Genomic DNA, 65,687 nt, shown 5'->3' on the forward strand with positions numbered 1-65,687 from the left:
AAAGTATTGACTCAGGGGTGTGAATACGTATGTAAATGGTATATTTCTGCATTTCATTTTCAATAAATTAGCAAACATTTCTAAAAACATGTTTTCACTTTGCTATGTGGTATTGTGTCAAGATGGGTGAGGAAAAAAATATTTAATCCATTTTAAATTCAGGCTGTAACAAAATTTTTTGAATAAGTCAAGGGGTATGAATATGTTCTGAAGGCACTGTATCTATACTGAACAAAAATATAAACGCAACATGTAAAACGTTGGTCCCATGTTTCATGAGCTGAAATAAAAGATCCCCCAAATTTTTCATATGCACAAAAAGCTTATTTCTCTTAAATGTTGCGCACAAATTTGTTTACATCCCTGTTAATGAGCAATTCTCCTTTGCCAATCAACCTGACAGCTGATTAAACAGCATGATCATTAAACAGGTGCACCTTGTGTTGGGGACAATAAAAGGCCACTTTAAAATGTGCAGTTTTGTCCCACAACACAATGTCACAGATGTCTTGAGGGAGTTTTGAGGGAGCGTGCAATTGGCATGCCGACTGCAGGAATGTCCACTAGAATGTAATGTTCATTTCTCTACTACAGTTGAAGTAGGAAGTTTACATACACCTTAGCCAAATACATTTAAACTCAGTTTTTCACAATTCCTGACATTTAATCCTAGTAAAACTTCCCTGTCTTAGGTCAGTAAGGATCACCACTTTATTTTAATAATGTGAAATGTCAGAATAATAGTAGAGAGAATGATTTATTTCAGCTTTTATTTCTTTCATCACATTCCCATTGGGTCAGAAGTTTACATACACTCAATTAGTATTTGGTAGCATTGCCTTTAAATTGTTTAACTTGGGTCAAATGTTTTGGGTAGCCTTTCACAAGCTTCCCACAATAAGTTGGGTGAATTTTGGCCCATTCCTCCTGACAGAGCTGGTGTAACTGAGTCAGGTTTTCCAAGCTGTTTAAAGACACAGTCAACTTAGTGCATGTAAACATCTGACCCACTGGAATTGTGATACAGTGAATTATAAATGAAATAATCTATCTGTAAACAATTGTTGGAAAAATTACTTGTGTCATGCACAAAGTAGATGTCCTAACCGACTTGCCAAAACTATAGTTTGTTAACAAGTAATTTCTAGAGTGGTTGAAAAACGAGTTTTAATGACTCCAACCTAAGTGTATGTAAACTTCTGACTTCAACTGTAAATGTAAACAAAAGAGTGAAGGTTAGAGACAGAAGATATTTAGGATTCTATGCTGCACTATAATGACAACAGACAGGACGTAATGAGAGGTTAGTATGTTCAGCATTTTCAGAAAGCTCTGCTGATTCATGTCCAGTAATCCGCTCATAGAAAACAAACAGTGCGTCTGTCTACTGTAGGACTGTGTGTGTGTGTTTGGGCCCTGTTTCTGGACGTCTCACTCACCACACTCACTCTCCAGCACACTGACTGCCTCTCCATCCTCCATGGTTGTCTTGAGGAGCTGGAGCAGAGAGGAACGTGTGGCTGCTGGCAGGGCTGACAGCAGCTGGAAATGACTACTCAGTTTCTCCAGTTCTGCCAACACACAAACAACAGACACTTTGCATCTAGAGGAAGTTTGACTCAGCTGCCACCGTATAACAGAGATTTCACAACCAGAAAACTACCATAAGTACGATTTGACTGCAACCACAATGGGACATAAATAATGTGTAAAAAATCAATTGTTAGAGAAAACATAATGATCTCTACAAGGCAGTGCCTTCCTAAGACCCTGAACCTTTTACATGAAGCAACATGATCCTCCCTATGATATCCTTTGTTGATAGAACATGACCTACACAAACAACCTCTGGACCTTAATGGTCCTACTGTAGGACACGCTAGACATTGGCCCTGTACAAACTCATGAACAACCATTATGTCAAATGTGTTGTAAATCACATCTACAACCTGAGTGTGACAGGGCCATGAAGGGTTTCACATAAAGAACAACATGTAACATTCCATTCAGTATCCGTCGACCACTAGACCAGGGATGGGGAACTTTGATTGGGGTGGTGGCCACAAACAATCTGAACTCATCATGAGGGTCCACTGTGGTTTGCGGGTCTGAACTCATCATGAGGGTCCACAGTGGCTCGCGGGTCTGAACTCATCATGAGGGTCCGCAGTGGCTCGCGGGTCTGAACTCATCATGAGGGTCCACAGTGGTTCGCGGGTCTAAACTCTTCATGAGGGTCCGCAGTGGCTCGCGGGTCTAAACTCATCATGAGGGTCCGCAGTGGCTCGCGGGTCTGAACTCATCATGAGGGTCCTCAGTGGCTCGCGGGTCTGAAATCATCATGAGGGTCCGCAGTGGCTCGCGGGTCTAAACTCATCATGAAGGTCCACAGTGGCTCGCGGGTCTGAACTCATCATGAGGGTCCTCAGTGGCTCGCGGGTCTGAACTCATCATGAGGGTCCTCAGTGGCTTGCGGGTCTGAACTCATCATGAGGGTCCTCAGTGGCTCGCGGGTCTGAACTCATCATGAGGGTCCTCAGTGGCTCGCGGGTCTGAACTCATCATGAGGCTCCTCAGTGGCTCGCGGGTCTAAACTCATCATGAGGGTCCTCAGTGGCTCGCGGGTCTAAACTCATCATTAGGGTCCACAGTGGCTCGCGGGTCTGAACTCATCATGAGGGTCCTCAGTGGCTCGCGGGTCTGCGGACCCACATCCATACACACACATGCAGTCATATTTTGCCCTAAGCAACAATGTTTGCAGTTTTTAATATGATATCTGAGTGAGAGTGACTAACAAAATCAATGGGGGACCCCTGGTTGGTAATTCGAAACATGATGACTACAAGTTTAGATAGCAGGCGAGACTGATTTACCAATCTAAAAAATGTTAGCTGACATGGGTGAGTGACTGTCAGTGACTGACAAAACAAGACAGAAACTGCTAATGCACAACCAAATGTCGAAACTGCACCTTGTGTATTCTACTAATCTAACTCTCAACAATAAATTGAGACCCAGACTGAGTTCCCCCCAAAAAAATCTAATAATAATAATAACAATAACATCAATTTAAATTGGTCCGCGGGCCTATAAAAGGAGGGATGAACTTGGGTGTTCTTGGGCCCACAGAAGCTCATCAGTTCCCCCCCCCGCTGGACCTCTATGACCTAGAACGGCTGGGTCGTCACAATCCTATTCTTCACCACCGCAAACACCTCCCTGGCCTTCTCACGGGTCTGCTGGATCAGACAGTGGGACATGTCCAAAAGCCTGCAGGAGAGACACAAATAAATCAGAGAGTTGTGCTTTGATGAGGGCAAAGATGATTCAAATAAATCAGAGAGTTGTCCTTTGATGAGGGCAAAGATGATTCAAATAAATCAGAGCGTTGTCCTTTGATGAGGGCAAAGATGATTCAAATAAATCAGAGAGTTGTCCTTTGATGAGGGCAAAGATGATTCAAATAAATCAGAGAGTTGTCCTTTGATGAGGGCAAAGATGATTCAAATAAATCAGAGAGTTGTCTTTTGATGAGGGCAAAGATGATTCAAATAAATCAGAGAGTTGTCCTTTGATGAGGGCAAAGATGATTCAAAGTTATTATGTTTCTTGGATGATTATAAAGTAGCTTGGAGAAATCCAGTCTGTTCGTACATTACACTCCTTGTTTTGCCAAATATGACAAGCAGTGTCAAGGAGTGGAATGTTAGCACAAACAGACTGGATTTCTCCAGGCTACGCATAAAGCTGTATTCAGCTTCATTAATACATTTACTGGTATTATACATCTATAAAAAAAATATAACTATTGCTACAACCTAAATAAAATCTACAAAGTTTTGTTGAAGGTCACTGTATTATTTTTAATTTGAATTGGTGTTGGGCAGTTAGCAAAGAAGAAACAGTGATCATGAGGAAAGATGCCGTGATATACAGTGCATTCGGAAAGTATTCAGACCCCTTGACTTTTTCCACATTTTGTTACAGCCTTATTCTAAAATGGATTAAATTGTTTATTCCCTCATAAATCTACACACAATACCGCATAATGACAGAGCAAAAACAGTTTTGCTGCCACCACCATGCTTAACTGTAGGGATGGTGCCAGGTTTCCTCCAGACATGACACTTGGCATTCAGGCCAAATAGTTCAATCTTGGTTTCATCAGAACAGAGAATCTTGTTTCTCATGGTCTGAGAGTCTTTAGGTGCCTTTTGGCGAACTCCAAGTGGGCTGTCACGTGCCTTTTACTGAGGAGTGGCCACTCTACCATAAAGGCCTGATTGGTGTAGTGCTGCAGAGATGGTTGTCCTTCTGGAAGGTTCTCCCATCTCCACAGAGGAACTCTAGAGCTCTGTCAGAGTGACCATGGGGTTCTTGTTCAGGGGGGATAGAGATGGGGACAATAGGAATAGGAATAATGGAGATGAAGACTGCTTCCATTGTCACAAACCACTGGAGAAATGAGTGTCCAAAGAGATTGGAACCACAGAGGAGAGGAGGTAGATCAGAACAGGAACACCCCTTAGGGTAAACAACATCTTTGATACAGCAATGCCCACAGGTACAAGTAGATCAATCTGGCCCAAACATTATGGTAAACATACAGGGAAAACAAATTCCTATGTTGGTAGATACAAGTGCTACTACATCCCCTTTTGGTAAAGAAACTGGACTTGACCTACCTCTAACTAATAAAACTATAAACGCTTATGGGATTTTCTCCACCCCGGTAATACATTTTGGAACAAAACCCATACCCTGTTCAATACTGTAGGACCAATGAATGTTGAACATGATTTTCTGTATTCACCCACTCAACCGTTCAACTTGCTAGGTAGAGACTTGTTAACTAAACTTAATGCTATGATTGATTGTACTCCCGATGGAGTTTTCGTTGATATCCCTAATGATGAAGTTCTAAACCAATTCGCAGGTAGGGAAATCTGAACCACTCCCCGAGACGGAGTGGGAAACTGGCTCTGTTTCCCAGTCTATCCTGTCTCAGGTGCCAGAAACCTTATGGACAGAGCACTCCAATGACCGTGGACTGATAGGAAGCGCTAGCCCAGTTATAATAAATGTTGATCCTAGAAAAAAACTCTAGTCGTGAGAGCTACCTTAAAAAGGAAGCTCCCTCCAAAATGTATCTCTCCCCTTCTGAATTGGCCAAAGTTTTTTATAATTTCGGCAGATTACATATTAATCTCAAAATAATAGACATTTAATGAGTGTGAAGCAGAAAGTGAATATCCAATGGAAATTGATAATAAATATATATAATAACATTGTTAGGGTAGACTAATGCAAACAATAAGGAGAAAGTAAAAGGGGACAATGGCATCCTGATGAACAGAAGTTATCATGTTTGTTTTGTTTGTTTTTAAACCTTACAATAGGGGTAAAAGCAGAACATTGTTCGAGAGTAATCTGTGTGTATTAGCAGTAGTGATTGAGAGGGTTTTCCTATTGGAAATAGTAAAGGGTCCTAGTTGAAGGAAACAGATATGGAGACTAGTGAAAGTAACAAAGACAGTGATAAAGAAAGTAAAACGGAAAGATTCATGGTACTCATGATCTATCAGTTGATGTCAAATTTAATGAGTGTTGACAGTATGTGAATGGTAATATGTTATTAGTGGCTTTCAAATAGCACTCTAATAATGCAATATCTTAGTAATTTGAAGAAGCTATGGTCACATGATGAATACAAGTGTGAAAAGCATTTGGTTGCCATTGTTTGGTTTTATTATGCTCCTAAGCGAACAGAGGGATTGAGCCTTGGGACTGATATTAAATTACAGGCCGCAATGTGATGTTTGGGTTAAAGACTGTCACGATCGTTATTAGAAGCGGACCAAGGCGCTTGAACGTGGCAAATAAACTTTGAACTTGAAACACTAATGAAGCACCAAAATGCAGAATTGTACAGCATATCTGAACTGGATAACTTTATTCATTTTAACATTGGCGTCAAGTCAGCTATTGTGTGGCAATAAAAACAACATACATTTCAATAGTTCAGTACAATGTTTGCCTTGTTTTCATAAACTCAGAACCAAACCCAATCTCAGCTGTTTGCCATTTATTTATTAGAGTTTAAGTTATTCTGCAAACATCACATTGAAATTCCTCATTAAACTTCAGATCTTCACATATGAGTCATTTAGTTAGACGCCATCAGTGTTTTAAGGTTAGTAATGACTATGCTGTCAATTGTCACACACCTCCACCTTCATGATTGCACGACTACTGCTTGACATTGAGGCCTTGATGGTCACATAATCACCTTTATAAGTGATACTGGAGCCATCTGCTTTACCCCTGACAAATCTTATCTCCTCACTGCTATACATCTCATTATAAAGAGTTTCATCACATCTTTTGTCATTGTTGAAGATTCCCACTGCAAACCAGTTTGAGTACAAGTTATAGTCATAGGGCACAGAGAACATGACAGCTATTATCTCGGTGTGCATATTCTTGGAGGGATTGAAGAGATCATAGGTGAAAACACCAACAGCACCCCTTGCTGTGTCAGAGGTCTTGGTGAACGTGCTGATGTCTCTTTTTGAGGGTCCCACAGTAGGCTGCAAGGGTCTTAAGTTGTAGCCACTGTACATGTAGACCCTAATGATTAAAAAAAACATCACAAGGTTACTCCAAAAGGCACCAAAATAGAAATCAATCACACTTCTTGTAAGAGCAAAACAATTTGACAGCTTGGAGGCAGAGGGGCGTAAGTGCTATTCTGGCCTAAAATTACACAAATTATGCATTGGTAAATGAGCAACACAATCTCACACTCAATTCGTGCAAATATGTACAAAAAGTATTTCAAATAAAATAAAATAAAATGTTATTGGTCACATACACATATTTAGCAGATGTTATTGCGGGTGAAGCGAAATGCTTGTGTTCCTAGCTCCAACAGTACAGTACTGTCTAATAATTCACAACAATACACACAAATCTTAAAGTAAAAGAATGGAATTAAGAAATATATAGATATTAGATTGAGCAATGTCGGAGTGGCATTGACTAAAATACACTAGAATAGAATACAGTACATAGATATGAGATGAGTAAAGCAGTATGTAAACATTATTAAAATGACTAGTGTTCCATTATTAAAGTGGCCAGTGATTCCAAGTCTATGTATATAGGGCAGCAGCCTCTAAGGTGCAGGGTTGCGTAACCGGGTGGAAGCCGCCTAGTGATGGCTATTTAACAGTCTGATGGCCTTGAGATAGAAGCTGTTTTTCAGTCTCTCTGTCCCAGCTTTGATGCACCTGTACTGACCTCGACATTTGGATGATAGCGAGGTGAACAGGTCGTGGCTCGGGTGGTTGATGTCCTTGATGGTCTTTTTGGCCTTCCTGTGACATCGGGTGCTGTAGGTGTCCTGGAGGGCAGGTCGTTTTCCCCAGGTGATGTGTTGGGCAGACCGCGGTTGCGGGCGGTGCAGTTGCCGTACCAGGCAGTGATACAGCCCGACAGGATGCTCTCAATTGTGCATCTGTAAAATTTGTGAGGGTTTTAGGGGCCAACCAAATTTGTTCAGCATCCTGAGGTTGAAGAGGCGCTGTATCACTGCCTGGGGTGGACCATTTCAGATTGTCAGTGATGTGTACGCCGAGGAACTTGAAGCTTTTCACCTTCTCCACTGCGGCCCCGTCGATGTGGATAAGGGCGTGCTCCCTCTGCTGTTTCGTGAAATCCACGATCAGCTCCTTTGTTTTGTTGACATTGCGTGAGAGATTATTTTCCTGGCACCACTCTCCCAAGGCCGTTACCTCCTCCCTGTAGGCTGTCTCGTCATTGTTGGTAATCAGGCCTACTACTGTTGTGTCATCTGCAAACTTGATGATTGAGTTGGAGGCGTGTGTGGCCACGCAGTCATGGGTGAGCAGGGAGTACAGGAGGGGGCTGAGCACGCACCCTTGTGGGGCCCCTGTGATGAGGATCAGTGAAGTGGAGGTGTTGTTTCCTACCTTCACCACCTGGGGGCGGCCCGTCAGGAAGTCCAGGACCCAGTTGCACAGGGCGGGGTTCAGACCCAGGGCCCCAAGCTTAATGATGAGCTTGGAGGGTACTATGGTGTTGAAGGCTGAGCTATAGTCAATGAACAGCATTCTTACATAGGTATTCCTCTTGTCCAGATGGGATAGGGCAGTGTGCAGTGCGATGGTGATTGCATCGTCTGTGGATCTATTGGGACGGTAAGCAAATTGAAGTGGGTCTAGGGTGTCAGGTAAGGTAGAGATGATATGATCCTTAACAAGCCTCTCAAAGCACATCATGATGACAGAAGTGAGTGCTATGGGGCGATAGACATTTAGTTACTTTTGCTTTCTTGGGTACAGGAACAATGGTGGACAGCAGACTGGGATAGGGAGAGATTGAATATGTCCGTAAACACTCCAGCCAGCTGGTCTGCGCATGCTCTGAGGACGCGGCTAGGGATGCCGTTTGGGCCCAGCAGCCTTGCGAGGGTTAACACGCTTAAATGTCTTACTCACGACGGCCACCGAGAAGGAGAGCCCACAGTCCTTGTTAGCGGGCTGCGTCGGTGGCACTGTGTTATCCTCAAAGCATACACCCCCGCCTTTCTTCTTCCTGGAGAGTTCTTTATTCCTGTCTAAGCATTGTACTGAGAACCCAGCTGTCTGGAAGCAAGACGTCGGTGTCCGCGAGGTGGCAGGTTTTCCCTTTGTAGTCCGTGATTGTCTGTAGACCCTGCCCCATACGTCTCGTGTCTGAGCCGTTGAATTGCGACTCCACTTTGTCTCTGTACTGACGTTTTGGCTGTTTGATTGCCTTACGGAGGGAATAACTACACTGTTTGTATTCAGCAATATTCCCAGTCATCTTGCCGCGGTTAAATGCGGTGGTTCGTGCTTTCATTTTTTTCGCAAATGCTGCCATCTATCCACGGTTTCTGGTTTGGGTAGGTTTTAATAGTCACAGTGGGTACAACATCTCCTATACACTTCCTGATGAACTCAGTCACCGTATCTGTGTATTCGTCAATGTTATTCTCAGAGGCTACCCAGAACATATCCCAGTCCACGTGATCAAAACAATCTTGAAGCATGGATACCGGTTGGTCAGATCAGTGTTGAATAGACCTTAGCACGGGTACCTCCTGTTTGAGTTTCTGCCTATAGGAAGGGAGGAGCAAAATTGAGTCGTGATCAGATTTGCTGAAGGGATGGCGGGGGAGGGCCTTGTTGGCATTTCGAAAAGTTGAGTAGCAGTGGTCCAATGTTTTTCCAGTGAGAGTACATCAGTCAATGTGTTGAAAGAACTTCGGTAGCGTTTTCCTCAAATTTGCTTTGTTAAAATCCCCAGCTACGATAAATCAGAATATGTGGTTTCCAGTTTGCATAAAGTTCCGTGTAGTTCTTTGAGGGCTGTTGTGGTATCGGCTTGAGGGGGAATATACACGGCTGTGACTACAACCGAAGAGAATTCTCTTGGGAGGTAATAGAGTCGGCATTTGATTGTGAGGTATTCTAGGTCGGGTGAACAAAAGGACTTGAGGTTCTGTATGTTATCACAATCACACCATGACTAGTTAATCATGAAACATACACCCCCGCCTTTCTTCTTCCTGGAGAGTTCTTCATTCCTGTCTAAGCATTGTACTGAGAACCCAGCTGGCTGTATTGACGGGACAGTAAATCCAGAGAGAGCCATGTTTCCGTGAAACAGAGTATGATACAATTCCTGATGTCTCTCTGGAAGGAGATCCTCGCCCTGAGCTCATCTACTTTATTATCCAGAGACTGAACATTAGCGAGTAATATAGCGGTGGATGGTGTTTACGCCTCCTAAGTCGGACTAGAAGTCCACTTCGAATACCTCTTCTCCGCTGGCGGTGTTTTGGAGCAGTCTCTGGAATAAGTTAAATTGCCCTGGGGTGTACGAACTAAGGATCCAATTTGGGAAAGTCGTATTCCTGGTCGTAATGCTGGTGAGTTACCGCCATTCTGATATCCAAAAGTTATTTCCGGCTGTATGTAATAACACAAAAAAAATATTGGCTAACAATGTAAGAAATAACACACAAAAAAACAATATACTGCAAAGTTGCTTAGGAGCTAGAAGCAGAGCTGCCATATCTGTCGGCGCCATATCTGTCGGCGCCAATTTCAGCAGATTTTGTGCGTTTTTGTGCATTTCTGTGTAGCTTAATTATTATTTAATAATTATAATATAATAGTAGCCTTACGTTGTTTTTTAAATTAATGCCAATACTGTTTTCTATGCTTGTTTTCGTTTAATACTTTGGGACACTGTTGCACTTGTAGTCAGAAAGTCCCTTTTTTCATGTAGGCAACAGTAGGCCTACACAAATTTCTTCATAATGCATTATATACATGGCTCCACTTTTTCGTGTACATTACACCATTTCTTTCATTATGCATTTTATACAAGGCTATGTCGAATTTTATGAGGGTTGCTAGATTGGAGAAAAAATACAGATTTTTCTGTTTTGTTTTTGTGGTATCGATGAAGGTATTTGATTGGGGAATGGGGAAAAATGTTTATGATGAGAAATTATAATACACACCATAATACACACACACGCACACAAACACTTACACACATATACACACTCACTTTGTTTGTACTCATGTTATAGCCAACTCTTGACATTTGTATGAATTATTTTAAATAAAATATTTGTATCTTGTTGTCATGTATTCATTATCTTTAACTGGTTAACTGTTTGTAGTTTGCATGTTTCAGTAATGAATAACATGATTAAATAGTATTACATCTCTGCTTGATTTAGTTTTTGGTATATTTGGCATTTTTATACATATTCTGTATTTCCACTGAAGAAAGCAAAAATGAATCAACTCAATACTGTAAATAAATGGACACTACTTGTTATAAAATGGAAATTGCTATCCGTAAATAAATGGTGAGAAATGCTCAGTGTGAAGGCATTCGGCTATGGGTTTCACAGTCCTATAATAATGATACAAGTTATATCACCTTAAAAAGGGTATTTGGTGGTGTAGGAGAGTCTGACATGTAACCCCTAACTTGAGTTCAGTCTTCGCCAATGAGAACCAAGAGGGGCCTAGCTTCATCCTTCACGACTGGGAAAGGCCTCTATTCTAGGCCGTAGAAAATCCTACATCCATCTCATTAGATCAGAACAGGATGGTTTAACAGTGATTCATATTACTGGTTTGCATCCTAAAAAAGGATAGTTGTGTTTTGCTGCATAACACACTTACATTATTTGTCTACCCATAGGATGTGGATCATTGTCAGGTTATTTGATATAAGCTTCAGTAACAAAAGAACACCATGGTTGTAATAACACTTTAAACAAGTAGTTTGTAAATGTGTAGAATGTGTTTGATTTGGGTCCATACTGGTAAGTTAACTTACGTAAATTAGACAGTCACAGAGGATTTTCTTCTGAATAACTGGTCAGGGCATAGCAGTTTCCATTCAGCTTCAGGCAGCTTTTATGTAAGGCTTGATCACACTTGTAGTGACTACTTCTATCCATCACTCCCATTGTTGCTTATCCATTGCTAACTAGATACATCAATGTAATTACACCCAACACACTGTTGAAAAACAGAATGCTTCCCACCACTAGATCACATAACTAGACGTGAGCTGAGCGGGATGCTAATGCTGCCACCAATGTAGCCACCAAAAGCTACAACAGTGACTCTAACCTACGTGGCAAAGTGAGCTCTAACGGCCGTTGCCATGAAAGCCTAGTAGGCCTCTGGGCAGAAGCAGTAGGCCTACAATGCTGGCATATGCCTCGTTACAATATATAACATGATTGACACGACTATATTAACCATCATGAAACGGCCTTGGAAGTGCCATAAATTTAAGCCAACATAATTCATTATTTTACATTTAACTGCATTGATATGGCTTGATTGATCATAGTTCAGACTCGTTATAGTTGTAAATACCATGCAGTCGCACCAGGTCAATTTAAAGCAAACAGATTTTTTTTGCAGGTCTTCTGTTTCCCCACATTTATTGGTGAATAAATGTCCCATCATGAAAATGTATCCCCATTCTCCAATCAAATACCTTCATCGATACCACACAAAAAACAAACAAATAGAGCTTTTTACACCAATCTGGCAACCCTCATAAAATCGGACATAACGCCAGTATCCAAAAGTATTAAGCGAAAACATGCATAGAAAACAGCATTGGCATTAATACATAATAAAAAAGCGTAAGGCTACTATTATATTATAAATATTTCGGTGAAAACCTGGTTGATTAACAATATTGTGTTGTTAACACATTTGTTTTTTATATATAAATCAATGTGGGACACAAAAAAAGGTAGTGCATTACTTCAATACATTTCAAAAGTTTCCCCACCAAAACTGTATTTTCCTATGAATTAAGTTGCACAAAAATGTGTGTATTTTCACACGAATTAAGCCACACAAAAACGCACGAAATCTGCTAAAATACTTTTGGTACATATTTGCACTAATTGAGTGTGAGATTGTGTTACTTTTCCTTGACAGAATAATTATTCTCCACTTTGACCGTGCACTTTCGGCAATAGAGGCGATCGGCCGATTTCTGGGGGTCTGTACTCCCAAAATTGACTGCTTTTGTGCCTGCCAGTTAACTAGCAGTTCTCAGCTGTTAGAAGGCAATGACTAGCAGTTTTTTACTCGCAATAAAAACGGATGATTGCCATCATTTTTTCCCGAGTTATTACTGGTTTATTTAATGTAACAAACCAAACATAAAACCTTGTAAACGTTTCATGGTCACCTCATAAACAATGCATTTACACCTGGCGTTTCCTTGAAACAGGCATTTATTTGCAGAAATTTGTGGCGTTGCCAGGCTATTAAAAGAGACAGGCAGCTATTTCAGACTGCGTTTAACAAGTTTTACGGTAATAGAAAGAGGACACTGTAAGCAAATTGTTCCCGGAAGGCAGGGTTGCCATGTTCGCTCATTTTCAAGCCTTTGGGCTACATTGATGACAACTTTTTACCAGTTGTAGGTAGGCTATTTAGAATCATTATGGAGACACCTATTTTTTTCCAACCCTTTTACAATAAAACATATTAACACGCTAGAAATGATGCGCATCAAGAAATAACGGCCACAAAACACTGGAAGACGACTTTGGGTGTACTAGAGCGCATTAGAACAATTTGCGTGGAGATGGTTTAAACTACATTCTAATATCGACTTTGCTTATGGAAAACAGTTTCAAGCAAAGTGTTTTACACATGCTCAGTTCTAGGGTCTGGGGGGATGTACTAGTGGACATTTGAAATGGACGTTATGGAACTCCCTAGCGTGACTCTGTTATGCGGAAAAGTCCTCAATGAAATGGACAAATGTGAAAAATGACACCTTTGCATCTGTTGGCCTATTAGCCTATTCATTGATATGCCATTGTAGGTTACTGTTGGCTACCATTTGGCACAATAAATATGTTGAAATGACTATATCCCTGGAGTCATTGCAAATCAATTTGTGCCACTTGTGTAGCCTACCTGGAGCTGGCACACGGATTTAATAAATCGCCCATAACTTCAGTTTATTGTTGTTGTAACCTTGTGTTATTATGCAATTATTAATGGACATGTTTAGTTAATTAAAATATAAGTTATCAAAGCTCTATCGCAATTGCCGATCAATTGTTTAGGCTACAGGTAAAAAAGAAAAAAAGAAACACTGGCTGTTGTTGACAAGCATATTCAGTTCATATACATATTATTAATATTTAATTCAGTGATTGAAATTATGACCCCATCCTCAGTAGCCTATTCCAGCTGGCTATTGGGAAACACAAGCACTTCTTAACTCGAAATCGCCTCGCTATTCATGTTGAATAAATTATTCTGCTAATTTGAACTAAACAAACTGTTATGTGGGCAGCTTGTCTCTCCCTTTTCTGTTTCCCTTCCTCCTGGTTTTGTCCCCTCTTTGTCTGTTGTATCTGTATGTGTGTTTGTCCCCATTATGTTGGTGCGTCTGCCGGTGTGTGTCTGGAGTGGATCGGGGGGCGTGCTCAGGATCTGCCTCTCCTGTGCAGCTGCGGGTTGTTTCCAGTGATTCCTGCCTACGCAGCTGCATCCTATTCTCTCATCAACCTGCACTACTAATTCCTGGGCATGGCTCTCCACCGGCGCCAGATCGTTGTTCTTACTAGAGCGTTCAGACATACCTCCCAACCTGCCTGCGTGCCTGCCTTCCTGCCTGCCTGCCTGCCTGCCTGCCTGCCTCAGCCTCTCCTTCCTCCGGAGCCGACTAGCCCACTCTGTTCCTTTTCTTCAGTTGTTTTTGGACTAAGACAAATGTAACTTTTATTAAAATAATTTTTGTTTCTTCCACTCCCTTAGTCGTGTTTTGTTTCTCTGATTGCTGGGTTTAACCATAGCGTAACAGAACGATCTGGCCATGGACCCAACAGAGAAACAGCACGGGGCAGACAAAGACAGCTTCCAACAAGCTATCCAGGCTCAAGGAACGTTGCTAGGACAGCATGACCAATTGATTTGGACTCTTTTGGAAAATAATCATCAACTGCTGAACCAGGTGACTCAGTTAACAACACAAGTCTCTAAATTGTCTGTTATCAGTTCTCCATCTCTCTCTGACCCCCAGTTTGATGCACCCCAAGTTGTTTCCTCTGACATTATGCAGGCTTCGTTCCATCGGGAACCCCCTGTCACGTCGCCTGAACCGTTCAATGGAGAATTGGACAAGTGCCGGGGATTTTTGCTTCAGTGTGACTTGATTTTTCGGCAGAGACCACTGTCGTTTTCTACTGATTCCTCTAAGGTACATTATGTTCTGGGGCTGTTAAGAGGGAGAGCTCTGGTTTGGGCTGAGGCTGTGTGCTCAAATCAAACTTTGACTGGATTGACTTTTGCTGATTTTTCTGCTAAATTGAAGACTGTTTTTGACCATCCTGACCATGTGGGTAATTCCTCCAAGAGACTTTTTAATTTGAGGCAGGGTTCTAACAGTGTGGCTGAGTACTCTATTGAGTTCTGGACTTTGGCAGCGGACTCCAAGTGGAACAATGTGGCACTTCAAGGAGCATTTCTAAACGGTTTGAATGAAGCCATTAAGGATGAACTGGCTGCTCGTGACGAGCCACATGATTTACATTCTCTCGTTTCCCTGTCCATTAAGCTAGACAACCGGTTGCGGGAGAGGCGTCGGGAGAGAGGCGGTCGCCCACATCTAGGAGGACGAGTTCCCCACCCTTCAACCACTCGAGTCTCGCCTCCCCGGAGCCGGCAGCTTCTTGTTCCTGATCCCATCCCGAGCACAGAGGAGGAACCAATGCAAGTGGGTCGAGCTCGACTACCTCCAGCAGAGCGGCAACGGCGCCTCCAGGCGGGTGAGTGCCTGTACTGTGGAGACACCACACACATTCTGGCTACATGCCCTAAGCGACCAAAAGACAAGGCTCGCTCGTAACGGTGGGTCTACTTGCGTAACCTTACGTTTCCAGAGTCATTCCCTGCCACTCTCAGCTTTCATAGACTCAGGTGCAGAAGACAACTTTATTAGCCACCAGTTCGTTACACAAGCTCGTATCCCCGTGGAGCCACTACCTACCCCCATTCGAGTCACAGCCCTTGATGGGCGCCTCCTCGCGGAGATAACTCATCAAACCACCCCCGTTTCCCTAGTGATTTCTAGCAATCATTGTGAAAGCATTCAGTTAAGAGTTATGTCTGGCTCAGCTACCCCCCTAATCCTTGGCTTCTTTTGGTTGGCTCTTCACAACCCACAAATTGATTGGACACGTCACACCATTCTCAGTTGGAGCACTAACTGCCATTCAGAGTGCCTTAGGTCAGCGGTTCCCCCCACTAAGTGTAACCCAACTCATCCCTCAGCTCCTCCCGATCTGTCATCTGTCCCCAAAGAATACCATGACTTAGCTGAGGTTTTCAGTAAGGACAAGGCTCTGTCTCTACCACCACATAGGCCTTATGATTGCCCTATTGAACTGCTTCCTGGTGCTCCCTTGCCCTCTAGTCGCTTATACAATCTGTCCCGACCGGAAAGAGAGGCAATGGAGCAGTATATTGGTGATTCTCTGGCCTCGGGCATAATCCGTCCCTCGTCGTCTCCTTTGGGTGCAGGTTTCTTTTTCGTTGAAAAGAAAGACAAGTCGTTACGCCCCTGTATCGATTTCAGGGGTTTAAACAACATAACTGTTAAAAACAAGTATCCCCTTCCACTCATCAACTCAGCTTTTGAACCTCTGCATGGCGCCACAGTTTTCTCCAAGCTCGACCTCAGGAACGCTTATCACCTTGTCAGAATCCGAAAGGGAGATGAGTGGAAAACCGCTTTCAACACTCCACTGGGGCATTTTGAGTATTTGGTCATGCCCTTTGGGCTCTCAAACGCCCCTGCTGTATTCCAAGCCATGGTGAACGATGTTCTTAGGGATTTTTTGAACCGTTTTGTCTTTGTATACCTGGCTGATATTCTTGTTTTTTCCAAGTCACCCGAGGAGCATGAGTCACACGTCCGTCAAGTCCTTCAACGGCTCTTGGAGAATAAGCTGTACGTCAAAGCAGAAAAGTGTGAGTTCCACAAACAGTCTACATCGTTCCTTGGTTTCATCATTGAGAGCGGGCAGGTGAAGGCGGACCCCGAGAAGATCCGGTTAGTGACGGAATGGCCCACACCCACCACCCGTAAGCAACTTCAATGATTTTTGGGCTTTTCTAACTTCTACCGTAGATTCATTAAGGGTTTTAGTAAAGTGGTGGCACCCCTTACTAGACTCACATCCCCAAAAGTCCCTTTTCTGTGGTCCCCTGAGGCGGAGCAGGCGGTAGGGGTTTTGAAGGAACTGTTTTCCACCTCCCCCGTGTTGATACACCCCAATACCTCTCTGCAGTTTATTGTGGAGGTGGACGCGTCTGACTCAGGTCTGGGAGCAGTCCTCTCCCAGCGCTCCCCCACTGACCAAAAGCTTCACTCCTGTGCTTTTTTCTCCAAGAAATTGTCACCCACAGAACGGAATTACGACGTTGGAAACCGGGAACTGCTGGCGGTCAAGCTAGCACTGGAAGAATGGCGGCACTGGCTGGATGGAGCTGAACTGCCGTTTGTGGTCTGGACAGACCACAAAAACTTGGCTTACATTCAAGCCACTAAGAGACTCAACTCACGCCAAGCCAGATGGGCCCTGTTTTTTAGTAGGTTTAACTTTATTCTAACATACAGACCGGGGTCAAGAAATGTTAAACCAGATGCTTTGTCCCGCCAGTTTGCTGACCCTTCGGAGACCAGCGAGCCTGAGGCAGTCCTACCTTCCTCATGCGTCGTGGCGGCAGTACAGTGGGAGATCGAGTCTCTTGTGAAGACTGCACTTGCCACGGACCCGGGACCGGGTGATGGACCTCCCAACCTACTCTTTGTTCCCGAGACGGTCCGGTCTCAGGTGTTGCAGTGGATTCACACCTCCCGTTTTGCTGGTCACCCTGGGATGAGATGCACGTTGACGCTGCTTAAGAGACATTTTTGGTGGCCTTCAATGGAAACTGACGTTCGGGCTTTTGTGGCAGCCTGTTCAACCTGTGCTCGGGGCAAAGCCTCACATCAGTCCCCTTCGGGGCTGCTGCTACCCCTCCCAGTTCCCAGCCGTCCCTGGTCCCACATAGCCATGGATTTTGTCACCGGCCTACCCAAGTCTGAAGGTAATGATACTATACTTACCATTGTGGACAGATTCTCTAAATCTGTTCACTATATAGCATTACCAAAATTACCGTCTGCCAGTGAGACAGCGGACCTCCTAGTTCAACATGTATTCTGTCCCCATGGAATACCTGTGGACATCGTATCTGATAGAGGCCCACAGTTTACTTCCCGTGTTTGGAAGGTTTTCTGTTCTGCTTTGGGTGCTTCCGTTAGTCTGTCCTCAGGGTTTCATCCCCAGACCAACGGTCAAACAGAAAGAGCCAATCAAGACCTCGAAGCAACCCTTCGTTGTGTGGCTGCTCAACATCCATCATCCTGGGCCAAACATCTGCCTTGGATAGAGTACGCCCACAACTCCCTCACCACCTCTGCCACCGGCCTTTCACCCTTCGAGGTAACCATGGGTTATCAACCCCCTCTGTTTCCTGCTCAGGAGAAGGAATTAGCTGTTCCTTCGGTTCAGGAGAACCTCCGCAGCTGCCAGAGAGTGTGGAGCGACGCTCGGGAAGCGTTGCTTCGGACCACCGACAGGAACAAGACGACAGCGGATAGGAGCAGGACTCCCGCACCTGTGTTTCATCCTGGTCAAGAAGTTTGGCTGTCATCAAAGAACGTACCTCTTCGTACCAAATCACGCAAGCTGTCTCCTCGGTACCTGGGTCCGTTTGTGGTGGAGTCCATCGTTAACCCCGCTGCGGTTCGTTTGAAGTTGCCTTCAGCCATGAAGATACACCCTACTTTCCACGTCTCCCAACTGAAACCTGTGTCCTCCAGCCTTTTGTGTCCGCCGGCAGATCCACCTCCACCTGTTCGCCTCATTGACGACCATCCGGCCTACACCGTCAGTAGGCTCCTGGACTCTCGGAGGCGGGGTAGGGGTCTCCAATACCTAGTCGATTGGGAAGGTTATGGACCAGAGGAGAGGTCTTGGGTCCCTAAGCGTTTTGTGTTGGATCCTCAGCTGATCACGGACTTCCATCACGACAACCCTGACAGGCCTGGTGGGTCGCCAGGTGGCGACCATTGAGGGGGGGTACTGTTATGTGGGCAGCTTGTCTCTCCCTTTTCTGTTTCCCTTCCTCCTGGTTTTGTCCCCTCTTTGTCTGTTGTATCTGTATGTGTGTTTGTCCCCATTATGTTGGTGCGTCTGCCGGTGTGTGTCTGGAGTGGATCGGGGGGCGTGCTCAGGATCTGCCTCTCCTGTGCAGCTGCGGGTTGTTTCCAGTGATTCCTGCCTACGCAGCTGCATCCTATTCTCTCATCAACCTGCACTACTAATTCCTGGGCATGGCTCTCCACCGGCGCCAGATCGTTGTTCTTACTAGAGCGTTCAGACATACCTCCCAACCTGCCTGCCTGCCTTCCTGCCTGCCTGCCTGCCTGCCTGCCTGCCTGCCTGCCTGCCTGCCTGCCTGCCTGCCTCAGCCTCTCCTTCCTCCGGAGCCGACTAGCCCACTCTGTTCCTTTTCTTCAGTTGTTTTTGGACTAAGACAAATTTAACTTTTATTAAAATAATTTTTGTTTCTTCCACTCCCTTAGTCGTGTTTTGTTTCTCTGAGTGCTGGGTTTAACCATAGCGTAACACAAACTCCTAAATCGTTCAGTTTACATCTTGCCTACATCTTGCCTACGCTACTGTAGACTATCTGAAATAAGATGTAGGCCTATCAGGGGCTATAGGCTACCTGCATCTATCAAGCAAACCATGGCAAAGTTGAATCACAATCATAAACCCATATTTTAGTCTGTAGCCTATGCCTATACCTAATGAAAGTCAATCTCGCAAATGGGCCATTTTTAACTGTTTGTAGTCTTAACATCTGGCACAAAATAATGGCACAATTGCCAGAAAATAGTCTAACATTCATTTTTTAAAAGTTAGTCCAAGTGTTTGAGATCCTCGATTCAACTTTCATCACTCAAACTCTCCTGGCAGATTTATCTATAGTTATGCACAAACGCAAAACAGATTTATTTAGGTACATTTTAGCTAGACCTGGCAACCCTGCTGGAGGGGCTGCAGTGTTTACCTGGGTTAAAAGGTTTGTCTTTAGGTTCTTCAAGCTTTCCAGGCTTCAGCACATCACTCAGGGTAAAGCCTCTGGACTGGTATTTCGGTTCCTGCCAGAAGCATCCCAATCTGGGCCTGGTCTTCACAATGAGTGAGAGGAGATTCAGTTTACCGGAGCTGTCGTTCAGACTGGACACAGGGATCAGGCTACCGTTATAATCTACTTCCTTCAGCATGGATTTTACGGCCTTGGAAATCATGATGGTTGTGGATCGTGTTTCGGACTACAGCAGATGACAAAGACATCAAAGAAACAAAACTAGGATGAACACATGAACACTCAATCAATACAACAGCTTCTGAAGAGCATTCTAAATACATTTCACACACACATGAAAGTTGGCAAGACACTCAATAATGCAAACACAATCTTTGAAAGGTTCACTTTCCCTGGGAAAATAGTTGATCAGAACAGCGTAGCATTGCTTTTGACAAGACAGGAAATCATTTCAGTCAAAAATGTTGGTCATTCAAGACTATCCTAAGCATGCTGTATATTTTTCTCATCGCAACACTGCAAGACCTTCATTACCAGGTTCGCACTGCTTCTTCCTCTGGGTCCTTATGACTTGGAGATATGTTAAGAATGAGATACTAGTATGTCTGAAATGCATTAGCTAAGAGTTCATTACATAGTAGTAGGAGGAGTCTCTATCTTAACCCCTTCTTGGGAAACGTTCCTCTTCCACTCTTGCATTCCTGCTCTTCACTTGTGTTTTATTTCATGAGAAAATACTGTAACTTTACTAGAAGCAGGCAGAACTCAATGAGAAGCAGACTACATGCCAAATTACTAGGAAGTATATTCCGGTTTGATAAGTGTTGTCATCAGTTTACCAGAGAATAATGCTCCTGTTCATACGTGTAATAGCTCAGTAACTTATCCACATCATCTTTCAGTTTCTTCAGGCTACCGAAGCGCACAGCTTGTGCAATGAGGAATGTTCTCTTTAAGGCCCTGTTCACACTGAAGTTATAGAACTAATGCACAACGCATTTGGTAAAACTGTTATGATACAACAGAGTGTTTCTACACAAACAGTGTTGTGGAGACATTGCACAATGGTTGTGTGAAATATTTTGTGTAGATGAACTACAGTAGTAGCCTACTGTATCATGTGTCCAATGTGTGGTGAATCAGTTGTACAACCTGAGTGTGTACGGGGCCTAACTTTTACTACAGGGTCAAAAAGTCACATCACATACCTCATCACTGTACTGTAGGAGAGTCAAACACTAACAGATGGTTATCAGTTCCAAACTGCAATAACAGTTCAAGGGTACGTTTTAGTTTCAGTTTGAACAAATCACAGGAGCCTTGCAGTAATAACATACTGTAGTATTCTGATGACAAAATGTCTACGTTGTTCAAACACTGTGAATCTCGGCGACATCACAGGAATGGACCATCATACTGACTCCACATGTTGAGCCTTGGGGATGTTATCTTTGAGTATACAATCATTATTAAAAAGAAGAAAAACATCACACTGGTATTCTAGGCATCAAGATTACCAGGGTGCTGGAGTTCGTTTTAATAAGTGTAGTTTTTGCACCTGGTAGCACGGTAATGTGAGAAAGTTTACACTTTCAAATGACTGTACAGTACAATAACATACTTCACAGAAATGTTTAGGATTTTTTTGGAGACGTGATTCTGCTGAACAGTATTTTAAACATGATTCTGTTTCTGTTCTTGTCATGTGGGTCACTAGACAATGCTCTAAATGTAGGACCCCCCCCCACCCTCCTCCCACCAGTGTGCCTTTATGATATATTATCTTATGATTAGAAGAATGGAGGCCGGGACGTCTGTAATTGTTTGTTGAACTTTACTGAAAGCATTACAAGGATACATACATTGTTGTTCACTAGTTCTTTAGCTCAACTAGTGCAAGAGTAACACATGGAATGGAATCGTGAGTATATTAGTTCAAACATGATTTTCTAGCTCACTCACTCACTCTCTCTCAGCTTACACTAAAGAAGCCAGGCCTTTCACAGTGATACTCATGACAAAAGGAAGGTATCCAGGCTGGTCCTTCATCTCTGTTCTCAGTGTGTCCTCCTCTCTATTCAGTGTAACTTTAGAGTGACCAAAGAGACTCTCTGTCCTCCCAAACACCTCCTCCTCAGTCAGAACAGCCAGACCTGCATCTCTCAGAGAGAGGGTCTCCCCACTCCCTGCTGCCACATGCTGCACCTGGAGGACAAGCAGCCCAGGAATAACATTTATATGCTTTCTTTTCTGGGTCATTCTTGAATTAAGGTGGCATTTGCATCCTTCGACTTTGCCACAATGAAAAACACTTTAAAATGACAATTAGTCCTTTATACTGCAAAACTTTATTTTTATGCATCGTTTAAAGTACTTAGGGAAAGCAAATTGGCTTGTCCCAGTAGTGATGAGTAGAGTTGTAGTGACATGTTTTGGGGATTTAGATTATTTTGAATGCTATAAAATAAACAAAAGTATTTAATATCATTAGTGTTACCGCCTTGTAAATCACTAATTACAAAGATATACAAGGACCTTGAGCATTCCTTCCAGTGGCAAACTGTTATTAGGGTAGGGGCCTATATTAAAAACAATTATTTGCTAATCACACCATTTTAGTACGTCATAAATATATAATGATTCCATTGATCATTTGGTGTGTTTAAATAAAAAGTGTCATTGGTGTAACTCAATTTAAATGAAGGGAAATTACACCCTGAGCAAAATGATTAATCAAATCTCTTTAAAAAGTAATTTACTTAATAATTTACTAAAGGTTAAATGACCTTAGATTTGAGATGGGTGGCCTCCATTTAAGAAAATCCTAAATTACTTAAATGTGTCATTGGTGTTACTGTCAGTGGCGACACGTCATTTAGGGCAGCCCCACAACTATCCAGGAGATGGCGGTGTTTTGCATGTAATTCTGGCTTTCGTTCATGTCACAACATGATATTATATCAGTAAGCAAACACATTTGATTTGCTTGAGCTAATTAAGCATACGTGCTCGCTTCCCGGTTGTATTGTTATTTTGGTCACTTTGAGTAAGACAGCTCCCTAATGCAGCTGTTTCAGCCTCATTCAGTGATCTGTTGTGGAGAGGCCAGCCAGGGGAAAGCCCTCATTGATCTTCTCTGGTTGCGCACAATTGGCTGCACGTGATTGGCACATTCTCAAAGGTTCAGATGGGTGAGTGAATTCATTGGGACAGTGCAACAGCATGTACTGGAAGACTCAGGCAGCGGTTGCCCACTTGGGTGCTGCCATAGAGATTCATTAGTAGTGCCCGCCCAAGAAGGCTTGATGTCATTTGCCACAGATAAATCGACGTCTTATCTCCGGTAGCTTTGATTGGACTGATGTGTCAATTTCATAGTTGTTTATCGTCTTCTAGCTAGCTAGCTGAAAAGTCTTCATGAATCATGTCAACTATCTCCTAGCAAATCATGTTCAAACTTTGCGTAATAAAGTAAATGTAGAGATAAGACATATTGGTGCTCATCAGCCAATGAACAGGCCTCCATTAAAATAAAGCAAGTTAGAAAATAATTCAATCTGAGTGGTTTGGATAGAACTTGTGGTGGCTAACAGCTAGCTAGCTACAACGTGTTGTTAATGATTGATGTCAGAATGTAATAACCCATGGAACTGTTTCTATGCAATGGTTGAAGCGAGGGAGTAGCTTTATAAACTTTGTTGTTTTATTCATAACCGGAGCATCTTGTTAACAGGCAGATGCAACTACACTCAGAATGGTGTTTGTCTGTGTCCCAATACTCTAACAATGATTAGCAATATTGCAGACCAATGCTGAGATTGATTCTGAAGTAAAATCAACTTTACTCTTTAAAAGTATGCCGGACTACCGTGGTCTCTGTGCAATTTTTTTAAATTTATTTATTTATTTATTTTACCTTTATTTAACTAGGCAAGTCAGTTAAGAACAAATTCTTATTTACAATGACGGCCTACACCGGCCAAACCCGGACGACGCTGGGCCAATTGTGCGCCACCCTATGGGACTCCCAATCACGGCCGGTTGTGATGAGAGCCAAAGATATGGGAAAGTAGCCTATACACTGATCATAACCCATATGTTAGAACGTTTGTGTGTGTGGCTCTAAACTCATTTCTGGGAGTGGTAATTATTCATGATGGTGCATTCTATGGTTAGTGTAGTGTAGTAATGTATCGATTCATATTCACTTTTTTCATTGAGTTTGCCCCACCAATATTTTTGTTAAAAATCACCACTGGTTACTATCATCGGTGTTACTACTGCTACTGGTGGCACAATGTTATCATAATGGTAGAAATATTAGTTTATTTAGAATGGGAAGATATACCCAAATACATTTACATAGACAAAAATTTTGAAAAATGAAGTCCAGTCCATACAGGATTGGAGGCTCAATCAAGCAGGTGTGAACTCACCAGGATCTGCAGGGCCTGTAAGACTGGAGGACTGCAACAGGATCCCAACACAGAGAGACCCTCATCTGTCATTCCTGTAGAAATAAATATGCACACATATAAAACCACAGTAGTGAACCTAGTTTCCCAGTAACTGATCAAATAATAACACAGAATCCTGTGGAAACTGCTCTCTATCTCACCGTCCATGGCACTGACAATGAGGTGGATGGCAGTGAGAAGTGAGGATCTGATCTCATCCTCCCCAACACATTGGTCTACAACATCCAGTATGGCCTGGACTGTCTCCCTCTCAGACTCTTCCAGATCACCCAGGTCAGGAGTCTCACCATCACACGTCCGATCCAGCTGTGACCAGAGAGAGAGAGAGAGAGACAGAGAGACAGAGAGAGAGAGGGGAGAGAGAGAGAGAGAGAGAGGGGAGAGAGAGAGAGAGAGAGAGAGAGAGGGGAGAGACAGAGAGAGAGAGAGAGAGAGAGAGAGAGAGAGAGAGAGAGAGAGAGAGAGAGAGAGAGAGAGAGAGAGAAGGGCAAGAAGAGACAAGGCAAGAAGGGCCTTCTATGCCATCAAAAGGAACATAAAATTCGACATACCAATTAGGATCTGGCTAAAAACTCTTGAATCAGTTATAGAACCCATTGCCCTTTATGGTTTTGAGGTCTGAGGTCCACCTCACCAACCAAGAATTCACAAAATGGGACAAACTGAGACTCTGCATGCAGAATTCTGGAAAAATATCATGCTGATACCCGCTAATTATCAAAATCCAGAAAAGAGCCGTTAAATTCAACCACCTAAAAGGAAGCGATTGCCAAACCTTCCATAACAAAGCCATTACCTACAGAGAGATGAACCTGGAGAAGAGTCCCCTAAGTAAGCTGGTCCTGGGGCTCTGTTCACAAACACAAACAGACCCCACAAAGCCCCAGGACAGCAACAGCAACATAATTAGACCCAACCAAATCATGAGAAAACAAAAAGATAATTACTTGACACAATGGAAAGAATTAACAAAAAGACTAGAATGCTATTTGGCCCTAAACAGAGAGTACACAGTGGCAGAGTATCTAACCACTGTGACTGACACAAAACTAAGGAAAGCTTTGACTGTGTACAGACTCAGTGAGCATTGCCTTGCTATTGAGAAAGGCAGCCGAAGGCAGACCTGGCTCTCAAGAGAAGACAGGCTATGTTCACACTGCACACAAAATGAGATAGAAACTGAGCTGCACTTCCTAAACTCCTGCCAAATGTATGACCAAATTAGAGACACATTCTTCCCTCAGATTACACAGACCAACAAAGAATTCGAAAACAAATCCAATTTGAATAAAGTCCCATATCTATTGGGTGAAATACCACAGTGTGCAATCACAGCAGCAAGATTTGTGACCTGTTGCCACAAGAAAAGGGCAACCAGTGAAGAACAAACACCATATTTATGTTTATTTATTTTCCCTTTTGTACTTTAACTATTTGAACATCATTACAACACTGTATATAGACATAATATGACATTTGAAATGTCTTTATTATTTTTGAACTTTTGTGAGCGTAATGTTTACTGTTCATTTTTTATTGTTTATTTCACCTTTGTTTATTATCTATTTCACTTGCTTTGACAATGTAAACATATGTTTCCCATGCCAATAAAGCCCATTAAATTGAAATTGAATTGAATTGAGAGAGAGAGAGTATATTTAAGACAGAGAGTGTGTTACAGATATTCTGGTTGATATATTCATTCCTGCCATTAGTTGTGTGTGTGTGTGTGTGTGTGTGTGTTTGTTTGGCCCGTGTTTCTGTACGTCCCACTCACCACACTCTCCAGCACACTGACTGCCTCTCCATCCTCCATGGTTGTCTTGAGGAGCTGGAGCAGAGAGGAACGTGTGGCTGCTGGCAGGACTGACAGCAGCTGGAAATGACCACTCAGTTTCTCCAGTTCTGTCAACACACAAACAACATAGAGACCATTTAGTCAAAGTGTGGTATTTTCATGCAAGAAATCAATTAATTGTTTTATAGTTCAAAAGTGTGGTAACTTTGTAATTACTAATCAAAGAGAAATGTTGAACATTCCATTCAGTAGACTACATTACATGTTGACCAAACGTTCCATTCAGTAGACTACATGTTGACCAGACGTTCCATTCAGTAGACTACATTACATGTTGACCAAACGTTCCATTCAGTAGACTACATTACATGTTGACCAAATGTTCCATTCAGTAGACTACATTACATGTTGACCAGATGATCCATTCAGTAGACTACATTACATGTTGACCAGACGTTCCATTCAGTAGACTATATTACATGTTGACCAAACGTTCCATTCAGTAGACTATATTACATGTTGACCAAACGTTCCATTCAGTAGACTACATTACATGTTGACCAGATGATCCATTCAGTAGACTGCATGTTGACCACTAGACAGGAGACATTAGCCTCCATTGGCATTATTACCTTTCTTCAGATTTAGGGGGCTGTTGACATCAAAGTCGCCTCCCAGGTCCATAATTCCATCCTCTTCAAACTCATAATTTGACTTATCCATTTCAAAGCCCCCATTTTTGTGAATGAGGCACAGCTCTGTGGACAAGAGCAGACAACAGCCATAACCAGTCACACACAGACAGATACAGTGGCTGTACTAAATACACTGAGGAACATAGAAGCTGGCGGTGTACTTTACCATGGTACTTAACCATGCAGCTATACCTGGGACATTGTACTTGATTAACCATACACTTCCTCACCAAACTGTCCATTGCATTTGACGTAGAGTTCAATCAGACTGTAGGCCATGACAGTATTTGCAGGAATAACCAGTGACACATCACTATCTCTCTGAGTACTGCCGCTCTGCTTCATAGAGGCCTGTGGAGAAAATGTCAAATCAGTCAGAGACGTTTGGTGCACAGACGACCCAGATTCTAACCCAGACAGTCACCTCTACTACACCATTTCATTTTCAGGAAGTGGATCTAATGACAAAAACAGGAAATGATGTGGTAACTAGTGCTGGGTCATTCCACCAATTCCCATCTCAAGAAATAACGTTTTTTTTATGACTATAGTAAGTGCCTATTAAGTGCCAAATAAAGTAAGGAAGGTTGACCGTAACCAGGGTTACCCTTGTGACAGGGGGAATGGAAGCTTGTTGTTTGCAGGGAGTGGCAATTGAAAGCCAGCTTCACAATTTAAAAAAATGTTTTAACACTTTTCTAGCATGTCTATCAATGGCGTGTGTCGAACCACTCAATTTTCCGCCACAAAACACCAAAAAAATTGGCTAAAAGAGTAGAACCAGCTCACCAGTTTTTACACTATGATTTGACTATTAGATTATTTATTTTGAAAAAAATATTTAAAAAGGAATAGTTTCACCATATTAAAACGACAGTTCAGTTCAAGTAACAGGGTTGATCTTACATTTCTACTTTAAATATCAAAGCACTATTTTCATGGAACAACCAAGCTACATAATTCTGACTAGAGCAAGATACAGTATTACCACTACTGAACAGACATCTGTGACTATTACCACTACTGAACAGACATCTGTGAGTATTACCACTACTGAACAGACATCTGTGACTATTACCACTACTGAACAGACATCTGTGACTATTACCACTACTGAACAGACATCTGTGAGTATTACCACTACTGAACAGACATCTGTGAGTATTACCACTACTGAACAGACATCTGTGGGTATTACCACTACTGAACAGACATCTGTAGGTATTACCACTACTGAACAGACATCTGTGACTATTACCACTACTGAACAGACATCTGTGAGTATTACCACTACTGAACAGACATATGTGAGTATTACCACTACTGAACAGACATCTGTGAGTATTACCACTACTGAACAGACATCTGTGAGTATTACCACTACTGAACAGACATCTGTGGGTATTACCACTACTGAACAGACATCTGTGACTATTACCACTACTGAACAGACATCAGTGACTATTACCACTACTGAACAGACATCTGTAGGTATTACCACTACTGAACAGACATCTGTGACTATTAGCACTACTGAACAGACATCTGTGACTATTAGCACTACTGAACAGACATCTGTGAGTATTACCACTACTGAACAGACATCTGTGGGTATTACCACTACTGAACAGACATCTGTGACTATTAGCACTACTGAACAGACATCTGTGACTATTAGCACTACTGAACAGACATCTGTGAGTATTACCACCACTGAACATACATATGTGACTATTAGACATTTACATTTTACATTTTAGTCATTTAGCAGACGCTCTTATCCAGAGCGATTTACAGGAGCAATTAGGGTTAAGTGCCTTGCTTAAGGGCACATCGACAGATTTTTCACCTAGTCGGCTCGGGGATTAGAACCAGCGACCTTTCGGTTACTGGCACAACGCTCTTACCCACTAAGCTACCTGCCGCCCCATTAGCACTACTGAACAGACATATGTGACTATTAGCACTACTGAACAGACATCAGTGACTATTACCACTACTGAACAGACATCAGTGACTATTACCAATACTGAACAGACATCTGATAGTATTACCACTACTGAACAGACATCTGTGACTATTACCACAACTGAACAGACATCTGTGAGTATTACCACTACTGAACAGACATCTGTGGGTATTACCACTACTGAACAGACATCTGTGACTATTACCACTACTGAACAGACATCAGTGACTATTACCAATACTGAACAGACATCTGTGGGTATTACCACTACTGAACAGACATCTGTGGGTATTACCACTACTGAACAGACATCAGTGACTATTACCAATACTGAACAGACATCTGATAGTATTACCACTACTGAACAGACATCTGTGACTATTACCACAACTGAACAGACATCTGTGACTATTACCACTACTGAACAGACATCTGTGAGTATTACCACTACTGAACAGACATCTGTGACTATTACCACAACTGAACAGACATCTGTGAGTATTACCACTACTGAACAGACATCTGTGACTATTACCACTACTGAACAGACATCTGTGGGTATTATCACTATTGAACAGACATCTGTGATCTGTCAGTATGGTCTTGACATTTACATTATTTATGTAGGCCTAGCTATCATAAAGTGAGATTATTGAGATTAAAAATATATTTTACAACAGAGATAATCTACATCTGAGTTACCAGTAATATATGAAGATTGATGCAAATATAATTCATGCTTGTTAATCTTTCCTCCTACCTTCCCGCTCAGGGCCACACAGGCTCCTACATTGCCACGCTTCTGGACTTTGGTTGTGACTGGGCAAGGTAGTGACGTCATAATCCTCTCCGTCAAGACGCCTAACACTGCCCTGGGATTCACACGGGTCTGCTTGATCACAGGATGGGACATGTCCAGAACTCTGCAGGAGGGGCCCATTATAGGTCAGATTTCATAGAAATCTGGAAACACTGGAAAGCTACTTTAAAAGTTAAAAAATTGATGTACCAATCACAGATTGTCCCTTTACGGTAAGCTGGTAGTGAAAACAGTGAGGATGTAGTTTAACTTTAAGGAAGTTGTTAAACCAGTACAGTTCCATTTATTTGTTATCTGAAAGTACTTCAACCAGAAAATGTCATTTTTACATAAAAGATACTTGTCTGATGTCATTGCAACCATTGTTGCCCGCTGGTCTTGGGTCTAAAAATTGACTCCTTGGGAAGGTGAACTGTATGATGTATTATGACTGTATATGACTGTATTGAACATATATCCAGTATAGGGTAACTCACCTGTCTTTTGAGTAGTTATATAACTCCTTCACATCAACCTTCTCTTTGTTCAGGCTGCCAAGGGACAGCTTCTGTTTGGTGGACCATTTCCCTCCCACGGTATGTTTGAAACCAGCCACCTTTGCCTGCACGTTTCCGTCTGCGTTCATTTCTTTCTTGTCACCAAATTTCCCAGTGTAGTCCACAAAGTCACACTCCTTGACAGCTGAAGGAACATTCAACATTAGAAAGGACTCTTCTATGCTATTATACCACAACACATATATATATATAACAGCTACATCCACAACCCGATCATTTTCATAATCTATTCAGAAAGACAAGAGTAGGATAAATAATGAAAATCAATGTTCAGATATTTTAGAACAACAACCCATAGTTATTCTTCACTAATGGGCTGCTCTGGTGCTTACTTGGGCTTAAAAGTGAGTCTCCAGGCTCTCTTGGCTTCAAGACATCACTGAGGGTAAAGCCAGGGGACTGGTATTTGGGTTCATGCCAGAAGCATCTGGGCCTGGTCTTGACAATGAGTGATCGGAGATTCAGTTTGTCTGTGTCGTTCAGACTGGACACAGGGATAAGGCGTCCATCATGATCTGTGTCCTTCACGAAGGCTTTTGTGGCTTTGGAAAACATCTGAGAGATGGTTGTGGATCGTGTTTCTGGCTGCAGCAGACACAAATGAGAAAGAAATGTAATAAACAAAACTAGGATTAACACATGAACACTCACTCAATACAACAGCTTCTGAAGAGCATTGTAAATACATTTCACACACGTGAAAGTTTGCAAGTTACTCAATAATGCAAACACAATCTTTTTGGAAGGTTCACTTTCCAGTGAAAAATAGTTTATCAGATCAGAGTAGCAAACAGGAAATACACCAAAATGTTGGTTGTGTATCATTCAAGACTATCCAAAGCATGCTGTATATTTTCCTAAATTGTTTTTATTTCAACAATCTGTAAGAGCTTCAATACCTGTTTCTCACCAATTCTTCCTCTGGGTCCTTATGACTCTGACAGGTTGTGGAGATTTGCTCTTAAGAATGAGATACTAGTATGTCTGAAATGCATTAGCTAAGAGTTCATTACATAGTAGTAGGAGGAGTCTCTATCTTAACTCCTTCTTGGGAAACATTCCTCTTCCACACCTGCTCTTCACTTCTGTTGTATTTCATGAGAAAATAACTTCACGCGAAGCAGGCAGAACTCAATGAGCAACATGCCTGTATTGTTTTGTGTTTAAGAGCAGGCTGTCATCCATTGTTATGTCTTTGGTACATGCCAAGTTACAGGGAAGCATAATGTGGTTTAGCTTCGTTAAGTGTTGCCATCCTCATGGCAGTGAAGCAGTGTTGGGAAGTCGTTCTTACAGTGCTATGAAAAAGTATTTTCCCCCTTTCTAATTTTCTCTACTTTTGCATATTTGTGATACTGAATGTTATCAGATCTTCAACCAAAACCTAATATTAGATAAAGGGAACATAAGTGAACAAATAACACAACAATTACATATTTATTTCATTTATTTCATAAACAAAGTTATGCTACACCCAATTCCCCTGTGTGAAAAAGTAATTTCCCCCTTACACTCAATAACTGGTTGTGCCACCTTTAGCTGCAATGACTCCAACCAAATGCTTCCTGTAGTTGTTGATCAGTCTCTCATGTCGCTGTGGAGGAATTTTGTCCCACTCATCCATGCAGAACTGCTTTAACTCAGTGACGTGTGGGTTTTCAAGCATGAACTGCTCGTTTCAAGTCCTGCCACAACATCTCAATTGGGATTAGGTCTGGACATTGACTAGGCCATTCCAAAACTTCAAATTTGGTGCTTTCTAGCAAATTTTATGTAGACTTGATTGTGTGTTTTGGATCATTGTCTTGCTGCATGACCCAGCTGCGCTTCAGCTTCAGCTCACAGACGGATGGTCTGACATTCTCCTGTAGAATTCTCTGATACAGAGCAGAATTCATGGTTCCTTCTATTAAGGCAAGTCGTCCAGGTCCTGAGGCAGCAAAGCATCCCCAAACCATCACACCACCACCACCATGCTTGACCTTTGGTATGATGTTCTTACTGTGGAATGCAGTGTTTGGTTTTGGTTTTACATTGTAGAATAATAGTGAGGACATCAAAACTATGAAATAACACATATGGAATCATGTAGTAACCCAAAAAGAGTTAAACAAATCAAAATATATTTTATATTTGAAATTCTTCAAAGTAGCCATCCTTTGCCTTGATGACAGCTTTGCACATGCTTGGCATTCTCTCAACCAGCTTCATGAGGTAGTCACCTGGAAGGCATTTCAATTAACAGGTGTGCCTTCTTAAAAGTGAATTTGTGGAATTTCTTTCCTTCTTGAGCCAATAAGTTGTGTTGTGACATGATAGGAGGGGGTATACAGAAGATAGCCCTATTTGGTAAAAGACAAAGTCCATATTATGGCAAGAACAGCTCAAATAAGCAAAGAGAAATGACAGTCCATCATTACTTTAAGACATGAAGGTCAGTCAATACGGAACATTTCAATAACTTTTAAAGTTTCTTGAAGTGCAGTCGCAAAAACCATCAAGCGCTATGCTGAAACTGGCTCTCATGAGGACCGCAACAGGAATGGAAGACCCAGAGTTACCTCTGCTGCAGAGGATAAGATCATTAGTTACCATCCTCAGAAATTGCAGCCCAAATAAATGCTTCACAGAGTTCAAGTCACAGACACATCTCAACATCAACTGTTCAGAGGGGTCTGTGTGAATCAGGCCTTCATGGTCGAATTCCTGCAAAGAAACCACAACTAAAGGACACCAATAAGAAGAAGAGACCTGCTTGAGCCAAGAAACATGAGCAATGGACATTAGACTGGTGGAAATGTGTCATTTGGTTTGGAGTCCAAATTAGAGATTTTCTGTTCCAACCGCCGTGTCTTTGTGAGACGCGGTGTGGGTGAACGGATGATCTCTGCATGTGTAGTTCCCACCGTAAAGGATGGAGGAGGAGGTGTTATGGTGTGGGGGTGCTTTGTTGGTGACACTGTCTGTGATTTTTTTAGAATTCAAGGCACACATAACCAGCATGGCTACCACAGCATTCTGTAGCGATACGCCATCCCATCTGGTTTGGGCTTAGTGGGACTATCATTTGTTTTTTAACAGGACAATGACCCAACAAACCTCCAGGCTGTGTAAGGGCTATTTTACCAAGAAGGAGAGTGATGGAGTGCTGCATCAGATGACCTGGCCTCCACAATCCCCCGACCTCAACCCAATTGAGATGGTTTGGGATGAGTCGGACAGCAGAGTGAAGGAAAAGCAACCAACAAATGCTCAGCACATGTGGGAACTCCTTCAAGACTGTTGGAAAAGCATTCCAGGTGAAGCTGGTTGAGAGAATGCCAAGAGTGTGAAAAGCTGTCATCAAGGCAAGGCAAATCAAGGCAAATCTCAAATATATTTTGATTTGTTTAACACTGTTTTGGTTACTACATGATTCCATATGTGTTATTTCATAGTTTTGATGTCTTCACTATTATCCTACAATGTAGAAAATAGTAAAAAATAAAGGAAAACCCTTGAATGAGTAGGTGTGTCCAAACTTTTGACTGGTACTATATATATATATATATATATATATATATATATATATATATATATATATATAAAACAAATAATTATACATCTCCCGTTTGGCATGTCTCTTGTGATGCGGTTCACAGCAGCACTGACAGATGTGTTGGCATGACAACTGCGTTGGAGTTTTGAGCGACCTTCCCCCCTTTTTGTTCCATGCTGGCTGAAGACCTAGCTAGCTAGTAACTAGCTAACACCAGACACAGATGAAGACCTAGCTAGCCAGTAACTAGCTAACACCAGACACAGATGAAGACCTAGCTAGCTAGTAACTAGCTAACACCAGACACAGATGAAGACCTAGCTAGCCAGTAACTAGCTAACACCTGACACAGATGAAGACCTAGCTAGCCAGTAACTAGCTAACACCTGACACAGATGAAGACCTAGCTAGCCAGTAACTAGCTAACACCTGACACAGATGAAGACCTAGCTAGCCAGTAACTAGCTAACACCTGACACAGATGAAGACCTAGCTAGCCAGTAACTAGCTAACACCTGACACAGATGAAGACCTAGCTAGCCAGTAACTAGCTAACACCTGACACAGATGAAGACCTAGCTAGCCAGTAACTAGCTAACACCGGACAACAGATGAAGACCTAGCTAGCCAGTAACTAGCTAGCCAGACACAGATGAAGACCTAGCTAGCCAGTAACTAGCTAACACCAGACACAGATGAAGACCTAGCTAGCCAGTAACTAGCTAACACCAGACACAGATGAAGACCTAGCTAGCCAGTAACTAGCTAACACCTGACACAGATGAAGACCTAGCTAGCCAGTAACTAGCTAACACCTGACACAGATGAAGACCTAGCTAGCCAGTAACTAGCTAACACCAGACACAGATGAAGACCTAGCTAGCCAGTAACTAGCTAACACCAGACACAGATGAAGACCTAGCTAGCCAGTAACTAGCTAACACCAGACACAGATGAAGACCTAGCTAGCCAGTAACTAGCTAACACCTGACACAGATGAAGACCTAGCTAGCCAGTAACTAGCTAACACCTGACACAGATAAAGACCTAGCTAGCCAGTAACTAGCTAGCCAGACACAGATGAAGACCTAGCTAGCCAGTAACTAGCTAACACCAGACACAGATGAAAGGGGAAACATTTAATTATATTTGCTGACACCCTACAGTCAAATTTTGGCACCAGTAGAGTAGCTATCTAGCTAAATAAACCATGCCCCTCCGCAAACACGCCTTCTCCGATGTTGGTTAAAAGGTGGTACTTATGTGAATTAGGTAAGAGAATTCAATGTTACCATTGGTGTATTCAAATGAGAGTTAAGGTGATGTCACCTTGTCCACTTAATAATGAATCCAGCATGCAAACCACACATCTCAGTGTGTGTGTGTGTGTGTGAGAGTGTGTCTCCACGCTTGCATGTGTGTCTGTGTGTCAGCTACCTTGAAAACATGTTTCCACAGCTGTTGCAACACACCCCTATCAGCAAACCACCACAGACGCTCCAGATGCATCATGGGTAGAGGACAGTCACCTTAACACCTCATGCTCCTACACTTCAATCACACCCCCACGAGAGAAAACGTCACTACATCATCAAGTCATTAGTAAGAGAATAGTTTCCACACAGTAGAATACAGCCAGTTGAAAAGCTCTAGTACTCGGCTAAGATTTACATACTTTTTTTTAACATGTTTTGCTGTATGTTAATAGTGCTAATGCATTAGCTGTCTTAACTGTAATGTATGTTTATATATATATACGTGTCCTTTTTCCATTCTAGACCAAATGTTTTAGAGAGAAGTAGAGGGGAAATAAGTAAATATATTCAGTATTTCGTTAACCCTGAAATATAGATGGTATCTTTAATAAGTAGCCTAATACTCTGTTAACCTATATTAATCATAATGGGGTTTGCGCAGTAGATAAATAAAATAAAGCCACTTTTCGTATTTGCATAGGGAAGTGGAGCAGCATGGTTTTTTGGGGGACCTGATTATTGTTTTAAAGGGAGTAACGCAAGCTCGCAGGCACACTCAAACACACACCTGCGCATGAACACACACACCCTACACACCGTACACACACACACTTACTCCTTGTATTTGATGAATAGCAAACCCTGCCTCGAGCCCCTACCTCCCGATACACAGGGGGTTAAATTAGCAAGCCCAATGAAGGCCATCGTTACCGGGGCGTTACGCTACGGTTAGCATCCACACTTGGTTTACATTACAGTGAATGGGAAAAACCTGTTTTCAAGCAAAGCAGACAAAACACAGGTGAGTTATTCAGACAGAGTGAAAGGCAAGGAGCTGGACATTGTTATTAGATTAAAGGACTGAAATGCCATGTAGTAGGATTTCTGCTTTGGAAGTTATGTTCTATTTGCCTTGGGCTTTTGATGGGAATTAATTAAGGCAGTTTTATATTGTCTGTGTGTGTGTGCGCGCGCTTGCTTGTGTGTGTATGTGTGTACATATGTGTACGTGCGTAATTTCTCATTTCTTTTGAAAGCTCATAGGAGCAACATAGACAAATACTTTCTTAACTCTTTTTATTTAAAACAAGTTGTAACGTGCCTAGAAATTGATCGGTGAACGTCATAGATCCGGAGTGATCCGTCTCACTCACTCACACACACACTCACACACACACACTGTCAAGGCTGAGGTGTATGTGGTGTGGGAGTCAGGCGCAGGACACCGAAGCTTAGTCCAACAAAGTTTACTGTGAAACCACTAGGCAAAGATACAGTAAACGGCCTCAAAACAAAACAGAGGCGAGCAATACGCAAACTATGTGTATTACACTAAACAACGAAACAGATACAAAAACACGCAGCACTACGGACAGGCGAAAAACAACACACAACCAAACCAATACAAAACAGGCAACTTATAGGACACGTAATCAGACACAAACGGACACAGGTGTAAAAGACAGACAAAAGCAATCAAACATAGAAACATTCAACGGTGGCAGCTAGTACTCCGGGGACGACGAACGCCGAAGCCTGCCCGAACCAGGAGGAGGAGCAGCCTCGGCAGAATCCGTGACAGTACCCCCCCCTTGACGCGCGGAGACGGCCAGGAGGACGCGGACCCTGGCGCGTGGGATGCCCACGGTGGAACTCAGTCAGGAGGGATGGATCTAGGATGTCCCTCCTAGGCACCCAGCACCGTTCCTCCGGACCGTACCCCTCCCACTCCACGAGATACTGGAGACCACTCATCCGGCGCCTCGAGTCCAAGATGGTCCGGACCCTGTACGCCGGGGCCCCCTCGATGTCCAAAGGGGGCGGAGGGGTCTCTCTTATCTCATCTTCTTGGAGTGGGCCAGCTACCACCGGCCTGAGAAGAGACACATGGAAAGAGGGGTTAATGTTCTTGTACTCAATAGGCAGTTGTAACCTGTGACACACCTCGTTCAATCTTCTCAGGACTTTAAAGGGCCCCACAAACCGCCGACCCAGCTTCCGGCAGGGCAGGCGGAGGGGCAGGTTTCGAGTCGAGAGCCAGACTCGATCTCCCGGTGCATATACCGGTCCCTCACTGCGGTGGCGATCGGCGCTCGCCTTTTGTTGATGGATGGCCCACTGCAGATGGACATGGGCAGCGTCCCACGTCTCCTCCGAGCGCCGAATCCACTCATCCACCGCAGGGGCCTCGATCTGGCTCTCGTGCCATGGTGCCAGGACCGGCTGATACCCTAAAACACACTGGAAAGGTGTTAAATTGGTGGAGGAGTGGCGGAGAGAGTTCTGGGCCATCTCGGCCCAGGGGATATACCTAGACCACTCCTCCGGCCGGCCCTGGCAATAGGACCTCAGAAACCTACCCACATCCTGGTTGACTCGTTCAACCTGCCCATTGCTCTCTGGGTGGTACCCCGAGGTAAGGCTCACCGAGACCCCCAAGCGTTCCATGAACGCCCCCCAGACTCTGGAGGTGAACTGGGGACCTCAGTCAGACACAATATCCTCGGGGACCCCATAGTGCCGGAACACGTGGGTAAATAGGGCCTCAGCGGTCTGTAGGGCAGTAGGGAGACCCGGCATTGGGAGGAGACGACAGGCCTTGGAAAACCGATCCACAATGACCAAAATGGTGGTATTCCCCTGGGAGGGGGGTAGGTCGGTCACAAAATCCACCGAGAGGTGGGACCATGGTCGTTATGGAACGGGCAGGGGATGTAACTTTCCCCTGGGCAAATGTCTAGACGCCTTACACTGGGCGCACACCGAGCAGGAGGAGACATAAACCCTCACATCCTTAGCTAACGTTGGCCACCAGTATTTCACGCTAAGGCAGTGCACTGTCCGGCCAATACCTGGATGTCCAGAGGAGGGTGATGTATGAGCCCAATAAATAAGGCGATCACAAACCTCGAGCGGAACGTACGTCCGCCCCACCGGACACTCGGGGGGAGTAGGGTCGGTACGCAGTGCCCGCTCGATCTCCGCATCGACCTCCCACACCACCGGAGCCACCAGACAAGACTCCGGCAGTATGGGAGTAGGCTCAATGGACCTCTCCTCTGTGTCATACCGCCGGGACAGGGCGTCTGCCTTACCGTTCTGGGACCCTGGGATGTATGTGATCTTAAAAACAAACCGGGTCAGGAACATGTTCCACCTAGCCTGACGAGGGTTCAATCTCCTAGCTGCCCGGATGTACTCCAGGTTACGGTGATCAGTCAGAATGAGGAAAGGGTGTTGAGCCCCCTCAAGCCTCCACACCTTTAGGGCCTGGACTACAGCTAACAGCTCCCTGTCCCCTACGTCATAATTACGCTCCGCCGAGCTGAGCTTCTTGGAATAGAACGCACAGGGGCGGAGCTTAGGTGGCGTGCCGGACCGTTGTGACAGGACTGCCCCAATACCGGCCTCGGACGCGTCTACCTCTACTTGGAATGGTAAAGAGGGATCCGGATGCGCCAGCACCGTAGCCGAGGTGAACAGGTTCTTCAGTTTGACAAATGCCCTGTCCGCCTCAGCTGACCACTGCAAACGAACCGGACCCCCCTTTAGCAGGGACGTAATGGGAGCTGCAACCTGTCCAAAGCCCCGGATAAACCTCCGGTAGTAATTAGCAAAACCCAAAAACTGCTGCACCTCTTTTACAGTGGTTGGAGTTTGCCAATTACGCACGGCCGACACACGGTCAACCTCTATCTTCACACCAGACGCGGACAACCGATAACCCAAAAAGGAGACTGACTCCTGGAAGAACAAGCATTTTTCTGCCTTGACATACAAGTCATGCTCCAACAGTCTCCTCAACACTCGGCGCACCAGGGCTACATGCTCGGCTCGTGTAGAAGAGTACACTAGGATGTCGTCGATGTATACTACCACACCCTGCCCATGCATGTCCCGGAAAATCTCGTCAACAAAGGATTGGAAGACTGAAGGAGCATTCATTAACCCGTATGGCATGACGAGATACTCGTAATGACCCGAGGTGGTGCTAAATGCTGTTTTCCATTCATCCCCCTCCCTAATGCACACCAGATTGTACGCGCTCCTGAGATCCAACTTTGTGAAGAACCGCGCTCCGCGTAATGATTCTGTCATAGTCGCAATCAGTGGAAGAGGGTAACTGTACTTAACCGTGATCTGATTGAGACTACGGTAATCAAAACACGGGCGCAAACTCCCGTCCTTCTTCTTCACAAAGAAGAAACTCGAGGAAACCGGGGAAGTGGAGGACCGTATGTATCCCTGTGCCAAGGACTCGGCTATGTAAGTCTCCATAGCCGCTGTCTCCTCTTGAGACAGGGGATACACACGGCTCCGCAGAAGTGCCGCTCCTGTTTGGAGATCTATCGCACAATCCCCCTGTCTATGAGGTGGTAGCCGTGTTGCCCTCGTTTTGCTGAACACCAGTGCTAAATCCTCATATTCAGGGGGAATGCGCATTGCGGGCACTTGGTTCGGACTCTCTACCGAGGTCGCCCCTAAGGAAACCCCTAGACATCTCCCTAAACACTGGGCAGACCACTCCATAAGAGCCCTCTGTTGCCACGCAATGGTAGGATCATGGGCGCTTAACCAGGGAAGCCCCAGCACCACGGGATACGCAGGAGAGTCAATCAGATAAAACTGAATGATCTCCTCATGACCCCCCTGCGTCGTCATCTTAAGTGGTACTGTGACTTCTCTGATCAACCCCGACCCCAACGGCCGGCTGTCTAGGGCATGAACAGGAAAGGGGGCTTCTACCGGCCGAAGGGGAATTCCTAACCTATAACAAAATGCACGATCAACAAAATTCCCAGCTGCGCCTGAATCTACTAGCGCCTTATTTACATTTACATTTACATTTTAGTCATTTAGCAGACGCTCTTATCCAGAGCGACTTACAGGAGCAATTAGGGTTAAGTGCCTTGCTCAAGGGCACATTTACGTCATTTAGCAGACGCTCTTATCCAGAGCGATTCACCAATTGGTGCGTTCACCCTATAGCCAGTGGGATGACCACTTTACAATTTTGGGGGGGGGGGGGGGGGGGGGGGGGGGTAGAAGGATTACTTTATCCTATCCCAGGTATTCCTTAAAGAGGTGGGGTTTCAAATGCCTCCGGAAGGTGGTGAGTGACTCCGCTGTCCTGGCGTCGTGAGGGAGCTTGTTCCACCATTGGGGTGCCAGAGCAGCGAACAGTTTTGACTGGGCTGAGCGGGAACTATGCTTCCGCAGAGGAAGGGGAGCCAGCAGGCCAGAGGTGGATGAACGCAATGCCCTCGTTTGGGTGTAGGGACTGATCAGAGCCCGAAGGTACAGAGGTGCCGTTCCCCTCACTGCTCCATAGGCAAGCACCATGGTCTTGTAGCGGATGCGAGCTTCAACTGGAAGCCAGTGGAGTGTGCGGAGGAGGGGGGTGACGTGAGAGAACTTGGGAAGGTTGAACACCAGACGGGCTGCGGCATTCTGGATGAGTTGTAGGGGTTTAATGGCATAGGCAGGGAGGCCAGCCAACAGCGAGTTGCAGTAGTCCAGACGGGAGATGACAAGTGCCTGGATTAGGACCTGTGCCGCTTCCTGTGTAAGGCAGGGTCGTACTCTCCGAATGTTGTAGAGCATGAACCTGCAGGAGCGGGTCACCGCCTTGATGTTGGAGGAGAACGACAGGGTGTTGTCCAGGGTCACGCCTAGGCTCTTCGCACTCTGGGAGGAGGACACAGCGGAGTTGTCAACCGTGATGGCGAGATCATGGAACGGGCAGTCCTTCCCCGGGAGGAAGAGCAGCTCCGTCTTGCCAGGGTTCAGCTTGAGGTGGTGATCCGTCATCCATACTGATATGTCTGCCAGACATGCAGAGATGCGATTCGCCACCTGGTTATCAGAAGGGGGAAAGGAGAAGATTAGTTGTGTATCGTCAGCGTAGCAATGATAGGAGAGGCCATGTGAGGATATGACAGAGCCAAGTGACTTGGTGTATAGGGAGAAAAGGAGAGGGCCTAGAACTGAGCCCTGGGGGACACCAGTGGTGAGAGCACGTGGTGCGGAGACAGCTTCTCGCCACGCCACTTGGTAGGAGCGACCGGTCAGGTAGGACGCAATCCAGGAGTGAGCCGCGCCGGAGATGCCCAGCTCGGAGAGGGTGGAGAGGAGGATCTGATGGTTCACAGTATCAAAGGCAGCAGACAGGTCTAGAAGGACAAGAGCAGAGGAGAGAGAGTTAGCTTTAGCAGTGCGGAGAGCCTCTGTGACACATAGAAGAGCAGTCTCAGTTGAATGACCAGTCCTGAAACCTGACTGGTTTGGATCAAGAAGGTCATTCTGAGAGAGATAGCAAGAGAGTTGGCTAAAGACGGCACGCTCAATAGTTTTGGAAAGAAAAGGATGAAGGGATACTGGTCTGTAGTTGTTGACATCAGTGGGATCGAGTGTTGGTTTCTTGAGAAGGGGAGCAACTCTCGCTCTCTTGAAGACGGAAGGGACATGGCCAGCGGTCAAGGATGAGTTGATCAGCGAGGTGAGGTAGGGGAGAAGGTCACCGGAGATGGTCTGGAGAAGAGAGGAGGGGATGGGGTCAAGCGGGCAGGTTGTTGGGCGGCCTGCAGTCACAAAAAGCAGGATTTTATCTGGAGAGAGAGGGGAGAAAGAAGTCAAAGCATAGGGTAGGGCAGTGTGAGTAGGACCAGCAGTGTCATTAGACTTAACAAACGAGGATCGAATGTCGTCAACCTTCTTTTCAAAGTGGTTGACGAAGTCATCCACAGAGAGAGAGGAGGGGGGGGGGCGGGGGGGGAGGAGGATTCAGGAGGGAGGAAAATGTGGCAAAGAGCTTCCTAGGGTTAGAGGCAGATGCTTGGAATTTAGAGTGGTAGAAAGTGGCCTTAGCAGCGGAAACAGATGAAGAAAATGTAGAGAGGAGGGAGTGAAAAGATGCCAGGTCGGCAGGGAGTTTAGTTTTCTTCCATTTCCGCTCCGCTGCCCGGAGCTCTGTTCTGTGAGCTCGCAATGAGTCATCAAGCCACGGAGCTGGAGGGGAGGACCGAGCCGGCCGGGAGGATAGGGGACACAGAGAGTCAAAGGATGCAGAAAGGGAGGAGAGGAGGGTTGAGGAGGCAGAATCAGGAGATTGGAGGGAGAAGGATTGAGCAGATGGAAGAGATGATAGGATGGAAGAGGAGAGAGTAGTGGGAGAGAGAGAGCGAAGGTTGCGGCGGCGCATTACCATCTGTGTAGGGGCAGAGTGAGTAGTGTGGGAGGAGAGCGAGAGAGAAAAGGAAACAAAGTAGTGGTCGGAGACATGGAGGGGAGTTGCAGTGAGATTAGTAGAAGAGCAGCATCTAGTAAAGATGAGGTCAAGCGTATTGCCTGCCTTGTGAGTAGGGGGGGACGGTGAGAGGGTGAGGTCAAAAGAGGAGAGAAGTGGAAAGAAGGAGGCAGAGAGAAATGAGTCAAATGTGGACATAGGGAGGTTGAAATCCCCCAAAACTGTGAGGGGTGAGCCATCCTCAGGAAAGGAACTTATCAAGGCGTCAAGCTCATTGATGAACTCTCCAAGGGAACCTGGAGGGCGATAGATGACAAGGATATTAAGCTTAAATGGGCTAGTGACTGTGACAGCATGGAATTCAAATGAGGAGATAGACAGATGGGTTAGGGGAAAAATTGAGAATGTCCACTTGGGAGAGATGAGGATTCCTGTGCCACCACCCCTCTGACCAGATGCTCTCGGGGTATGCGAGAACACATGGTCAGATGAGGAGAGAGCAGTAGGAGTAGCAGTGTTTTCAGTGGTAATCCATGTTTCCGTCAGCGCCAGGAAGTCGAGGGACTGGAGATTAGCATAGGCTGGGATGAAGTCAGCTTTGTTGGCAGCAGAACGGCAGTTCCAGAGGCTGCCTGAGATCTGGAACTCCAGGTGTGGGGTGCGTGCAGGGACCACCAGGTTAGAGAGGCAGCAGCCACGCGGTGTGGGGCGTTTGTGTAGCCTGTGCGGAGAGGAGAGAACAGGGATAGGCAGAGGCATAGTTGACAGGCTGCAACAGATGGCTACAATAATGCAGAGGAGATCGGGATGAAATGCACTGAACATCAGGGAAAGGAGAGAGCAGGCCTCCCTCACCAAAAAATAAATAAATATATAACTCTCCCAACTTCCACCTCAGAAACTATGATTGTTTCACTGAACCACCCGAATAAAACTCTCCCAACTTCCACTTTAGAAATTAGAATTGTTGTAAGCTACAGCAGACTGTTATCAATAGCTGTAATTAAGTACAGCAGCTACCAACCACCTAACGTTAATGCCTCGGATGAGGTTAGAAAAACAGCTGAATGGTAGCAGCTAGCTGGCTCAATCACAGGTACTCTCAAGCATGAAATAACATTGGAAACAGCTAACCACAGTTGCTAAAAGTTACCGATAGCTACCCTCTAGCTAGCTAGCTTTGTTGGTCCAGGTAGTGGGTAAGCTAGCCTCGTGCTTCGCCTGGGCTCCGCCGAATAAAATCCTTACCTACAATAATTACCTACAATAATAACCTACAATAACTACCGGAGTAAGCTACCTATAATACCAGACTACAATACCTACCTACAAACTAAATACATGGTTTAAGCTTAACTCAACACCATATAAGAAGCCAAGCTTACCTTTCATAACGCAGCAAAGATTAAACGTTGGGTAGCTAGCACAAAGATATTGTATTTAGCTACCACAGCCTGCTGGTAGTGTTGGCTAGCTAGCAATGGCTACTGTGTTGACTTTGTTTGAAAAACGGCGTCGCTGTGAGCGAATGTAGCTGGCTAAAAGGATATTGTTTTTAGTTGCTACCGTTGCTAATAGCAACTCGCCAGCTAATCCAGGAGGTGAGTTAGCTAGCTAGCTTCGTGCTACATCCGGCACCGCCGAATACAAAAGTAACCTACAATAACTACACAACAGCTACCCACAACAGCCCACGATGCCTACCTATACTACTTAATAATATACAGCCCACGATGCCTACCTATAGTACCTAACAACAATCTAAATACATAGTTTAAGCCTTACTCGACAAAGCCCAAGCTATGTATAAAGCCAAACTGGCAGACCGCAATCAGTAGCCGAAATTAGGTACAGCAGCTACCGACCACCTAACGTTAATGATAATGAGGTTAGAAAAAAACAGCTGAAGGTGGCAGCTAGCTGGCTCAATTACAGGTACTCTTAAGCATGAAATAACATTGGAAACAGCTAACCACAGTTGCTAAAAGTTACCGATAGCTACCCTCTAGCTAGCTAGCTTTGTTGGTCCAGGTAGTGGGTAAGCTAGCCTCGTGCTTCGCCTGGGCTCCGCCGAATAAAATCCTTACCTACAATAATTACCTACAATAATAACCTACAATAACTACCGGAGTAAGCTACCTATAATACCAGACTACAATACCTACCTACAAACTAAATACATGGTTTAGGCTTAACTCAACACCATAAACGAAGCCAAGCTTACCTCTCCTGCTAGAGAAAAACACAACCTCTCCCGTCTCCTGCTAGATCCATGCTGGGAATGAGGTGCCACCTGTGGAAATCTCACAGGTATACACATGTGACCAACAGAGAGCTCTGGGTAAGTGGGGCGCCTACTCACCTGAAATGACTCCCCAGTGCGTGACCTGTTGTCCCCTCTCCCAGGAGACCCTCCCCAGCACCTGGCCGCGGTGTGTCCTCCACGGCCACAGTTGGTGCAGGGGATGGCCCCCCTCGGGTTCTCTCTCCTCCTCTCTCTAGCGCCAGCACCTCCGAGCTCCATAGGAATCGGCTCGGAGGTGCTGGAGGGTGGAATGGACGACCCCCACTCGGGACGTCCGCGGGTAGCCAGCAGGGTGTCGAGACGGATGGAGATGTCCACCAACTGGTTGAAGGATAGGTTGGTGTCCCTGCAGGCCAGCTCACGACGAACGTCCTCTCGTAGGCTACACCGGTAATGGTAGATGAGGGCCCTCTCATTCCACCCCGCATCCGCCGCTAGAGTCCGGAACTCCAGGGCAAACTCCTGTGCGCTCCTCTTCCCCTGTCGGAGGTGGAACAGACGCTCCCCCGCCGCCTTCCCCTCAGGTGGATGATCGAAGACAGCCCTGAAGCGGCGGGAGAACTCCGCGTAGGTGATGGTAGCGGTGTCTATTCCCCTCCATTCGGCGTTGGCCCACTCCAACGCCTTCCCGGATAGACAGGAGATGAGGACGGAGACGCTCTCGTATCCCGAGGGCGCTGGGTGTTTGGTGGCCAGGTAGAGTTCCACCTGCAGGAGGAACCCCTGACACCCGGCTGCAGAACCATCATATGCCCTCGGGAGCGAGAGCCGAATGCCACTGGGTTCCGGTGCTGAGAGAGGAGGACTGGCCGTTGGTGATGGGATGGTGTGAGAAGGCGTGGGCACCTCTCCCGTAACCAACCGGCGCAGAGTGTTGGACACCTCGTTCATGGCGGCCCCAAGTTGCCGGATCATGATGTCTTGGTCGCTGATCCGATCCTCCAGCGACTTGGGTGCCGCCACTGCTCCTGCTGACTCCATACTGGTGTGTTGTTCTGTCAAGGCTGAGGTGTATGTGGTGTGGGAGTCAGGCGCAGGACACCGAAGCTTAGTCCAACAAAGTTTACTGTGAAACCACTAGGCAAAGATACAGTAAACGGCCTCAAAACAAAACAGAGGCGAGCAATACGCAAACTATGCGTATTACACTAAACAACGAAACAGATACAAAAACACGCAGCACTACGGACAGGCGAAAAACAACACACAACCAAACCAATACAAAACAGCCAACTTATAGGACACGTAATCAGACACAAACGGACACAGGTGTAAAAGACAGACAAAAGCAATCAAACATAGAAACATTCAACGGTGGCAGCTAGTACTCCGGGGACGACGAACGCCGAAGCCTGCCCGAACCAGGAGGAGGAGCAGCCTCGGCAGAATCCGTGACACACACACACAAACACAAAAACATTCACACCATCACTAATCTCACCATTACCCCTTTCCCTGTCACCACAGCCTTACTGTGGATCAATAACCATCTGAAGTGTTAGAGATTTATTATTTTTATAATTGATGGGATGACTAACTTAGAAAGAATGCATTCTTGACTGGGCTAATGTAGGTTGTGACACCTGGCAAGCTGTGATTGATGTGAAGAGCTGTTTTAGGGGGTAAAGTGAGATAGGGATTTGTGTCTCCAAATGCTAGACTATACTGGTTCTTTGTGATCTGTGAACCTTCCTTGGACGTAGGAATGGTGTCTAAGGGAGCTGACTCTTCTCACTATGACAGGTTGTCATGATAAACGTATGCCTGGTAACAGAAGAGGCTGGCAACAGGGGTGCATCAACGGATTGTCTGAGTAAGTCTAAACCACGCTCAAGTCTTTACTCTAATTGGCCAGCAGAGAGGTGGGAAACTCTCTCTGTCAGAGTATTTGAGCAAGATCCTAGAACAATGGATTAGTTCTCTGGGGTGCCCTGCGAGGTATTACAGAGAGCCCGTATATACGAAACATCATATTTACCATTGAGGGCTTTTGCATTAATTAAAATAACTAGTATATCTTAGAAGTCGTGTTGACCTCTTTTGTTCCTAATGCCAGATTTGAATTGAGGCAACATTGACCATTGGTGACACTCGACGTGATCTGGTAGAAGGGACTTCGCTGCGCTGGGTAATGTCCGGCCCATTTGGTCACCTCTTTCATTGGACAGTGTGTTTCACAAAAAGTCCGGACCACTTAAAGAAGGTAAGCAGATACCTATTGTTAAATAACTAAAGATCTGCACATTGGCTTTATTCAAATTAATTTTGTGAAACTACTGGTTGATGTAAGTGAACTAAATTATGAAACTATTATGAGTAGATAAGCACAATATTGTGATATGCAAACCTGTGGTAAATGTGATGTTAAACCATGGTACCACAGAGAGTATTGGTTCTACCGGCAAGGTCCGTAACTGAGATACGGCTAGGTTCAGGAGACAATACTGACATCTACCGGCAAGGTCCGTAATTGCGACAATACGGCTAAGGTTCGGAGATATAGGGAATAATTGATTTAAGCAATTGCTATCGGCAAGGTTCGTAACTACGACAGTACGACTAAGGTTCGAAGAATTACACCGGCAAGGTCCGTAACTACGAGGATACGGCTAGGTTCGGGAAATTTTAGATATAGGGAATAATTGATTTAAGTAATTGCTATCGGCAAGGTTCGTAACTATGACAGTACGACTAAGGTTCGAAGAATTACCCCAGCAAGGTCCGTAACTACGAGGATACGGCTAGGTTCGGGAAATTTTAGATAAATACTAGCGACTGGCAAGGTCCATAACTTCTAGGATATGGCTATGTTCAGCGGAGTATTTTTTAAAGATAGTAGAGGAGACTGTGTGCCCAAATAGAAGCGGCTGTGTGCCCAAATAGATTGTGTGTGGAATATAAGTGTGTCATTTATGACTGTGTGACATATTTGACTGTGTGATAGGATTATGACTGTGTATTGTGAGTGAGTGCGATAACTGTGTACTATTTTTGCTGTGTGATAACTGTATACTACGTTTAACTGTGTACCATTTTTGACTGTGAATACAAAGAATATTTTAAAACAGTAAATAATGAGAATTACAATTAGGAAATAAGGTTTAAATTGTGCAAACGTTAACAAAAGACACCCATAGGAGGTACTATAAAAAGTTAGACAGTGCGAGTGTTGTCGTATGCATGAGAGTGTGAATGATAAACCTGTATACCTTGATAGAAAACAAATTGGGAATCAAAAGACGTTTGTGGCTGTTCAAACGGTATAATTTGGGAATAAATGTTGGATTTGTGGTTACTCAAACCATATAACCCGTCAGTGACAATCGAAAACATGAAATGAAAAGTGATGGATGAGTGTGACTGAACTAAAACGTTTGAACTGATATATTTGAAATATAACATTTGATGTTTGACATAGCATAGTACTGGTTTTAAATAAGTAAATTGAAGTGATATGGTGTGGAGCTTGATTTGATATAACAACCATTGGTTAATTAATTAAAACACTTGGGTTTATTCGTTCAATATACCATTTGATGTGTGGCACTGTAAGAATACTGCTTTCAAATAATTAAGGCTGAAATAAACGTGCACCAACTTTAACTAATTAGGTGGGAATTATTTGATTTAAATAAATAGACTAAAGTACTTTGAATAACAGCAGAATATTGGAAACGCGCTAAAACGAGAAACAGCTCCTCACAGCTCCTCAAAAAGCCTGTTCCCCCTGAACAGGAAAGAAGTAGAGTTGCGAGGGGAGGGGCTGGAGAGAGCGAAAGTGTGGCTTTTGGAGCCAGGAAAAGACTGGGAGTTGGCTGGGAATGCATGTGGGTATCTGACGAGAGAATGTTCTAAACTTGCTCACCCGAGCGTAGACGTGCGTCATGGGTGAGAAAGTAGAGAACATTAACATTTGCATTTTTGGTAATTTGGCGGACGCTCTTGTCCAGAGCAATTGGGGTTGAGTGCCTTGCTTGAGGGCACATCGGCAGATTTTTCGCCTGGTCGGCTCGGGGATTGGAACCGGCGACCTCTCGGTTGTTGGCGCGGCGCTATTGATCACTAAGTTGCCTGCCGCCCCATATGAGTTTAAGGTTGTGGCGTTGTTGGATCATGTGATGGTGGAATAAACTGACCATAAGTAATGTTGTTTTAGACGTAATGTATAATATAGTACAAAGCAAATAGAGGGTTAAATTGAACTAATTATCATGGTAGAGCTAGCGTAGTACAGTGAGGGAACTTCATTTTGTGTCAGAGGGTAAGATGAGATCATTAATGGTACTATTGGTGGAAATCTATTTATCATTTCAAGGCATGGAGTAACGATCTGCATTTATGAGTGTAAATTCCACTGCTGATGTGTTGATTGAATGGGTACGATGGAGTATTTGGTTTGGTAATGTTGAATGGACTATTTGTAGCGTGTTTTGGGGTTAAATAGAAAAAACTCACTTATTCAATAGGGAATGGGTGGAGAGAGAGAGAGTTTTTACGTATATTAAAAGTTGCATAAGATAGCTTTAGTAGTATTCTAGATAAGTCTATGAAAATATGTTACAAGTACGAATGACATTATTTCCTAAGAAGGAAGATTGTAGGGAAGTTTCCCGCGCCTCCCCCATAATGTAGGAAGGAGAAGGAGAGGGGGAGGAGAGGTAAGAGACAGGACATAGTTCAGATAATAGGAATGTCATTAAGTGTGTGCTGATAAACAATAGCAAGTATTTGTTTTATTAATTAGGGCCTAATCAGAGAGAACAGTTAAATAAATTGAATAGCGAACTGAAATGGGTTAGCGGGAAAATACAAAATAGTTGGACAATTTTAGAACGATAATTTATTTTGGTTAGGATGAAAGTATGCATTGACTGTTGTGCTGGGGAAATAGCGCCAGCCTGTGGTGGGTCCTGGATTGGTAAAACAGGGGGGACAGGAACAATAGAAGGGGAGACAGATTTTCCTAGGGGGTTGAACAAATAATTGATAATGGATCATTTGAGATGAGATCACATGTAGCAGAGTTAGGGTAATCAATTAAATAATCATTGTATACTCGAGGAATTTTGAGTGGTTTTATGGATTAGTTATGAGGAATTAGATTGATACAAACAATTATTGATGGGTTAAGACTGGGGATATCTCTATCATGTTTTGTGTGTACTACCATTTTTAGATTATAACCAGGAGAACGAGATTATCTCAGTTAGGCAGTATTTAGGTCATAAGAGGGAGCTACCAAATTAAGTTGAGCCTAACTATCTCTGATTGTTATTTTTCAATTGGGTTTATCAAATAAATTTAAAAAAACACACCCAGCATGATGTTTATAAAGGGTTGTTATGTTGAATTTAGGGGATTTTCAACAGATCATGGGTGGTGTTTACTATGCTGTAGGATGGAACGGTTTGTTGGGGGATATTTGAACCTAAATTAATGGAATAAGCTGCAGTAATCAGAGGAATGGTTATCACTAGGTAAATGGATAAAACAGGGGAAAAACATTACTGACTGGCAGAATACACCAAATGGGGATCAGTATGGCCACTCCACTGCGAGATATAGAAGAAAGTTGAATTGGAGAGCAAAAACCCAGCCCAGGGTCCACCTGGAGATACGTTTTAACGGATGACAGGAAGAGATTTTCTTAACTCAGGAACAGGAGGCTGAGTTAGCAGCAATTCCGTTCAAATTATGGTCACAAGGACAACAGATGTAGGACTAATTAAGGGGGTAGCTCCAGTACAAGTGATTCCTCGATCCGATAATAGACCATACCAAAAGCAATATACTATGAAACCAGAAGCAATAAAAGGGATAACACCTACATTTGAGCATTTACTTAAGGGAGGGGTGATAATTCCTGGAGATGAGGCACAATGCAACTCTCCAGTATTTCCTGTTAAAAAGGCGGCACCTAGCGCCGACTGGAGGATGGTCATGGACTTGCAGGGGGTTAATAGAAATATAATTCCCAGAGTTCCATGTGTACCAGATCCACATACATTGCTGAACCAAATGAAACCAGATAACTCCTATTTTACAGTGATAGATTTAGCTAATGCTTTCTTTAGTATCCCAGTTCATCCGGATAGTCAGGGGTGGTTTGGCTTTACTTTTCAGGGAAGGAAATGGACATACGCTAGGATGCCTCATGGCTACTCGGAAAGTCTTACAATCTTTGTCCAGGCTATAACTAAGAATTTGGGAAAGTTTGAACCTAGGGAAGGAAGACAAATGTTAGTTTATGTAGATGATATTCTATTGGCTAATCCCACTCAGGAGGGATGTAAGAGGGATACAATCCAATTGTTAACCTTCCTGGCAGAACAGGGACACAAAGTGAGCAAAAAGAAACTTCAACTTTGGCAGAGCGAGGTCATTTACCTAGGACACACTATAACTCAGGAGGGGCGAATGTTAAACTCATCCAGGAAAACTGCTATACTTGAAGCGCCAAAACCGTTAAACAAAAAACAAATGATGAGCTTTTTGGTAATGATAAAGTGCTGTAAAGTTTGGGTACTCCATTATGTACTGCATACGGGTAAATTAAGTGATTTTATCTATGAGAAGGCAATGGCAGCCCATGGTAAAGTAATTTGGAACTCTAAAGAGGCAGATATACATCAGGGATGTTATCCAAATGGTAGAGAGTAAAGAGGGATATGACATTGGTCGTGATTTAAAGATGATGAGGTTTTTTGGTGGGCTATTAGATATAACTGGGTTAATCATGAACATAGAGATTTTTATTCTTTGTTGCTAGACAGAAGACTTAGGTGACCTAAAAATAGACTTGTCATTTCCAACAATCAGTCTTCAGGTCAAGCAAGGGAGAGCCTGGGTAGAACAGAGTTTGAACTAAACATGAGTGTTTTTACAAGATAAGAGATTGAAGATTGGATTACTAACTGATTCTGAACTGGATGAAAGTCGAATTTAGCTGCCATAAAAGACAAAGGAAGTGGGAGGAGCAATAAAGAAGCAAAAGACAATCTCAAAAATGAAAGGCATGGCAATTGGATGATAAATTACCTAAGGGATGGTTTAGAAAGGTGGTAATATTGACACATGGGCAAATCATGTGTCAAAAAGGGGGAGTGATAGGATTAAATAATAATGATAGGATAAAATAAAAATAAAAAATAAAAATAGAAATTGAGAGCTCAACATGTATGTGTGAAGATAGTTTATTAACCACACCTGTATGTCAGAGGTTTTGTGCCCCACAGGTGAACTAAAGGAGAAGGTGACCCACTCTATCTCACCAGGAGACTTGGTGTGGATCCAGTCCCTAAAAGAAGAAAAACTGGAAGCAGGCCTGTTGGGAAGGGCCCTATCAAGTCCTATTAGATCCACCTGGGTGCATGTCACACACTGCAAAAAGGTAAACCCAGTTACACCTGATGAACAAACACAGAGTTAGGAGAAAGAACCGATCACCATTAGGGCTCGGGGGTTGGCTCCTTAACGAAGATTCCCTTACCCTGTCTGATCATCCCTGTGTGAGTTCGGTAGAAGGTGAAGCAATGGGTTGGCGTCTGACATGTTCTCAGGGCGAGGGTGGGGATTCACAGGTCTCCTGACGGTAGGTAGCTGTCTGATTGTGGGGGCCATATTCCTAACACACTCAGACCCTTCTGATCAGCCAGAAGTAGTAGTTAAATCTCCATACACAGTTTAGAGACAGGTGTAGTATTGTGAAAGTAGGGAATTACCAGAAATGGCAGTGCGACCCATAGAAGGGTAGGTACTGTCTGAAAGTCTGAAGTACGCAAAAACAGGTTTATCCTCCATGCAAGCCACCTGGGAATGTGGTGAAAGAGTCTTGTAGTAACTTGAACTATTTGTATCCCCCGATAACAAAGTCATTCCGACCTAGGTTGCCTACGTTTGAAGTCTCAGGGGGTTCTAATTGTTTTTCTAGGACTAGTAAGATAGGATACAGAGTAGGACATCTTAGCTCCTGCTCCTACACAGAGAATATCACAACTAAAAGAGACCATGACTAATCTCTCCTCTTTGTTGCAGCCAGAGGATTTTAGAGACCAAAACCAGGCCCGTGCTGACATCTGATGGATGTGTGGTGATAACTGATTGTGAACTCACCTACATACGCAAATAATCAAACGTGTCAGAGACTGGTGAGTTGTCACGTAGAAAGTAGGACCTCCTCCCGGGATCCTTTGATGAAAGGATCCTTTGATGGGATAGGAGTACCTCGAGGAGTTCCAGAAGAATTCAAAGCTAGGAATCAGATCGTAGCTGAGTTTGAATCAAGTCTTTTTTGGTGGTCAACAATTAATAAAAACGTAGATTGGATAAATTATATTTACTATAACCAGCAAAGATTTATAAACCACACTCGTGATGCATTAAAGGGATTAGCTGAGCAGACAGCGGCAACTAGCTTAATGACATGGCAGAATAGAATAGCTTTAGATATGCTTTTGGCTGAGCGGGGCGGAGTTTGTGTTCTGTGTGGATATATGTGCTGTATTTTCATCCTTAAACAATATAGCACCGGACGGGTCCGTAACAAAAGAGTTTCAGGGGAGTAACTACACTGACGAACAAACTGGCTGAGAACTCTGGTATTGATAGCTCCATAAACGGTTGGTTTGATAACATATTTGGTAAATGGAAAACTATTGTTGTAACTATTCTGGGTGAAGTTATAGCTTCTATGGGTATACTTGTTCTTTGTGGATGTTGTCTTATTTCCTGTGTCTGAGGTTTGGTGAGAAAGGAGATGGGGAAGGTGGTTTCCCAACAGATGGTGAGATACGGCCCAATCCTGGACTCCGACCTAAGGAATTAAGGATATGACCTACCAGGCTTGGTGGAGTGACACTAGAGGGTGTCTAAAGGGGGCCAAAATGTACTTCTCTGTTTGTGTTTAATGTTTTAATAATCTTATGTTTTGTGTTCTATTAATCCTGTGTTTTATGCTTTATTAATCAAGTTAACCATGTGAATGTTTGTCTTTCCTTATGTGATGGTTTGAAGTTCTTTGATGACTGGTAACAATTTGCAAGTTGGGTGTAGATGGACTGAGGGTTTTAATTTTTTTGTATCATTATAGTCTATTAATAAAAGTGTGATTCTTTTTGTTTGTATTGTATTATAATGAATGACACCCTGTGTTTTCTTATTTTTTGAATCACACCCTAGGGGGTGTGAAAAGAGGGATTGTGAGAGATGTATTATTTTTTATAATTGATGGGATGACTAACTTAGAAAGAATCCATTCTTGACTGGGCTAATGTAGGTTGTGACACCTGGCAAGCTGTGATTGACGTGAAGAGCTGTTTTAGGGGGTAAAGTGAGATAGGGATTTGTGTCTCCAAATGCTAGACTATACTGGTTCTTTGTGATCTGTGAACCTTCCTTGGACGTAGGAATGGTGTCTAAGGGAGCTGGCTCTTCTCACTATGACAGGTTGTTATGATAAACGTATGCCTGGTAACAGAAGAGGCTGGCAACAGGGGTGCATCAACGGATTGGCTGAGTAAGTCTAAACCACGCTCAAGTCTTTACTCTAATTGGCCAGCAGAGAGGTGGGAAACTCTCTCTGTCAGAGTATTTGAGCAAGATCCTAGAACAATGGATTAGTTCTCTGGGGTGCCCTGCGAGGTATTACAGAGAGCCCGTATATACGAAACATCATATTTATCATTGAGGGCCTTTGCATTAATTAAAATAACTAGTATATCTTAGAAGTCGTGTTGACCTCTTTTGTTCCTAATGCCAGATTTGAATTGACGCAACATTGACAGAAGCATGTATGAAAATGTATGCACTCACTAACTGTAAGTCGCTCTGGATAAGAGCGTCTGATAAATGACTAAAATGTAAATGTAAATGTAATCCAAGTATTTGACATGGAGGAGCGGACCAGTAACTTTATGATCAAACTTTATCAATGTAGAAGCAACAGAATTTTTCATACTTTGGTCATCATACTTCGATCTGGTTACCTTCAAATATCATCCAATTTCATGAAAAACATGATTTTGACTGTTCATGACCTTTAAACAATAAAAGCTAATTTACCAACATTTCTAAAAATGGATATATAGCATTTTGGAATGAAACTCTTCATATACATACTTCATTCTTTAAAGGATTCCTCCTCACACAAACACGTGCACTTCTAAAACATCTGTTTGTTTTTAAACTGAGAAATTAGATTAAAACGCAATATAGTTCACCCAGTAAGGCATTAGACAGGTGCAGAATAAATATTTGACATGTACACCTTCTCAATGGTGTTACAAGTACCATGGAATCTCATATCAGAGGTAGAAAACTGCAGGTGTTAAGACAGTATTGTACAGTCAACCACTGTGCTAATGTAGACTACTAGCTAAGCAATACAAAAAGGGTTGGATTATTTTACACTCTTTGCAGAACCAACAAGCGTAGTAATTCATTATTTAGTACCTTGTTGAAGTATACAGTATTTCTTATGTGCTCTATTCTGCACAATGAGACACTACAGGTGAAAAAACTGGACACCGTTTTGCATAATTGTCTCTACATTCGGAGGGTATGCTTGCATAAAAAGACTCCAAATTAACACACTACTCGGATAAACATTGTCTATTAAGGCAATAAACTGGATAAACTCTCAAATGAAAAAATGAAAACCACAATAAATGATAAACCAGCAACAAGCGTTGGGGGGAATGATGGCTAGTAGATGGGCGTGTGCAAGACGGAGTCTACGTCCCAAATGGCACACTATTCCCTTTACAGTATGATGCACTACTTAGGCCCATAGGGCTCTGGTCAATAGTAGTGCACTATGTAGGGAATAGGGTGCCATTTGAGGCGTAACCGATGAGACGGACAGAGCAGCAGGCCTCCAGCCCCCAGAGCCAGCCTGGGTCACAGTAGAGACTTAAAAGTCCAAACAGGGTCGTGTTCATAAGCACACACCGTAGCAAAATGTTTTGCAACGGAAAACGAAAAAGAACGTTCCTTATTGGACTGGAAGTTCAGATACTTCCCTCCCTGTTTCAGTCCGTTTTCTTCCGTTTGGTGCCTTATGAACACACAAGCATTTCTTATTGGACAAGTTCAGGTAGTCCCTCCCTGTTTCAGTCCTGTGCCTATTAAACACGACCCAGGTGTGTGACCAGTGGCCATAGAAGTCACATTGAGGTCACCACAATACAGGACAGTCCAGGTGGGGATAGCCTGGTTCCACAACACAGGACAGTACAGGTGGGGATAGCCTGGTTCCCTCCTCAGGTCACCACAACACAGGACAGTCCAGGTGGGCAAAGCCTGGATCCCTCCTCAGGTCCCAGTAAGTGTTGTTGCTAACCCAGGTGTCGTCCTTTGATTTCCTGTGGACAACAGAAAGACATATTCTTTACCTGAACTGAATAATGATTTACCTTTCAAAAGGAATCAACAACAAAATGATCATCACGTTTTTGCTTTTTACTAAAAGTGCTCTCTCGAAAACTTGACTGCTGACATTTTTTGGGATTGTATTAACAGTGGACTAATGAACAAATACCAAAATACAGTTTGAGTGAACTATGTCTTTAACACTCACAAGTTGGCCAACAGAATTGAATGGAAACTGAGCAACAGCTACTGAAAACGGAGTAACCTAATGTTCCCATAGACATCTGCTGTGGGACATTATCTATACTGTGTTATAAACTGTGTGGTTCGGGCCCTGAATGCTGATTGGCTGAAAGCTGTGGTATATAAGACCATATACCACAGGTATGACAAAACATTTATTTTTACTGTTCTAATTACGTTTGTACCCAATATATATTGGCCATATACCACACCTCCTCAGGCCTTGCTGTAACAAACCCAGTGGGAATAAATGCAGGTGGAGTTTACCTGTGGAGATGTATTGGAACAGGGCTGCCAACTTTTCTTCCCAAGGGCCCCCTTTAATAAGAACGATAAAGTCTAGATCCGATTTCCCCAAATGTTATTCCGCTACCAAATATGTTTTATTATTATAATTTATATGAACCCTCAATTTAATTATACCTATTGTCTTTTACAGAAAGGGCCCGATTCCAACCTGAGTTAAGTGTGCGTGAATGGAACGTAAATCCCTTTCTATACACTGTTCTCTCTATGTGTATTCTGACCTTGAATTTAAGCATGAGAATAGAGTGAATATTCACCTGCTATTCGTTTTGGGTGGAGATCGAATAAATGAAGGTGTGGCGGAGGTGTGTCTACAGATAAGCCGTACTCTGACCTTAATTCCCTAATAATTTCACCACCTCTACGTGCGATGAAACCATGATTAAGGTGTAGCGAACCTACCAGTTCCAAGTGGAAAAAGCATCTACTTTATTTTTCCCGATACAAATAACACCATTCTTCATGCCGTACAATTTAAATTCTGCATAATGCCACAGCATTTCATAAACTTTACTGTGGGAAAGTTGATATGTTGATATGCTTCAGTTTGCTGCCGTATGACTGGTTTCACATTCATCTCCAGCGATGATAAGGTAAAATAGATCTAAAACAAGTGTCATTTATATTTACAATTCCCTTATCCAAACGGATTACTCATTTACCTAGCTCTTATCAATAGCTCTGATCAAGTTGTAAACTCATTTACCTAGCTCTTATCAATAGCTCTGATCAAGTTGTAAACTCATTTACCTAGCTCTTATCAATAGCTCTGATCAAGTTATAAACTCATTTACCTAACTCTTATCAATAGCTCTGATCAAGTTGTAAACTCATTTACCTAACTCTTATCAATAGCGCTGATCAAGTTGTAAACTCATTTACCAAACTCTTATCAATAGCTCTGATCAAGTTGTAAACTCATTTACCTAGCTCTTATCAATAGCTCTGATCAAGTTGTAAACTCATTTACCTAGCTCTTATCAATAGCTCTGATCAAGTTGTACATTTACAAGAACTAGGTACATTAATTTACAACTTGATCAGAGCTATTGATAAGAGCTAGGTAAAATCAACATATCAACTTTCCCACAGTAAAGTTTATGAAATGCTGTGGCATTATGCAGAATTTAAATTGTACAGCCTTTTAACTTGCAGGGATGGGCACTCTTGAATGTCTTAATTATAGACTACCACGACTTTCTCTGTTTCCTATTTCTATCATGTTAAATATTAGCCACTATCAGTATGGACCAACAGTAGGCCCAATAACACATACTGTACGTTACACTGCCAATGTACTGTTAGTTCCCTTCAGTTGGTATAGCCTACATTATCATTCCATTTAATGACATTATCTTGTTCACCTTCATTTGCTTCCTGTGTAAACGCCATCACGACCATGTGGTTGTTGCTGAGGATCATTAGTAACAGTTGATAATATATACACTACCGGTCAAAGGTTTTAGAACACCTACTCATTCAAGGGTCTTTCTTCATTTTTTACTATTTTCTACATTGTAGAATAATAGTGAAGACATCAAAACTATGAAACAACACATATGGAATCATGTAGTAACAAAAAGCGTTAAAAAATCAAAACATATGTTATATTTGAGATTCTTCAAAGTAGCCACCCTTTGCCTTGATGACAGCTTTGTACACTCTTGGCATTCTCTCAACCAGCTTTACCTGGAATGCTTTTCCAACAGTCTTGAAGGAGTTCCCATATATTCTGACTACTTGTTGGTTGCTTTTCCTTCACTGCGGTCCAACTCATCCCAAACCATCTCAATTTGGTTGAGGTCGGGGGATTGTGGAGGCCAGGTCATCTGATGCAGCACTCCATCACTCTCCCTGTTGGTAAAATAGCCCTTACATAGCACTCTTGAATGTCTTAATTATAGGTTACCAAGACTTTCTCTGTTTCCTATTTCTATCATGTTAAATATTAGCCACTATCAGCTGTGTAAGGGCTATTTTACCAAGAAGGAAAGTGATGGAGTGCTGCATCAGATGACCTGGCCTCCACAATCCCCCCACCTCAACCAAATTGAGATGGTTTGGGATGAGTTGTACCGCAGAGTGAAGGAAAAGCAGCCAAGAAGTGCTCAGAATATGTGGGAAATCCTTCAAGACTGTTGGAAAAGCATTCCAGGTGAAGCTGGTTGAGAGAATGCCAAGAGTGTGCAAAGCTGTCTTCAAGGCAAATGGTGGCTACTTTGAAGAATCGTAAATATAAAATATATTTTGATTTGTTTAACACTTTTTTGATTACTACATGATTCCATATGTGTTATTTCATAGTTTTGATGTCTTCACTATTATTCTACAATGTAGAACATTTTTAAAATAAAGAAAAACCCTTGAATGAGTAGGTGTTCTAAAACTTTTGACCAGTAGTGTATTTCTTTTAAAAAAGACGTGTAAGCTAATTAACTCGTTATGGAGCGGAGCACAGACAAGCAGTAACAGTTTGACTTATGGGGCAATACTTGGCTGTGTCATCACACATTTCCTTGGTTAGTACAGGCAATAGACAAGGGTACTATTCTCTCTATTATAATTATATGTACAGTGAGGGAAAAAAAGTATTTGATCCCCTGCTGATTTTGTACGTTTGCCCACTGACAAAGAAATGATCAGTCTATAATTTTAATGGTAAGTTTACTTGAACAGTGAGAGACAGAATAACAAAAAAAAAAAAGATGTTATAAATTGATTTGTATTTTAATGAGGGAAATAAGTATTTGACCCCCTCTCATTCAGAAAGATTTCTGGCTCCCAGGTGTCTTTTATACAGGTATCGAGCTGAGATTAGGAGCACACTCTTAAAGGGAGTGCTCCTAATCTCAGTTTGTTACCTGTATAAATGACACCAGTCCACAGAAGCAATCAATCAATCAGATTCCAAACTCTCCACCATGGCCAAGACCAAAGAGCTCTCCAAGGATGTCAGGGACAAGATTGTAGACCTACACAAGGCTGGAATGGGCTACAAGACCATCGCCAAGCAGCTTGGTGAGAAGGTGACAACAGTTGGTGCGATTATTCGCAAATGGAAGAAACACAAAAGACCTGTCAATGTCCCTCGGCCTGGGGCTCCATGCAAGATCTCACCTCGTGGAGTTGCAATGATCATGAGAACGGTGAGGAATCAGCCCAGAACTACACAGGAGGATCTTGTCAATGATCTCAAGGCAGCTGGGACCATAGTCACCAAGAAAACAATTGGTAACACACTACGCCGTGAAGGACTGAAATCCTGCAGCGCCCGCAAGGTCCCCCTGCTCAAGAAAGCACATATACAGGCCCGTCTGAAGTTTGCCAATAAACATCTGAATGATTCAGAGGAGAACTAGGTGAAAGTGTTGTGGTCAGATGAGACCAAAATCGAGCTCTTTGGCATCAACTCAACTCGCCGTGTTTGGAGGAGGAGGAATGCTGCCTATGACCCCAAGAACACCATCCCCACCGTCAAACATGGAGGTGGAAACATTATGCTTTGGGGGTGTTTTTCTGCTAAGGGGACAGGACAACTTCACCGCATGAAAGGGACGATGGACGGGGCCATGTACCATCAAATCTTGGGTGAGAACCTCCTTCCCTCAGCCAGGGCATTGAAAATGGGTCATGGATGGGTATTCCAGCATGACAATGACCCAAAACACACGGCCAAGGCAACAAAGGAGTGGCTCAAGAAGAAGCACATTAAGGTCCTGGAGTGGCCTAGCCAGTCTCCAAACCTTAATCCCATAGAATATCTGTGGAGGGAGCTGAAGGTTCGAGTTGCCAAACGTCAGCCTCGAAACCTTAATGACTTGGAGAAGATCTGCAAAGAGGAGTGGGACAAAATCCCTCCTGAGATGTGTGCAAACCTGGTGGCCAGCTACAAGAAACGTCTGACCTCTGTGATTGCCAACAAGGGTTTTGCCACCAAGTACTAAGTCATGTTTTGCAGAGGGATCAAATACTTATTTCCCTCCCTGTACTCTAATCTTCCAACATTACCATGCGTTAAAGAACTGAATGTGGCAATTTTCAGAATTAATCAAACATTTTTCTTTCTCTCCAAACCTGTTTTTTATGATTCCTAAATACTTTCCTAACCCTAAATAATCTACAAGATCAGAGTATTTACAGTGGTGTAAAGTACTTAAGTAAAAATACTTTAAAGTACTAGTTAAGTAGTTTATTTGGGTATCTGTACTTTACTATTTATATTTTTGACAACTTTTACTTTTACTTCACTACATTCCTAAAGAAAATTATGTACTTTTTACTCCATACATTTTCCCTGACACCCCAAAGTACTCGTTCCATTTTGACAGGAAAATGGTCCAATTCACACACTTATACAGAGAACATCCCTGGTCATCCTTACTGCCTATGATCTGGCGGACTCACTAAACACAAACGCTTCGTTTGTAAATTATGTCAGAGAGTTGGAGTGTTCCCCTGGCTATCTGTCTGGTTTGCTTAATATAAGGAATTTGAAATGGTTTATACTTTTACTTTTACTTTTGATACTTGAGTACATTTGAGCAATTCCATTTACTTTTGATACTTAAGTAAATATAATAATAATATGCCATTTAGCAGACGTTTTTATCCAAAGCGACTTACAGTCATGTGTGCATACATTTTTACGTATGGGTGGTCCCGGGGATCGAATCCACTACTACTAGAGCATGGCGTTACAAGCGCCATGCTCTACCAATTGAGCTACAGAGGACCAGTATATTTCAAACCAAATACTTTTAGACTTTTACTCAAGCAGTATTTTACTGGGTGACTTTCACTTTTACTTGAGTCATTTTCTATTAAGGTATCTTTACTTTTACTCAAGTATGACAATTGAGTACTTTTTCCACCACTGAGTATTTATAAATCTACCAATTGGTGCCAAAACGGAGAAAATATGCATATATTCACACTGAACAACAACATGCAACAATTTCAAAGATTTTACTGAGTTACAGTTCATATTAGGAAATCAGTCAATTGAAATAAATTAGGCCCCAATCTATGGATTTCACATGACTGTGAATACAGATGTGCATCTGTTGGCCACAGATACCTTAAAAGAAAGGTAGGGGCATGGACCAGAAAACCAGTCAGTATCTGGTGTGACCACCATTTGCCTCGTGCAGCGCGACACATCTCCTTCGCATAGAGTTGATCAGGCTGTTGATTGTGACCTGTGGAATGTTGTCCCACTCCTCTTCAATGTCTGTACGAAGTTGCTGGATATTGGCGGGAACTGGAACACGCTGTCGTACATGTTGATCCAGAGCATCCCAAACATGCTCAATGGGTGACATGTCTGGTGAGTATGCAGGCCATGGAAGAATTGGGACATTTTCAGCTTCCAGGAATTGTGTACAGATCCTTGCGACATGGGGCTGTGCATTACCACGCTGAAACATGAGGTGATGGCGGCGGATGAATGGCACGACAATGGGCCTCAGAATCTTGTCACGGTATCTCGGTGCACTTGTGTCCGTTGTCCGCAGCTTATGCCTGCCCATACCTTAACCCCACCGCCACCATGGGGCACTCTGTTCACAAAGTTGACATCAGCAAACCGCTCGCCCACACAACGCCATATACAATGTCTGCCTTCTGCCCGGTACAGTTGAAACCGGGATTCATCTATGAAGAGCACACTTCTCCAGTGTGCCAGTGGCTATCGAGCATTTGCCCACTGAAGTCGGTTACGACGCTGAACTGCAGTCAGGTCAAGACTCTGGTGTGGACGATGAGCACGCAGATGAGCTTTCCGGAGACTGTTTCTGACAGTTTGTGCAGCACTTCTTTGGTTGTGCAAACCAACAGTTTCATCAGCTCACTGGGCAGCTGACCTCAGCCGATCCTGAAGTTGAAGAAACCAGATTTGGAGGTCCTGGGCTGGCTTGGTTACACGTGGTCTGCGGTTGTGAGGCCGGTTGGACGTATTTTTCCCCCCTCATCAATCTACACACAATACCCCATAATGACAAAGCGAAAACAGGTTTGTAGAAATGTTTGCTAATCTATTAAGAATAAATGACTCGAAATTGAGCTCAGGTGCATCCTGTTTCCATTGATCATCCTTGATGTGCATCAGAGTCTTCCTCTGGGAGTTTATCACTTGTTTCTAGTATTGTGGAGTTATGAGTCGTTATAGATCGGTTTATACAATTGCGAATTTGTAAAATAAACGAATACACTATATATTATTTAAAAAAGACCCCTCAAATCATCGAAGGTCCCGCGACCCCCCAGGAAAACTTTGGCAACCCCTAGATTGGTAACCCCTGTACTAGAGAGCTCATCTCCTGTGTTTCCAATGGCCACTTCTGTGACGGCTTAGGCATCACCCTCTATCCAGCTCTAGGAGTTCACCTGAAGAATCTGGGTTCATGTGTCATGCTGTTTTCATCCAGGACTCTGCGTCTGTCTCTCTGCTGCTGTTCTACCTTCTGTTTCTGTTCCTCTGCTGCCTCTACGTTGCCCTCCTCTAGCAGCCTGATACACACACACACACACACACACACACACACACACACACACACACAGGCACACACAGAGAGATAGAGGGACATTTGGATTCATTTGGATACACAATAAAGCAAACCCAACTGTGTAAGGTGTAACAATGGTCATGTGACGCAGTAATATATCACTGTGTTTGGTGTAACAATGGTCATGTGACTCAGTAATACATCACTGTGTTTGGTGTAACAATGGTCATGTGACTCAGTAATACATCACTGTGTTTGGTGTAACAATGGTCATGTGACGCAGTAATACATAACTGTATAACGCACATTCCTACATTCCTACGCCATGCTCGTCCCTCAGTGCAGACAGAGTTGTCACACTATTTGACAATGGAGTGTTACAGTAACACTCTCTGTCTCTCACCTCTGGTCGAGCCGTAGCCGGGTGTCTGTGGGAGGCAGCAGTAGTTTCAGTGAAGGGTCCAGTTCATTGAGCTCCATAGCAAACTTAGTGAAGCCGTAGTACTGCTCGTGGTCAGCCGGCATGGCATCTGACAACACACAGACACACACACACGCAAACGCACAGGCACACACACCAGAGACACTATTTTACAACCAAGAGAGATGATTCTATGGACTAAGGGCTGCCTTTAATGTAATAAGGAATACTTCATAAGTAAAGATGTACAGAGCTACTTATATATAATAACATTGTTTAGTTTCAGACACATATTTTGCTAAAATATCTACTGGTAGAAATAAAGATATGGAGATACATTTAAAAAGAAACTGTATGGATAAGAAAAGTATGGATAATTCCAACTGATGTGTACATGGGCTAAACATTTAAAGCACTGATCTATAGCGTGTTTAGGTCAAGACGCTGGCTCAGTATAATAGGTTCAGTCTATTATTAGGATTATACTGTACATACTTGCTCTCCAGATGCAGGTGGCGGAGGGTGGGTCTCCACAGTACACCCCCTCGTTCCACTTCCCAAACAGTCTGTGGATGACCTTCCCCTTGTGGTCTGTGATGGTGCCTTCCACCTCATTCACACTTGAGTTCCAGTACTTGGCCTGTACACAGGAAGCAATGCATAACATTCTTATTGAATATCAAGCCCTGGCTAAAAGTATTGCAGTGGTATCTAGAACCATAAAGGGTCCTTCTTCTGTCCCCGTAGGAGAACCCTTTGAAGAACCCTTTTAGGTTGCAGGTAGAACCCTTTTGGTTGCAGGTACGACTATTTTGGGTTCCACGTAGAACCCTTTCAACAGAGTGTTCTACATGGAACCTAAAAGGGTCCAATCAGGAACCAAAAATGGTTATCCTATGGTGAAAGCTGAAGATCCCTTTTGGAACCCTTTTTCTAAGAGTGTATAGGGAATATGGTGCCATTTGGGACATGCCCTAAATTACTCAAATTTAATAGTTTTCAGGTTTAGTTTTCTGTCACTCTGATGATCTATGAGTCACTGTGGGAGCGAAGAGTCCTAATAGATCTTTATTTTCTTAACTTCATATATCAGCCAGTAGATGGCAGTAGAGGACAGGACAGTAGAGGACAGGACAGGACAGTAGAGGACAGGACAGTAGAGGACAGTACAGTAGAGGACAGGACAGGAGAGGACAGGACAGTAGAGGACAGGACAGTAAAGGACAGGACAGGACTGGAGAGGACAGGACAGGACAGTAGAGGACAGGACAGTAGAGGACAGGACAGTAGAGGACAGGACAGTAGAGGACAGGACAGTAGAGGACAGGACAGTAGTGGACAGGACAGTAGAGGACAGGACAGTAGAGGACAGGACAGTAGAGGACATGACAGTAGAGGACAGGAGAGTAGTGGACAGGACAGTAGAGGACAGGACAGGAGAGAACAGGACAGGAGTGGACAGGACAGGACTGGAGAGGACAGGACAGTAGAGGACAGGACTGGAGAGGACAAGACAGTAGAGGACAAGACAGGAGTGGACAGGACAGGACAGTAGAGGACAGGACAGGAGAGGACAGGACAGTAGAGGACAGGACAGTAGAGGACAGGACAGGACTGGAGAGGACAGGACAGTAGAGGACAGGACAGTAGAGGACAGGACAGTAGTGGACAGGACAGGACTGGAGAGGACAGGACAGTAGAGGACAGGACAGTAGAGGACAGGACAGTAGAGGACAGGACAGTAGTGGACAGGACAGTAGAGGACAGGACAGGACAGGACTGGAGAGGACAGGACATTAGAGGACAGGACAGTAGAGGACAGGACAGTAGAGGACAGTACAGTAGAGGACAGGACAGTAGAGGACAGTACAGTAGAGGACAGGACAGTAGAGGACAGTACAGTAGAGGACAGGACAGTAGAGGACAGTACAGTAGAGGAAAGTACAGTAGAGGACAGTACAGTAGAGGACAGGACAGTAGAGGACAGTATAGTAGAGGACAGGACAGTAGAGGACAGGACAGTAGAGGACAGGACAGTAGAGGACAGTACAGGAGAGGACAGGACAGTAGAGGACAGTACAGTAGAGGACAGGACAGTAGAGGACAGGACAGTAGAGGACAGTACAGTAGAGGACAGTACAGTAGAGGACAGGACAGGAGAGGA

The 65,687-nt window shown here is 43.6% G+C and overlaps 3 protein-coding genes across 3 annotated transcripts in view; all 3 read right to left on the reverse strand.

Annotated features, from left to right (window-relative positions):
- Positions 1-1,431: 1,431 nt before the first annotated feature.
- On the reverse strand, positions 1,432-20,717 carry LOC311139286 (gasdermin-E-like; the record flags this gene model as incomplete). Its single annotated transcript, XM_084174172.1, has 3 exons — positions 20,642-20,717; positions 19,764-20,028; positions 1,432-1,571 (listed from the first exon to the last, which is right to left on the reverse strand). Exons 2-3 carry the CDS (start codon positions 20,002-20,004, stop codon positions 1,432-1,434), a joined length of 381 nt encoding a protein of 126 aa, XP_084030298.1. The 5' UTR covers positions 20,005-20,028; positions 20,642-20,717.
- Positions 20,718-21,621: 904 nt separating this feature from the next.
- LOC311139724 (gasdermin-E-like) lies at positions 21,622-31,101 on the reverse strand. Its single transcript, XM_084174650.1, has 10 exons — positions 31,019-31,101; positions 30,452-30,704; positions 30,039-30,243; positions 29,503-29,665; positions 27,004-27,124; positions 26,711-26,836; positions 26,058-26,185; positions 24,421-24,586; positions 24,239-24,312; positions 21,622-22,007 (listed from the first exon to the last, which is right to left on the reverse strand). The coding sequence occupies exons 2-10, from the start codon at positions 30,672-30,674 to the stop codon at positions 21,780-21,782; spliced, it is 1,434 nt and encodes a 477-aa protein (XP_084030776.1). The 5' UTR covers positions 30,675-30,704; positions 31,019-31,101; the 3' UTR covers positions 21,622-21,779.
- Positions 31,102-54,582: 23,481 nt separating this feature from the next.
- The window catches only part of LOC311139288 (oxysterol-binding protein-related protein 3-like), a gene marked incomplete at its 5' end in the record, with an annotated part of 40,399 nt that continues 29,294 nt past the window's right edge, over positions 54,583-65,687 (reverse strand). The window contains 4 exons of the mRNA XM_084174174.1: positions 54,583-56,043; positions 62,984-63,106; positions 63,506-63,632; positions 64,019-64,163. Coding sequence (XP_084030300.1) covers positions 55,947-56,043; positions 62,984-63,106; positions 63,506-63,632; positions 64,019-64,163 — 492 coding nt within the window. The remainder of the gene's footprint in view (positions 56,044-62,983; positions 63,107-63,505; positions 63,633-64,018; positions 64,164-65,687) is intronic.

Source organism: Coregonus lavaretus (genome assembly GCF_964263955.1).
Source record: "Coregonus lavaretus genome assembly, chromosome: 13".
Lineage (NCBI taxonomy): Eukaryota > Metazoa > Chordata > Actinopteri > Salmoniformes > Salmonidae > Coregonus > Coregonus lavaretus.

What these genes read in the sequence shown, in the direction of transcription:
- LOC311139724 (XM_084174650.1), bottom strand. Translation starts at nt 30,674, where the DNA reads ATGTTTTCCAAAGCCACAAAAGCCTTCGTGAAGGACACAGATCATGAT. An exon ending in AGACTCACTTTTAAGCCCAA is followed by an intron (nt 30,244 to 30,451) that starts GTAAGCACCAGA and finishes ATGTTCCTTCAG; the next exon opens with CTGTCAAGGAGTGTGACTTT. An exon ending in TATAACTACTCAAAAGACAG is followed by an intron (nt 29,666 to 30,038) that starts GTGAGTTACCCT and finishes CCCCTCCTGCAG; the next exon opens with AGTTCTGGACATGTCCCATC.